We start from the raw sequence: 72,089 nt of genomic DNA on the forward strand, positions 1-72,089 counted from the left end.
TGAAATAACACATATAGACATTTTATTATTATTTTAATTATTATAACGGTGTCTTCATGGTGGAAGAACACATCGTGGGAGACCCTACATTGAGAGATTAACCATTATTCACACAATACCTATCATATTTCTTCTTGAATTCATTAATAGATGAAGCATTCACAACCACCTATGGTAACGCATTCCAAAAGTTCACCACTCTCCAAGCAAAAAATTTAGTCCTAAAGCCGTTGTTAATCTTATACAATCTCCAGGGATAACCCCCCCCATTCTCTCCCTTCCTACTGTACAGAAAAAAAAGTGATGATTATCAACTGTCACTGATAAAACCTTTTTAATAATTTATATGCCTCTATGATATCTCCTCTCTTACATCTATCAGCTAGTTTCTGGAGCCCACAGACCTTCAACTTTTCCTCTTATGAAACATTCCACAGACCTATAAAAATTGTAGCATCTCGCCTCTGGATCTTCATCTTCATCACCAAGAAATACAGGTGATTTGCATTAAGGTTCTGTAATATGCTAAGCACCTGTATTTCTTCTACCTCTAGACTCCCATTAGTCAGTGACATATTTGGCACTGCAGTATTATAACCAAGATGATACACTTTTGCAAAATTACCATGAAGTAACTCATCAATTTGATTTGCTTCTGTTACTTCCTTATCATCAACAATTTTTAAAGTCACCCTTCTATAGTTATTCCTCCTTTTACTTACTACATAGCAAAAGAATTCCTTAGGATTTTTTTTGTATTCATCAGTTAGCTTCCTCTCATAATTAGCTTTGTCATTGCTTACCATACAGGTCACCTTTCTTGCTGGTACCTTTGTACTACTTCTGGTTATGCTGATTATTTTTTACTCGTTATACTTCCTCGAGAATATTTTCTTTATCTGTAACTCCTGCTTAATAATGCTATTTATCCATCTTACTTCTACTTGATTTCTTCTCCTAACTGTGGGAATACAGCCTGATACTGCTTTCCTTAAACACCCTTTGACAATCTCCCGCTCACCATCAACGTCTCTCCCTTTTAATTTTAATGCTATAGAACTGCTGAAACCTGACTTGTCATAATTACCAGCTTTGTGGTTTCACATAAACCTCTTCTTGATTTTAATATTATTATTATGTGACACCTCCATGGAGTCCAAAGACTCATCGAGGGAGAGTGTGCCAACAGGATCGAACGATTGATCCCCTTCCAACTCTTAACAGACTATTCAGCAGATCTTACAATCTCCCAGGTGAAGATCACATGATCGCTTACCCGTGGAGACAGTGTAACTAAATTGGTTATTGATATGTTCTCCGATGCAATGACCAGATCCAACACTCTCCAACCTCTTGTCCCTTCCATTACATGATTGTCTCAGGTAAATAAATTCCGTGTGATGATACAGTATTCCCCCTCTATCCGGGAGTTCACGGTACCATCTAGTTTGCCCAAAATTTTATCCGGGATCCGGAACTGGCATGGGCTGACGAATCAGACTATGGCTAAGTCAATATTCCTGACTGTAATCCGTCTGTGTTCTCGGACCGGTTTGCCTGCTTGCGGGATGAAAAAACACCAGATAAACTGGCGAAAAAACCCTGCTGTCCACGCCCAAGGCCGGCTAACTTGGCTGAGGAAGATCCTTAAGCTCCTCACGTCGTTGACGGGAATCGAACCTAGGACACTCCTTCCCCAGGCATATGGTTGCGAAGCGCAAAGCCACTAGGCTAACTGCGCGGACCTTGTCTCAGGCAGTTATCTATTATGAACTGTATAAATTCCATTTCCTTCCTTCCTTGTGACCATTCATTCTCCCAATTTATGTCTCCATAGTTAAAATCCCCCATAATAATTACTCGACATTCAGTGATCATGCTAATTTACCAATCTACATTATCCCTTATACCCCCCCCCCCTGGATTATACAGCAACCGATGATATATTTCATCCTGTTGATCTCTATATCACACCAAATAGCCTCAAATGAACTGCCCTCTGCATACCTGACATCTTGAGGCACTTCTACTCTTTTTGGTTTCAACGCCGCGTCTATCATTAGTACCCCCCCCCCCCCCATTCTGTCCTGTCTGTAAATACTGTATCCCTATAACTATATCATTCTTAGTTAACCTAGTCTCATTAATTCCTATAATTTTTGGCCAAGTTGTACTAACTAATGCCAAAAAATTTTTTACACACATATATATAATTATTTGGCGCTGTTGCATCGCGATGCTAATGACTATAGACTAAATTTCTTTTTTTAATGTTTGTTCCGGTCTAATTGTAGCATGTTTTTATAATAAATGAGTTAGACTTTAAGGAAGTTTGGTTAATTGAAATATAGATGTACAAGAAAAAATGTTTATCTTTAAGGAACTGCCGAAATTTGATGGACTTATTTATTAGGAAATATTTGCGTTGGGTATGGTTGTATTTATGAAAAACGGCGGGTAATATTCCTCCATGTGATCATTCCAAGGTGCAGTTTTTAATGTTCAAGCTTTATAAGTAAATCATTATGCATAATATTTATTATCACTGTAATGCCTTCTACAGCCTTGTATTTGGATAAATAAGATTTCCAATAATAGACATTTACATCCCTTTTTCTGAAACAAATAGCATGAAAATTAAACCCTGTGACAATTAATTTCTCGTAAATGTCATTGCACAGTGATCTTACCCTAGTAATTGACAGTCTATTTTAGTATTGTAGTTCATTAATAATGATATTCACAGATCTCACACGGATGAAAGATATAGGGATATACAGTAGAAAAAGGATTAAATTGCAAATCAGTCAATTGTTTTTCTTAGCGTTATATGTTTGCTTAGCTACCTTAGATGATAAAATTCAAATATAAACCTGCCAGTTAAGTTATTTCAAGCAACTCAGCCTATTAATTTTCTTAATGTGGAAATATTCCCCAAAAGAGAGGTTGTGTAAATTTAGTGAAACCAATCGAATATTTTTTGATAAGACATCTTATTACACGAAATCACACATTAACTAGCTGTCCATTAGAAACTTAACATTTCAGTTTGTAGTTTAAAATTATCTTTCCTGCAATTGATGGCTTTTATGACTAGCAGTTGCATGTTGTTAGCCTCTCAAATGTGATGAATTGCAAAGATGACTAACAAGTTTGTGGAATGAGCTGAATACTAACTTGTTAATGGTTGTCAGATAGCATGTATTTACTTTATTAAATTTCCTTCAAGATTTTTTTCTTAATCTTTCAGTGGCTACACTAGGCTTGGCAGTGCCCTCATATGTGTTCATATAGTTGTCTCCATTGATTCTGATAAGTTAGCATACTGCTAACTTCAGTATTTTTCAATCAAACTGAACTTATTGGCTTCATAAATTATTATTATTATTATTATTATTTAGGCCTCCAAGGAGTCAAAAGACTCATTGCAGGAGGTCCTTCCTAGGAAACACAAGTCTATCAAGACTCATCCACTCCTTAAACTCATTGACTGTTCTCGCTCTCACCACTCTATCAGGCAATGCATTCCACGGTTCAACCACCCTCCATGCAAAGAAACCACTTCTCACCCTCTTGCTCACAGTTTCCTTTCGTAACTTCCAGGGACCATCCCAGGAAGTTATGAAGTCATCATTCCTTCCCTCTGTTCAACCAAGCGAAAGAACTCCCCAATGTCAACCCTGTAACCACCTCTCAAAGTTTAAAAGTCTCAGTCATATCACCTCTCCTATTTCTATCCACCAAACTCTGCAGTCCACATTCCCTCAGCTGATCCTCATGACTAACATTGTACAGGCCTGAAACTGTCTTTGTTATCTGCCTTTGTACTCTTTCCACAGTTAATTTATCCCTTTCAAATCCTGGGGACCAAATCTGAGAACTATAGTCTACGTGTGGTCTGATCAGGGTCTTATACAACGGAATGATAACTTTTATCTCTGCAGGTCAGCGTCCTTCTCATTATTGCAGTAATCCTCAGTGTTACCTTCACCACCTTTGCAATATGTCCCCTGAATTTCAGGTTTCTATCAATCATCAACCCTAGATCTCTTGTCTCCCTTACTCCCTCCAGTATAGCTCCTCCAATAGAGTATGCAGCATCCCATCGATATGTCCCAAACCTTAAGACCTTACATTTTGCTGCATTAAACTGACACCCCCATTCATTTGCCCATCTGTCTAGCTTATTCAAATCCTCTTGCAGGACCACCACCACATCTGCACTATTACTAATAACCCTTCCCAGCTTCACATCATCTGCAAACAACTGAATATCCCCTTGCAATCCACTGACAATGTCATTGATATAACGGTTAAACAATATAGGTCCCAGTACTGAGCCCTGTGGGACCAAACTTGTAACCCTCTGCCTCCTTGAAACTGTCCCACCATACACAACTCTCTGATACCTATCGGACAGCCAATCCTGAATCCAGTTGACCAACCTGACATCCAAACCCAAGTGCTGCAACTTAAATATCAGCTTATCATGTGGCACTGTAACAAAGGTCGATTGCTGCACCCTTGTAAACTAAAGTTATCTTCTTTATTCGATAAACACCTTTTATTTATTTATATATCATTTAAATATATATATATCTTTATCTCTTATCATATATATATATTTCTTTAACTTAATATTCTTTTTTGTATCTTCTTTCTTATTTTATTTCTACCTTAGGTTATACCCTAGTAGATCATATAATCATTTATATCGTATTTTAGCCAAGGTTTGTAGCCATGGCAAAATCGCTCACTTTTCTTCTCTGAAATCACTACTAATCAATGGGGTTCTGCTATCAGGTCCGAATAGTGTTTTTTAGATCAGTGCATTGCAAAAGATTGAATTGGACAACTATTTTTTTCAACAATAACAACAAGTTTAATTTCTGGTCATATAATTATACATATCACATGAAATCACAAGATTCATTTATGAAAGGTAATTCTTAGTCTTTCTCAATCACTCAACTTGGTTTCTAGTATAATCTTTTGCACTTACTTACTTAGACTTTCAAACAGCATACTTTATATTACAACTATCAGGAGGTTATACACATAACATGAATTCGTTAAGTGTGCTTGACATTCCTAATTTAGTATTTATCAAAATACAACATACATGTATACAGATATATCTCTCAGAATCTCATTCCCTTCAAGTACTTAATCATAATCTAGGCAATAATATTTATACAGTCCACCTCATTGAGTTTCAAACATTCCAATGGTATGATATCAGGAACATACTCTATCATAAAATTAAATCATAAGTACACATATAATCAATCAAAGAAATTTCAATAGCTCAATATTTTCTTCCAGGGAAATGAACTGCGCGCATGTTTCACTCATTAGCGATTACACACTTTTATGAGAAATGTTAACACTAAATACTGTCTCCTTAAACTAGACAATTTAACAGTTCGATAGGGAATTCTTTCTTAAATCACAAACAAATTATGAATAAATAGACTCACATGGGTCTCTTCCTATCTTGCATGTGTCTTCCGTCCTTTTTCTTATTCCGGCACTTGAGGGAGGTTTCTCTCCCTCGTTCCGTATTTTGGAATTCTCCTTGAAGCATTACAGGGCACCGATGAATAGTCGCGACAGCTGGCAGAATATAGGGTAGGCTTTTCCGGCTTCTTGAACTGCCCGGTGAAGGATCTCTGCGTAGGTCAGGTCGTGCGCTTACTCGACTTCAGGATCAATACGGCAAGATTTCTCCTTAACTTATCACCTCCAGATATCTTTGCTGTGACTGAAACGACTATCAGTGGACGAGTCTCTCCGTCTACCCCACCGGAACTTACGGCACCTCGGGTCCTCGATCTCTCGTGGATGGATCACTCAGGATGAAGAAAATGAAGCCCTTCCAATCTCCGAACCAACCCTTTTAAACCATAGAGTCCCTGCACCTTGAATTAAGTTTTTTGGGACCCTTAGCATCCCTGTGTGAGTCTTGTGAGTAGTTTTGAGAACCCTGGATAATGTTTCTCAAATATTCACCGACATTCTTACTTCCTCCCTTTACTGCCTTAATCCTGCCTATGGGCCTTTCCTTTTGATTCGCGTTGCGCCCTTTCAATATTGACCTTGAAGGTCACCTGCAACGGGTATTGCGAACAATTTTCAAAAGACATGCCGAATTTCGAGCGATGCGCTTGGTTTCAATACTTCAACATCCCTTCTTAAACAATGAGTGAGTTAATTCCCTTGGGGCTTATTTTGCTCTTTATACAAATAGGTTTACATAGATGGTTAAAATATACATTTTTTTACAAGGAAATTTGGGTGAATTCCTACTGTAAAAAGTCGATGTTTTTAGATAATTTATTTTGGCAACATCAAATTTTTACAGCACCCTGTCAAATGCCTTCGCTAAATCCAAGAAAATGGCAGTATCAAATATGATCTGTTCTGGAGTTCCATCTGTTGAGATATAGCAAACCTTTTGTACCATGGATGTACTGATATCCCTACACAACTGCTAATATAATTGTTCATTTCAGTAATTTTTTTTCTTTATTTACTATATTTTATCACTATATTGTGAAAATGTGTATCATCAAGGCGGGAAAAGTTAGCTAGTATGTCATTTTCTTTCATAGATGCTTTCATTTTCTTACCAATGTGTGGGCTATTCTGATTCCATAAAATACAGATATTAGAATATAGAAATTCGATAATTACGCCAAGCTTTAAATATTTCAACATGTTTGCTCTAATAAACAAAATCATAGGAAGATTATATAGATGAAAAAATAAAGAAATTTCAGAAAATCTGTGGAACTATTAAAATGACACTGAATAAAAAAAAAAAAGACGAGGAACTCAACTAAAATTTTATAAAGTAATGACCGCTCCCACTCTGTTATATGGTTCAGAAACATGAACGGTTAAAAAGAAAGATGAAAATAAAATACAAGCTGCAGAGAAGATTTTTAAGAACAATTAAAGGATGAACAAAATTGGACCATATATAAGAAATGAAGATATCAGAAAAGAACTAGGTATTTATTATTATTATTACCCAAGACCTCAGGGAGTCAAAGACTCATCTGGGAGGTCCTTTTATCACACACACATCTCATCATACCGTGTCTTAAACACACTTAAACGCCTTGCAGACACTACACTTTTAGGCAAGGCATTCCAATCATTCATGACTCTGCACAAAAAAAAACCTGCCTCTCACTCCCCCTTTATACAGTTTCCAGGGATAACCTCTCGTTCTCCCCTGATCTCTCACTATTCTCTGTAGAACTTCTCCACCATTGATCTTATTACAACCCCTTACCATCTTGTAGGTCTCTATCACATCTCCCCCTCTTCCTCCTGTCCACCAGACTCTGCAAATTACATCTTCTCAATCTTTCCTCATACTCAACATTCCAGAGGTCAGAAACTACCTTAGTCAGTCACCTTTGGACCCTTTCCAACATCTCTTCATCCTTCTGAAAACCCGGTGACCAAATCTGGGCGCAATAGTCCATGTGTGACCTACTCAAAGCCTTATACAATGGAACAAGAATCTCCCTACTTCTACACGTCAGTGTCCTCCGCATCATTCCCAGAAGCCTTTGTGTTGTCTTCACAATTTTGGCGATGTGTCCTCCAAATTTTAGATCCTTATCCACTATCACCCCCAGATCTCTTATTTCCTCTACCTCCAACAATATATTCTCATCAAGCATAAATTCTGCATCCCATCTTTGTTTTCCAAATTTTAAAACCTTACATTTTGCAACATTGAATTCACATCCCCATTTCCGTGCGCAATCACTCAATTTATTCAAGTCTTCTTGCAAGGCCACAACATCTTCATTACTCTATGGTTCATCCCAACTTTGCATCATCTGCAAACAACTGAATATCTCCATCCAAATCTTCGCCAATATCATTAATATACAAGTTAAACAGTAATGGCCCTAAAACAGACTCCTGAGGCACTCCACTAGTGACTTTCCTTTTCCTGGATATCGCACCCCCATACACAACTTGTTGATACCTATCAGATAGCCAGTCTCCAATCCAATCCATTAATCTATTATCCAACCCCATCTGCTGTAGTTTGACTGTCAACTTATCACGAGGTACTCTATCAAAAGCCTTTGCGAAATCCAAGTATATTACTGTGTATCCTTCTCCTCTGTCCAAGGAGGCAGTCACTTTATTGTAATAAGTAAGTTGATTACTAAAATATGACCTCCCTTTAGCAAATCCATGCGGTCCATCAAAGATAATGCCATTGTTGTCAACCCAACTCTGGATCCTAGTTCTCACAAGTTTCTCCAACAACTTAACTACAACACCTGACACACAGATAGGCCTATAGTTTGATGCTTGAATTCGATCACCTCCTTTATGAAGTGGCACAATCTTGACCTCCTTCCACTCCTTAGGAACTTGATCAAGTGCAAGACTCGTATTAAAAAAATATGTCAGGGCAGGTGTCAACTCCCTGGCACATTCCTTCAGAATACGCAGTGATATATTATCAAGTTCCACAGCCTTATTTACATCTAGTTTACTCAACTCCCCCAAACACCTCTGCTCACTTACAGTCAGTCTCTCCTCCCCATCATCAACTGCTCTCGATCTCTCCATGAAGTCACATTCACAAGATTGAAAGATATTTATGAATTGCTCATTAAGTATCTCCACCACACATTCTGCAACAGCTGTCTTTATACCATTTTCTCCAATCAGTGTCATCCTTCCATAATCATTCTTTCTTTTGCTGGCTACATATCGAAAGAACTCCCTAGGATTCTTTTTGGCTTCATTAGCTAACTGCTGTTCATACTTCTCTTTAGCTACTCTCACTAACCAAGTCACCCTCCATGCCTGGTCTTTGTAGACCTCATGAAATTGGTTATTTCCACTTCTCTTATGCTGTCTCCACAATGCCCTTTTTCTCTGTATCGCATGCTTAATCTCTTTATTCATCCATTCTCACACCTACCTTATTTAACCTTCTCACCCTTGGAATACATTTAGACATTGCATCTACTAGATAGTTTTTGAAAATCCCCCAAGCTACATTGATCTCTTTTCCAGCTAACTCCTCATTCCACAAGCTGTCTCCTGAGCTCTTCATAATCACCCCCCCTTGTAGTTCCACATATACCCTTTTCTCACAGGGTTCCTTGCACTGCTGGCAACCACCCAGGTAATCACCTCATGGTCACTCTCACCAATTGGTGGATGATTTGACACTCATTTATAATTACATCCTCTGATGAGATGACCAAATCCAAGACCCTTAATCCTCGTGTGCCCTCTGTTACATACTGCTGAGGTAGTTATCCGTCAAAGAAAAGAAACTAATTTTCTTTACTTCCAGTTGCTATCTCATCATTCCACTCTATATTGCCATAATTAAAATCGCTCATAATGATCACCCTTTTCTTATTTACTTGGCTAATTTGACTATACATTTCACCATCACCACTATCCACATTACCTGGTCTATAACAACATCCCACCAAGTATTTGATTCCATTCACCTCTATCTCACACCATACTGCCTCAGAACCACTGGCACTATTTCCATCTTGCATCTCTACTTTGTATGGACATAACTCTTTCTCTATCATCAATAGCACTCCCCCTCCCTTTTTACCCCTTCTGTCCTCACGAAACACATCATACCCTTCCATCTCTATTCCTTTCAGGATGTCATCCTCTTCCAACCATGTCTCACTTATTCCAACAATCTTTGGGTGAACAGACGCAATTAGTGAACCATTTCATCTGTCTTGTTTCTTATACTTCTAGCATTGGTATACAAACACAACAGCTCATTTCTGGATCTACAGCTAGTTCCACTGATATCACTCACCTGATGTGATCTCTCCATGCTAGACTGGGGCCATTTCCCTTTCTACTTCTTCATTTTAGAACCCTTTTCAATTCCAACTGTTTCCTCTTGATCCCTGGTCATCCCATTCCTTTCCTGCCTACACATGCTCTCGCCTCCACTTGGAGCATCCACCTTTCTCACGCTGTGTACCCCTGTCCACCCTGAGCCCCCCCCCCCCCATTTCCCTGCTCCTCTTGCACACCCATTCTCTCATTTTCTATATTCGTACCACTCACTTCCCCATTCATATCCACTTCTTCAATCTCTCCTGCTCTTCCACATCACTCCCCTCTCGATCTGATTCATTCTCTCTATTCACTTCTGTACCTTCCAGCAGCAGTCTCTCCAAGCGACTCACACCATAACCACTCAAATGCAGTCCATTGATTCCATACAGCTCACTTCATCCCTCAAACTCATTCCACACATTAACAAACTGTACTCCCATCTCCTCACACATTTCAGCCAGCATATCATTCATAATCCTTGCTCTCCACCTCATTTCACCACAGTCATACCTAGGCAACACACTGACTACCCTTCCTGTCACACTATTCTCTTTTATCCTTCCAAGCAGCAATCATAAGCACCACTGTAGTGCAGTTGAAAAAATAATGGGACAGTGCATCCTTTGATATTAGTAGTGCCTGGGAAGTAGTCAAGGAGTATTGGAAAAAGGCAGTATCACACTGTATACCTAGGGTAAGGATGATAAATCAGGTGGAAATTAGATGAATAAGTAGCATCATTAAGCAGGAACTGCAAAAAAAAAAAAAAATGAAGAGGTTGTGGAGGGAAGTTGAAGGTGATCAAGAAATGATAACACATGATAAAGGAAGCAAAATCAGAGTTAAAGAGGAAGTTTATCAAGATGCAAAGAAATCACAGAATTCTTTCCTGACAAGTGAAAGGAAGAATGACCATGGTAGGTTAAATTTGGTGCATGCTGATCGTATGAAGTAACAGAATTAGACAAAATAGTCGAATTATTGAGTGATTGTTAAGGGGCAAATGAACCTATAGGTGGTACATTTTGTGGTGGTGTGGATTTTTTTTTCTATTTTTATCAATTTTATATATTTTTTGTATTTCTAATTAATTTATTTTTACGTACCCCATAAACCCTGCTCTAGAGACCAAATGTGGAACTTTTTCTAGCCACTTCATGCCTCCAATAAGCGGGGTGGTAGTTTCAAACTAGGCAAAGAAATTCATCTCCCACCTAAAGACAATCACAAACATCCAAGGCCAAAGTGGGATTCACACCTGCAGCCTGTTGGTTTGAGAGTAAGCATACCAACCACTCAGCCAACTAAGCTGGCAATAAAATCATGGATTGAGGAGTTGGATGGAAAGAACTATCTTCTATTCAAGAACTCTAGAAGTAATTTAAGAAGCAATGCCAAAATGTATTCCAAGTGTTATAATGTATAAAGCTTGACTTTTTGCAGTCTAAATACACCAATAGTGAGGCAATTCTTCTTGGGGACGTCATTGTCCCCCCCCCCCCCATTCTCCAGTTTCACTGACAAAGCAGGCAGCAGGGTTGCTGAGGTTTACCATCAGCAATGACCTATCTCAGATCATCAATCTTCCTATCAGAATACTTAACAACCTCCCCCCCCCCCTCTGATTTGCCAACACATTTCACTTCTTCCTAACAAGTTCCCCTTCCAAGTATACTGTGGTTGTCAATTCTCCTCTTGGTAACTTCGACCACAACCTCATACAAATCTCTTTTGCACAGAACGACCTTCACCCACCAATTCACAGTCTCGTGTCCTTTGGCACTACAAGGATGTCAAATGGGAAGATCTCTGTGACTTCTATTCCTCCTTCTGATCCAAACACCTGCTCAGACAGAATAACAGAAATCATCCTCACAGGAATGAAGACTTTCGTCCCTCATTCCACTCCAAATTCTCAGCCACCATCCAAGCTTTAGTTCTCAAAAAAAGTGTTTCCATGCTGTAAAAGGGGAAAAAATAAACCTCTGCTTACCACGAATGGCTCAAGACCAAAACTCCAGCTGCTCACTCTGCCTACACTACCACTGCTTCACAATGATTGTAAAAGAATCATTACCAAGTCTCCAAGTTGGACTTTGAAAGGGCCAAATGCTGCAATGATGACCTGATGACCTGAGAAAAGTTCCCTCCACACTATCAAGACTGGCTCTCTTAATGTCACCCATATCTTCCAACACAAAGAAATCCAAAGAATCATCAATAACCTGAACACAAACAAGCCATCTGGTCCTGATGATATTCCACCTATTGTGTTAAAAAATTGTGCACCAGAACCAATGCCTATCCTGTATTGCCTTTTCAATCTATCTTATTCAACTGGCAACTACCCTGCAACATGGAAGCAGGTTCACATCTAACCCATCCTAAAGAAAAGTGATAAAAGTCAACCAATGAATTACCATCCAATTGCGCTCACTTCTTTTCTTTCTAAAATTAAGGAGAAAGTCATCAACAATCAAATCTTGAACCACTTAGAGATTTACCAACTAATCAGTGACCAGCAGTGTGGATTCCACCACTCGTGATCTACAGCTGATCTTTCTTTCACCACCCACCTCTGGACTCAAACCATGGAGAAATTTGGAGAAACACATGTGGTTGCCCTCGACATTTCAAAGGCATTTGATCAGGTTTGGCACAGGGACCTATTTAACAAACTACCATCCTGTAGTCTACCTTCCTCACTCTGCAACTGGATCACCAATTTTCTCACTGTGGCATGGTGGATGGTTTACTCTCCTCAGATTTCCCCACAATGCAGGAGTATCCCGGAGCTCTATTCTTTCACCCACTCTCTTCCTCTTGTATATAAATGACCTGCTCTCTCGGAATTTCAATCCTATCCATAGCTTTCCCGAAGACAGTACACTCCGCTCCTCTTTTTCATTCAACAAACCTTGTAGTGCTCAAGAATTAGAATCCTCAAGATCTGCATGACCAATGAGTGACCTGAACTCAGATCTCCTAGCTATATCCCAGTGGGGAAAGGCCAACCTTATAAACTTCAATGCACCAAAAGTCAGTCCTGTCTCTCCCAAGAAAGAGTTTGCATCCATCCCCCTTACCTTCAGTAATACGGAGATAAACTTAGTGTGCTTTTTTCGCACAAGACACTTCTTTACACCTTCACTGCTGCTAACTTTATACAAAGCCCAAATCTGCCTAGCCATGGAATAATGCTCCAATGTAAAGCACCAAAATCCTCAGTAAGATTGCTCGATTCTATCCAGAAGAGGACAATCTGGCTAATGAATGATCCCTCTCTTACATACCCTCTTTAATCCTTCTTTCACAGATGCTCAGTTTCTGCCTTATGTCTCTTCTACAGATATTTGCATGGATAGTGCTCTGCTGAATTTGTCACTATTATTCCTCTACTTTCCTCCAAATGCATTGAAACAAGAGCCACTACTAACCAACACCCTTTCACAGTCCATCTTGAAACTCACCAAACCAACGCCACTGCCTCCTCCTTCATCCCATGTACCTCTGTCTTTTGGAACAGTCTCCTCCCCAAAGATTACAACTCTTAGCTGTTCTAGCAAAATGTGAACAGATTCCTCTTTTTTTCTATTCCTCTTACCTGCACATGGCACGAATGTGTGATAGGTCTTGTGGCCTTTCGTGTGTGGATGAGATATTTAAAAAAAAATGTAGGTGTGAAATGCATTCCAAGGGTTATGAGGTAGATGTGAAATGGATTAATAAAGAGATTTTAAGCATGCAGTATATGGTGTAAGAAGACATTATGGAGGAGCATAGGATCAATTATATGAGTAGTACAAAGAACAGGAGAGGAAGATGACTTATTTGGCAAGAATTGCAAAAGTGGTATGACAGCACTTAACTAATGATGCAAAAAAAATCTCAGGGAGTTTTTTTGATACATAGCCATTAGAAGAAAGAATGATTATGGAAAGATATTGGTTGCTGAAAATGGTAGAAGAATAACTTCTGCAAAGGATATAGTTCAGATATTAAATAAGCTGTCCTAAAGGGTTTTTTTTTATGTATTACAAGACCTGCGGAGTATCCATAATTAAACATTTATATGTATTGTGTCACAGTAAAAAATATTTATTTTATAAATATTTTGTCTTGCTTATTATAAGAGATCATCAGTGAGAGTGAAGATGAGAGAGAGTGATGATGTCTTATGATATGCAAGACAAAATATTTGTAATATATATATATATATATATATTTATTTATTTATTATTTGGCATACATGTGAATGTTTAATTATTAGTCATAAAGGTATTTTGTCTTCACGAATTGTGAATCATGCAGAGCTTGAGTGAAGTGGGAAGGGAGGATGAGGCGAGACTAATTGTGATTGAGTGGGAGGTATATGGGGAATTGAGTAAACTTGATGTTAATCAAGTTTATTCATTAAGACTGTGCGAGATAATGATGGTGATCAGATGTGTTTTGAGGGAATGTTTCAAGAAGTTGACATCTGCCTTGGTGTACTTGTTTAATATGAGTTTTATATTGGTTTAAGTTCCAAAGGAGTGGAAGGTCGGCAAGATTATTCTGCTTCATAAAGGAGGTGACAAGACTCAAGTGTTGAATTATAGTCAATCTGTGTTTGTCTGGAGTTATGGTTAAAGTTTTGGAAAGGTTAACTTTGACCAAAATCCAGAATTGAGTGAACATCGTTCTCTTCAATGCACTGCATGGGTTTGCTAAAGGAAGGTCATGTTTTAGTAATCTGCTTACTTATTACAGTAAGGTGCTAAGTGCATTGGACAGTGGAGATACATGCACAGTTGTATACTAGATTTTGCAAAGGCCTTTGCAATACACAACTTGCTGATAAACATCAGCAAGTTGTGTATTGGGAAGCAGCATCCCACAGGAAGTCACTAGTGATGTGCCTGAGCATCAGTTTCACAGTTGTTGCTGTTTTAATTCGATTGTTAATGATATTGGAAAGATATCAAATGGGAATGTTGTCAAAGGTTTCACGGTATGATAAGAACACAGATGGTTAAGAAAATAACTATTTATTAACTTAAAGCTAATATTTCGCTGGTATTATATCCAGCATCTTCAGAGCACACAACACAAAGTTTGTTACAAATGTACTTCATTACAAAAGTACACTGATTACAAATGTAATCAGTGTACTTCGTGATATATTATCTGACATTTTGAATCCTCAGCTATGGGATATTTTGGATGGAATCTCCGACTCTACAGCCAATAAAGAATTTGCTAAAGTTAAAAACCGACACCGGAAAAAATTTGAAATCCTCTAGCAATGCAATGTTACACAGCGGCCGCAATTTCATCAAAATGGAGTCGTTGTGAACCTATCATCGACAACCTTATCCAAAGAGGCCACGAGTGCATTAAGTCTTGGACACAGTTTTGCCATTACTCACTTATACTTACTCCAAAAGATGTACCTAAAACCAAAATAATGGCTTCCGTTGAACGCGGGATTTACCACTTGCCTCCAGCCATAGCCAATAATAATTGGTTAGACGTGGCCAGTATCCTTATCCATTCTAAGCCTCCCAAAAACAATATCCCACATAAAGAAATAATAGCTCTAAAAGAACTACGCAATAATAACCACATTATCATCATCATCATCATCATCATCAAATTCCTGCTATGTAACCTCAAGGCGTGTACAGGATATGACAGTACTATATGAAAAAATTACATCATTACTAACTTCCTATCGACAATTTTCCTCCAAATCAGTCTGTTACTTGTCAAGACTCCAACATTATCAGATCTTATATTTCTATCGTCTAAGGCACTGCCAACCTGGCAGAGAACACTTGTTTTGCTAATCTTTCCTCTCCCATTCTATTTAAGTGACCATACCACCTGAGATTAGCTCTGCTAAAGCATTCCTGGATGCTGACAATGTCAAGTTCTTTCCTAATATCCTCATTTTTAATATGATATTGCCATTGATGCCATCTGTTCACGCCTCTAATCTTTCTCAGGACTCTCATATCTGCGGTCTCTAGTCTTTGGTCAAGTGTTTTACTTCTGACCCAGCTCTCAGATCCATAAGTTAAAACTGGTTTGAACACCGTCTTGTATACAGCTAATTTAGTGTTCCGACTAATTTCTCTCTTATTCCATATGAATTTATTCAATTGACTTCCCACCATACCAGATTTGCTGATTCTGTTGTCTATTTCTATATTTAATTTACCATCTTCAGTAAAAATTGTGCCTAAGTAGCTGAAATGTTTTACTTGTTCCACAGGTTCTCCATTCACAACACAGTTGACATTTTCAATGATTCTGCCTATTTTCATTGTCTTTGTCTTTTTATTGCTGACCTTCATACCATATCTATTACAACAGCTATTCAGTTTAGTCAGAGAATCTTGCAGACTTGTAGCGGATTTATTTAGAAGTATAACATCATCCGCATAAAGCAAAGAGCTGACATTAACATCTCCAATTTTGATATCAGGTTTAATACCACTTTCCTTCATAATGTGATCCATATAGATAATGAATAACAGAGGGGATAATGTACATCCTTGTCTCACACCAGATTTAACATTAAACCATCTTCCTGTACTTCCTTCAATTCTAACAGCTGACTTACAACTCAAATAAAGACTAAGTATTGCTTGATATAATGCCCCATTGACACCATATAACTGCAGCATATTGAATAGCTTCTCTCTTGGCACCTTGTCATATGCCTTTTCCAAATCGACAAAACTTAAATATAAATCTTTGTTATATTCCCATGCTTTCTCGACTATTTGTCGTAAAGTGAAGATCTGATCCTGACAGCCTCTATTTGGCCTGAATCCAGCTTGTTCTTCACCAAGCTTTTCTTCCACAATTCTTCTCAACCGTTTCTCAAGTATACTGGCATAGATGTTGCTAGGAACACTCAGTAGGGAAATACCTCTGTAATTCTCACATTCAGTTTTATTTCCCTTTTTATATATGGGTACTATGAGAGCTCTACTCCAATCATCGGGAATTCGTCCCTCTGTACAGGCTTTCTGAACTATGCAGTGCAGCCACTGTAAGACTTTTATACCACCATACTTCAGCATTTCTGGTTGAATATCATCTACTCCTGCTGCCTTTCCACATTTCAAGCCTTTGATGGCTTTTTCTACTTCAAGTATGGATATGTACTCCTGACTGCATGCCTGGTCAGTGTTTTTTATCACTGTGCTGTCATCACTGCTTGTTTCATTTAGCAGTTTTTCAAAGTAATTACTCCATACTTCAAGGATATCTTTTTCTCCTGTTTTCATGTCACCTTTATCATCTCTAACTCCTTTTACAGCACTCTTTCCTCCATTCCTAAGCTTCTTCAACAGCCTCCAGAATATTTTGCCACCTTCTTGATATTTATTTTCTATATTCTTGCCAAAGTCCTCTCATGACTTTTGTTTAGCTAGTTTTACACACTGTTTAGCTTTCTTACATTTGTCTCTGTATTCTGTAAGAGTAAAAGCTGACTTATTTGCCAGGAACTTTTGATATGCTTTCTTCTTTTCCTTCACTGCCTCTTTAACTTCCTGTGTCCACCAGGGAGTTCTGATTTTTTTATCCTTGCACACAACCTCACCACATGCCGCTCTGGCAGAATCAATCAATGTTTTCTTCAGATTTGCCACTAAATCTCCAAGGTTTGATTCCTGTTCTCAAACTCTTTCATTTTCTTTTCAATAATTTTTCTGTATTTTAGTCTACAGTTCACATCTGAGAGCTGCTCAACTTTTATTCGCTTTAAAACTTTCTTACATGTTATTCTTTTCAATATGAAATTCAATTTTATCCTGCTCAAGACTAAATAGTGATCACTTCCAATTTCAAATCCTCTATACACTCTGGTGTCCTGCACCAGGGAGAAAACATCACTATCAACAATAACATAGTCAATGAGACTTTTCTTATTCCTAGCCTCTTCTCTCCATGTGAATTTGTGCACATTTTTATGTTGGAACATGGTGTTAGTAATAACCAGTCCATGTCCTGAGCAGAAATCCAACAGATATTTGCCATTATTATTAGCTTTGCTCTTTTCTCCAAATTTTCCCAAAATATTTTTGTATGTCTCACAATCATTTCCTACTCTGCTATTTAGATCCCCAACAAGGACCAACTTTTCCTTTTTCATTGTGTCAGTTGCTTTTTCTAGAGCATCAAAAAATTCCTCCACTTCTACCTTAGTAGAGCCTTCTGTGGGACCATAGGCACAAATAAGTCTCATTGTCCAGTTCCCCATTCTCATATTTGCCCACATTACTCTACTTGAGACTGACTGCCATTCAAGAAGATTAGCCTCGTATTTTGTGTTCAATACTATGGCTACTCCTTCTTTTCCTTGATTGTCATTGCCTGAATATAACATTTTGTATTTATTGCTTAGAAAGATCTCACCAGTTTTGGTCTTTTTTGTTTCAGTCACCCCAATTATGTCGATCTGGTACTTATCTAATTCCTCAGCTAGCTCCATTTCTTTGCCATTCAGGCTTCTTACGTTGATAGTACCGATCTTTAACTCTGGTGATGTAGAGTTGGGGTTTGTTTTCAGATTTGTTCCAGTAGCTGACTTTTCGCTGTTCGCCCTGGTTCCCTGGCGAAAACAACGGGGGCCTTGTTTAACCGGGCGACACCCCAGCCGGCATGAAATTTTGTCATGTTGTACCATCATTTTTTATTTTGGTTTAACCAATAAGAATACAATTTGGTCGGCTAAATCCCAAATTGCCAGCCCATCCTCGTTCGTTCAGTATCAAAGTAGATACCCAACAGGGTGCACCACGAGAAGGTGTGGATTGGACATTAGGTCAGAAGCCCTGGTCGGTTCTCCGCATTCCTTTAAAGGCTATGTGGAGGTCTCCTCTCAGTTATACAGCTTTGACCCTTAAGCACCCCATAACCACATTACAATAACCAAATCAGACAAAGGAAACTGCACTGTAGTAATGGATACAACAGAATATGAAAGCAAAATGCATGCACTGCTCCAAGACCAGTCTACATATCAAATCATAGATCGAGATCCCACTAACTCACAAAAGAATAAGGTGTGCAAGTTACTGAACAAAATCACTTTCTGGCCTAAAGAAATTGTCAAAAAACTCAAACCCATGCACGTTAAAGCACCCAGAATATATGGTGCTCCTAAAATACACAAACAAGGTACATCTTTGCGTCCCATTGTAGATAGTATAAACAGTCCTACATATAAACTAGCTAAACATTTAGCAAAATTACTAACCATTTACACAAACAATTCTCCCTCTTTTGTTAAAAATTCTACCCACCTAAAAAGTATTTTAGAAAACCACACCTTAAATAGTTCAGACCTAATGGTGAGTTTTGATATCACCTCATTATTCACTAATGTACCACTGATTGAAACACTTGACTTACTAAATTCACAATTTCCCCCAGATATATTTCAGCTATTTAAATTCACAGTACAGGCAGGTTATTTTACATGGAAAGGGAAAATATACAAACAATTAGATGGGGCAGCTATGGGTTCACCCCTTTCTCCCCCCTTAGCCAACTTCTACATCGAACATCTGGAAAAATTAGCTATCAACACAGCCACTCTCAAATCTAGTCTCTGGCTACGCTATGTTGACGATGTGTTTGCTATTTGGCCACATGGCCCAGACACATTGAATACATTTTTAGTGCATCTGAATAGCCAGCACCCTAAAATCCACTTTACAATGGAACTAGAAGCCAATGACTGCCTGCCCTTCTTGGACACACTGATCACACGTCTTCCAGAAGGTTCGTTATCATTTTCGGTTTATAGAAACCCCACATATACAGAGAGATACTTACACGAACAATCACACCATCACCCTTCTCAACAATATGGTATCTTAAAAACACTAACCCATAGAGCTAGAGCAATCTGTTCCAATGAAATTGCTCTCACTGCTGAACTTTCTCACCTACGTCAAACCTTCTTAATCAGTGGTTATGATCCCCACAAAATAGATAACATACTAAATGCTAGCCATAAATCCCCTCTATCTACCACAGAAGACTACAACAAAACCATCACCATCCCATACATTAAAGACACATCTGAAGAGATATCTAGGGTGCTTAACAAACACCAACTACACACAGTATTTAAACCTTATATAAAATTAGCAACTCTCATCCGTTCACCTAAGGACAAATGCACTCCTTTATCACATTCAGGTGTCTATGAAGTGCCCTGTTCTTGCCATCAAGCCTACTACGTACAGACAAGAAGAAATGTGGACATCCGCCCCAGTGAACACAAAAAAATATATCCGACACTTTCGCTATGGTAAGTCGGGTCTGGCAGACCATGCTTTGGATATCCCTGCATACAGGATCAATTGGAAAGAAACAAAAGTAATGCACAGAAGCTTCTACAAGTCAGAGAGGTTGTTCCTGGAATCAACAGAAGCCTTAAAACATACTCCAAACCTTAACAAGTATGGCTGTATAAATCTACCAAAGATTTGGGAGACAGTCATCCTAAGACCAAATTAATATTTTTTAATTTATATTTTTTCAATTTGAATTTTTTTGACTACTATTTCAAAACTTTGATTTTTTTTTTTTGATTTTTTTTTTTTAACCTAGATGGCACCATATTAGGACTTTAGTCTTGTGTTGCACGCTGCAATCACTTATACTAGCCCCCACTGTTACACTGGATTGTGGTTGTCTTCCATTTGTAACAAACTTTGTGTTGTGTGCTCTGAAGATGCTGGATATGATACCAGCGAAATATTAGCTTTAAGTTAATAAATAGTTGTACAGTTGTGTGTAGATGAAGCGAAGTTAGGAAGATGTTGACTTAAGTAGATTGTCTGAATGGGCAAGTTAGTAGTGTTACCAGTTCATTGTTACAAAACATAGGATTTTAAATGGGAAACAGGTGAGATGCATATTTTAAAATCTACATCTCATTTCAGTTTTTACAATTGGGGCAGGTGATGTATGGAAGAATTTTTGGAACAAGTTAGAGGACAGTTCTATCAGTAGTTTTTCATAAAGAAAGGATGATGATTTAAAAGTTATTAGCTGTTGCATTACAAATATAACTGGAATAATAGTTGTGGGCAGAATTAAAGGAACTTTAGAACTTGATAAACAAAGTTTCTCGTATAGAAGGAGAAATGTTTATTAGATATTAAATGCTCCCTTAGAACATATGTAGATGACATGCACTCACAAATTAGCATGATGAGTACATACAGGTCCAGTAATTATTATGGGTGATTTCAACTATGAGGACATAGATTGGGAAGAGGAATGAACGTAGTTTGGAAAGGAAATAGAATTTATACATCTGCTGAGAGATAATGACCTGAGGCAACATTTAATGGAGGTGTAAAATTCGATGCAGCATCATAATTTTTACATTGTTTAATTGCATCGATTTTACAGGAGTCACATCCGAAATTCAAAGAATTGTAAACTTGTATATAAGAGATGTAAACAATAATATTAGCCCGTATAAAATTAGCCCAGAAAAATTTACATGATTCTGTAAATAAAAGATATATGAGTGTGTATTTCAAAAGAGAATCCCTTGGAGATTAGAAGTATGTTAGAATTACTTACATAAGTAATACAAAATGCCCATCTGTATAGACCCAGAGGAATTACACGGGCAGAAATAAAGTAAACAGGTATCTAAAAATAGAAGTTTAGGGGAAATTAATTACCTTGGAGTTCCGAAATATATTTGATGTATCACTTGGTATAGGGTAGAATGGAAACCCATTGTAACAAAAGCAGTCCGACACCGCCATCAAGGTCAATAGCAGAAGGGGGTGGTATACATCAGAAGCTGTTACGCTATGCTGAAAAAGGGATTAAACTACACTTCAGGGAGATAGAAGTCGGAACTTTCTAGAAGGAAAGGAGTTAGCTCGTGATAGGTACGGGGATTTCAGACCTAAATTCAAAGTTTATGCGAAATATTTGGGGTCTAAGAAACTTTGCTCAGGGTCCAGAGAGGCGAAATAAAAAGGTCAGGAATCGACTATCGTGCATCGGGAGACGTGATGCCAGAAGAAGAGAGGGGAGGTCGATCCATGGAATCCCAGGTGAATTTGTGGAGGGGAAACGGAGGCAAAATCTTATAGAGTCTTGTGATCCGGCTCAGGAACCGGATCACAAGGCTTTGACCGTCAGATCATACGTCCTAGTGCCTATAACGCCGAAAGATCGATCTCCAGCCCTGCGAGAAATTCCAGAGGAGAATACGGATTCCATAACGCATCTGAAGCGATAGAGCAAGTCCTAACAATAGAGGGGAACCCAGAATAAGCCCGAAGAGAAGATACAACTAAGTGCAATTGTGCCTATGAAAGAATTAATGTGAGTTGAATTTTTTGTTGAAAAACTTTCTCTTAATTTATGATGTGAAGGGCTGTTTTGGATAGACTGAATTCTTAGACCCGAAGGATGTAATAGATTGAAAACTTATTAGCATGGAGTGAATCTGCCTTTTAGAATAATTTAAAAGATATTATTGAAAGTTTAAGCTTACGTTGTATTGTGTTGAATTGATTTAAAAAGAATTGATAAGAAAATTATAGAATTTAGAATTGTAACGGTGTGAGAAGTTAGTTGCTAAGTGAGTGTTACATTTTTTATTGTGAAAGTTAGAATTGGAGATTTTATTAGTCAAAGCATGATAATTTCTAGATTGTAAATGGGCTGATAGTTATTTGATGATTTACGTCTTTGATGTTTATAACATGCCTAAGAGTTGTCCTATGTGATGTTTTAATTTTGATGCTTAGCTTTGAGAGGAAATGATAATAACATCATTTAAGTGTATACATTGTATTATTGTCTTAGTGTGAATAAATATGTTTGTTTTATTTATAAGAAGTGCTGTCTGATCTTTTTAGCAACTGCACTGCTCCCAAATAAATCCGATCCTGTAAGCGGGAAAGAAATTAAACCTTGGTATGAACTTTATGTTAGGAGTTAGCCAAGATAATTAACTGTATAGAGGTGTTTTACTGGAGATATAATTAATTTCTTATGCCAATTAGAGATTTTTAGTGGCACAGTCTGGAATAATCAAATAAATTTCTAGAAATCTCAAGTATAAGTTTTATATATACTGAAAGTAGAGAAAAGGAATTAAGATTAACTGACTATATAGAAAGGTAATGGATAAGGATAAAGTATAATAAAGCTAACGAATGAAAATATAGAAGACAAGTCTAAAGAAATCGATAGATAAAAGGAAACAGATATTTTACAGAGGAGTATTACAAATTTTACAGAGGAGTAGAAATATTACAAAGGCGCAGTAACAGAAACATTAGTAAATATATAAAAATAAAAGATAGAATCAAAAAATATTACAGAGGGGACTCAAGGTTCAAGTGTGCTCGATCTGATCATTGCATCAGAGAACTCAACATTAATCAAACTAGTTATGCTGCCTCTGGTTGGAGAAAGTGATTCTGTATTCTTGACCCAGGAGATTGCCAAACATGTTGAATATAATATTAAGAAGAGATATATGTGGAATTACAAAGCAGGTGATTATGACAAGCCAAGGAGTCAACTTTCAGCAGAGCCATGGCTTTAAAATTTGGAAGGGAGGAAAGATGGTGGTGGTGCATAAGAGGTTGTTAAGGGATGTTTGAAGAAAGCAGTATCTGAATTATACCTTGAGTCAGAAAGATAAATCAGGTAGAAGTTAGGTGGATGAATAGCTTCATTAAGCAGGAGTTGCATACAAAGAAAAGGTTGTAGAAGGATTATAAAGGAAAAGCATGCCCATGAGCAGTATAAGGAACAGGCAAGAAGATTGACTGATATGGTAAAGAAGGCCAAAGCTGAGAAGACCAAAAGAAATCTTAGAGTTCTTTTGCTATGTAGCAAGCAAATTGCATCCTATTTACATGGAGCAGTCAGCGATAGAATTAGGCTAAACTTGCTGGGTTAATGCAAACTATGATAGATGCATTATGAAAAATTATGGATACAACTACCATGTTAGAGTAAAGCTTTAGTTTAAATAACGGTCAACTTGCATTACTTGATAAAGGCCTAAACTTCGTAGTAGCACCTACAACTGTTAATAAACTGGATGTCATAAAGCACATAGAAAGAGGCATTAAATCTCTTCCAAATAATATAGCTGATAAAATCCGTTTAGAAACCAGCAATGTTTTGAATAAAAAGAAAACCGTATGTAGCAATTTGACAAAAACAGAACTAGCAGCAATCAAGTCATTAAAAACTAATCAAGATATAATTATAACAAAATCGGACAAAGGTAATGTCACGGTCATCCTTGACAGATCAACTTATATTCATCAGATGAATCAACTAGTCACTGATAACAGCACCTATCAGCTTGTGAACTATAATCCGACCAACAGGATAAAGAAAAATCTGTGAAATTACTTAAGTCTGTCACCTCTTGGCCGTCAGACACCTTTAAATAATTAATACCCCATTACGCCCATTCTCCCAGAATATATGGTTTACCCAAGGTACACAAATATAACGTTCTGCTTCGGCCGATGGTTGAGGGAATAGACAGCCCTAGTTATCACCTAGCCATGAAATTAGCATCAACATTCAAGGAGTTGGTAGGTCATTCCCCCTCCTATATAAAGAACACACAACACTTCATAAACAAAATAAAAAACATAACACTCGGCAAAGATGATTTATTAGTCAGTTTTGGTGTTTCTTCACTTTTCACAAATGTCCCATCAATGACACAATTCTTCTTCTACAGAACAAATTTCCACCTGATATTATGGCTCTCTTTGTCCAGTTACTTCGTGTGGAATTTTACCTACAAAAAGAAGGTACATCCATGGCTCACCATTACCCCCCCCCCCCCCCCAATTGCTAATTTTTATATGGAAGCTTTTGAGCAACGTGCTCTTGATTCCTTTACTCTAAAACCTACAGTTTGGCTTAGATATGTTGATGATGTTTTCGTTATCTGGCTACACGGCAGCCAAACGTTAAACACATTCCTTAGCCACCTGAACAAACAACATGAGCGCATACAATTTACTATTGAAATTAAATCAGAACTCGCTCCCGTTCCTGGATATACTAGTCACACATCTTACCTCAGGCAGTCTATCATTCACTGTTAACCATAAGCTTACACACACACATGCTAACTCATATCACCACCCTTTGCAGAAATTTGGAGTCATCAACACCCTCAAAAACAGAGCTATAACAATTTGCTCATGAACAAGCTCTTAAACAAGAATTAAAAATTATTAGCAATACTTTATAAATAACGGATATAGCAAAAATACTATTAATAAAATTCTTCATAAAACTTCATCAAAAAGTAGTATAGATTACTGTAAAACCATAACATTCCCATACATTAAAGGGTCGTCAGAAAAAAATCAATAGACTCCTACATCATTATAATCTTAATGCCACTTTTAAACCACCTTTAAAATGAAAAAACATATTCAAAACCTCTAAGGATCCTCTCTTCCCCCCATTGGCACACACCGGAATTTATTGCACCTATTGCACCTGTAACTTACCTTATACTGGGGAAACTGGACGTACAATCCTTATTCGTAAAAAAGAACACAAACGACACATTAAATAATATAATTTTGGCGAGCAGGCCATCTCAGATCACGCTCTTAACACCCTACATCAAATTGATTGAAAAAGTACTTGTTCTTTGCATCATACAAAAACTTGGTATGAACGGAAATTTAAAGAAGCTGTGAAATTTTGATTAACCACCCTATTCTTAATAATAATGGGTGCTTAAAAATCCCAAGAATTTGGATGGCACATACTCAGCCCACTTAGTTTCTAGCAAACCCTGACTTTAGGACTCTAAGCAGTTTTTCATTTTTTATTGGCCACTATCCATACCAGTTGCAATTTATATGTATACTTATATAAGTAATTTTATTTTCTGTTTATATATTTATCTATTATTTTATGCATAAACATGTTACTCTCCAGCTTAATTATCTTTGTAACCTAATAGATAATAATAATAACAGGACTCCAGCTTTGATGTTATGAGTTTTTTTTTTTTTTTAACACCAGATCTCAGGTAAAGGTAAATAGTTTTAACGGTTGATCAGTAACTTTAGCATGCCATGTAGATTGTAGTGCAGCTTGTTTCTTTGTATATATATACGTATACTCCAGAAGATGACCTTAATGTGAACGTCGAGTGTATATATTTTGTTTTATGTTAAACTAAAGTTTTACTCTAACACAGTAGTTGTATCCATCATTTTTCATAATGTATTCTGATCACCATGTAAGCATGAAAGAAAGATATTAGCACTGAAGACTTTTTTCAGTACATGGCAAGACGGGAGAGAACAAGGAATTGCCAGTAGAAGTTGCTGTACAAGAGTGTGGTTAGTAAGGGTGTTTGGACTAGATTTTTTGCTTGGAAAGTGGAATAGGTTGCCAGGTGGTTGTGGATGCTTCATCAATGAATGAGTTTAAGGAGAAATGCAATAGGTATTGGGTAAATAATGGATGTCCCAAGACAAGTCTTCTGACTCCATAGAGATACATTTATAATAATAATCGTTTTAACTTCTCCACAATTTATTCCTTTGGAACCCAGTAATCCAAGCTTGATATGCAGTCATATCAAGGCCTTGTAAGAGGCAAAATGATTTCCTATTCCTTACATCTTAATGTTCATTTCAACACAATAGAACTTCACATTTTGATCCACCATAATTCCAAGATCACTAGCCTCATCTGTTTCTCCAAGTTTAATTCCACCAATATAATATGTCATTGTATATCTCATCATGCCAAAGTGCACTTTACACATGCTAACATTGAACTTATAGCCATTACCATTTGCTTACACTTCCAGCCTATTCAAGTCATTCTGTAAGTTCTGTATATCTGCAGCATCCCTGATTGCCCTATCTCTCTTTGCATTATCAGCAAACAATTGAACTATCAGATCTAATATCATTAATATATAGATTGAACAACAATGGTTCAGGAACTGATTATTGTAATATACCATTGGTCACCTTAATCTGGCAGATTCATTTTCTTCCCCATGTACCACTTTCTGGTATCTGTCCAGCCATCCACTTATCCAAATCAATAGTTGACATTCCAATTCCATGCTTTCCAGTTTATGCAACAGCCTTTCATGTGGTATTCTACATGCCACATGAAAGGCTGTTAGCAAAGCCCAACAGTAGCACAGTGTATTCCCCTTTATCCAGTCATTCATAACATTATTATAAAATATAAGCAAATTATTCAGCCTCCCTTTAGTATATATCCATGCTGGTCCTTACAACTTATAGCTTGTCTGTCAACCTATTTCTGTATGTGAGTTCTTACCAGCTTCTCTAAAACCTTCATAACCACTCCAGAAATACTGATAAGTCAATAAAAACAATCAGTCTTCGCACCACCCTTATGCAGTGGGATTATCACATTCTTTCCATTCCTATGGGATTTTTCCTAAGCTGAGACTGAAATTATGAAAACATGCCAAGGGCCTAGTCAGTTTGGTTGGCAGTCCTTTTAGTATACCATTATATAGCTCTGATATCATGCCATATGTAGACTACTGTATGATTTAGTCATTTAGCTTTCATTGCATTGAGGAGAATGTGGAAAAGGTCCAAAGAAATATCATCACAGTTGTTGGACTCCAAGTGTCTGCAGATTCTGTAAATCACATTAGCATTTTATGGTATTTTGTATATCACATTATCTCGCATCAGAGACGAAAAGGAGCTATATGAAAGATGTAAGTTAAGATTTTAGCAGATGAAAATATTCATAGAATTTAAGGAGAGGGGTGAGAGGCATAAGAGGCTTTTAGAAATTATGGAAATTATATAAAGAAATGGTGTTAGTCTTAGTGAAGAAAGAGTGAATAAGTTGCCTCATAGGGCAACAAACATTAAAGAACCTGCCTCAGCGAGTCTTGTGATTCTGTCACAAGACTCACTGGGGCAGGTTAGAAAATTATCATCACAGTGGTAATAATAATTTTCTAACCATTTTATTCAAAATGCATGTATTTCACAACAGTGATTTAGAAAAGGAAAGCATGTTGGCACATTTTAATATTTCAAGAAATGTTGTAATAGATATAATACCAGTGAAATATTAGCTTTTAAGTTAATAAATAGTTATTTTCTTATCCATCTGTGTTCATATCATACCGTGAAATCTATTACAACATGTCTGACGAACACATAAGCCTATCCATGCATATTTCAAGAAATGCTAGATGAAAAATTTTGAGAAAAAAATTTGCAATGATTTCGAAAGAAATATTTTAATAAATCAAAAAAATAATCACTTAAAATTGGCATTCAGAATAAAGTTGATATTTTAAATAGTAGGTTTCCAAATATCTAGCAGCTACATATCTGGAAACACACCCCAACTCAACATCACCAGAGTTAAAGATCGGTACTATCAACATAAGAAGCCTGAATGGCAAAGAAATGGAGCTAGCTGAGGAATTAGATAAGTACCAGATCGACATAATAGGGGTGACTGAAACAAAAAAGACAAAAACTGGTGAGATCTTTCTGAGCAATAAATACAAAATGTTATATTCAGGCAATGACAATCAAGGAAAAGAAGGAGTAGCCATAGTATTCAACACAAAATACGAGGCTAATCTTCTTGAATGGCAGTCAGTCTCAAGTAGAGTGATGTGGGCAAATATGAATATGGGGAACTGGACAATGAGACTTATTTGTGCCTATGGTCCCACAGAAGGTTCTACTGTGGAGGAATTTTTTGAGGTATTAGAGAAAGCAACTGACACAATGAAAAAGGAAAAGTTGGTCCTTGTTGGGGATCTAACAGCAGAGTAGGAAATTGATTGTCAGACATACAAAAATATTTTGGTAAAATTTGGAGAAAAGAGCAAAGCTAATAATAATGACAAATACCTGTTGGATTTCTGCTCAGGACATAGACTGGTTATTACTAACACCATGTTCCAACATAAAAATGTGCACAAATTCACATGGAGAGAAGAGGCAAGGAATGAGGAAAGTCTCATTGACTATGTTATTGTAGATAGTGATGTTTTCTCCCTGGTGCAGGACACCAGAGTGTACAGAGGATTTGAAATTGGAAGTGATCACTATTTAGTCTTGAGCAGGATAAAATTGAATTTCATATTGAAAAGAATAACAATTAAGAAAGTTTTAAAGCGAATAAAAGTTGAGCAGCTCTCAGATATGAACTGTAGACTAACATATACAAAGATTATTGATTAAAAAATGAAAGAGTTTGAGAACAGGAACCAAACCTTGGAGATTCAGTGGCAAGCCTTGAAGAAAACCTTGATTGAATCAGCCAGAGAGGCATGTGGTGAGGTTGTCTGCAAGAATAGAAAAATCAGGACTCCGTGCTGGACCCAGGAAGTTAAAGAGGCAGTGAAGGAAAAGAAGAAATCATATCAAAAGTTCCTGGCAAATAAGTCAGCTTTTGCTCTTAGAGAATACAAAGACAAATGCAAGAATGCTAAACACTGTGTAAAACTAGCTAAACAAAAAACATGGGAGGATTTTGGCGAGAACATAGAAAATAAATATCAAGAAGGTGGTAAGATATTCTGGAGGTTGTTGAAGAAGCTTAGAAATGGAGGAAAGAGTGCTGTAAAAGTTGCTGTAAGAAAGCCTAGAGATGATAAAGGTGACATGAAAACAGGAGAAAAAGATACCCTTGAAGTATGGAGTAATTACTTCAAAAAATTGCTAAATGAAACAAGTAGTGATAGCACATTAAAAATCACTCAACAGGCATACAGTCAGGAATATATATATACTTGACGTAGAAAAAGCCATCAAAGGCTTGAAATGTGGAAAGGCAGTAGGAGTAGATGATATTCAACCAAAAATGCTAAGTATGGTGGTATAAAAGTCTTACAGTGGCTGTACTGCTTATTTCAGAAAGCCTGGACAGAGGGACGAATTCCCGATGATTGGAGTAGAACTCTAATAGTACCCATATATAAAAAGGGAAATAAAACTGAATGTGAGAATTACAGATATTTCCCTACTGAGTGTTCCTAGCAAGATCTATGCAAGTATACTTGAGAAACGGTTGAGAAGAATTGTGGAAGAAAAGCTTGGCGAAAAACAAGCTGGATTCAGGCCAAATGGAGGCTGTCAGGATCAGATCTTCACTTTACAACAAATAGTCTAGAAAGCATGGGAATATAAAAAAGATCTGTATTTAAGTTTTGTCGATCTGGAAAAGGCATATGACAAGGTGGCTAGAGAGAAACTATTCAATACGCTACAGTTATATGGTGTCAATGGGGCATTATATCAAGCAATACTTAGTCTGTATTTGAGTTGTAAGTTGGCAGCTAGAATTGAAGGATGTACAGGAAGATGGTTTAATGTTAAATCTGGTGTGAGACAAGGATGTACATTATCCCCTGTGTTATTCATTATCTATATGGATCGCATTATGAAGGAAAGTGGTATTAAACATGATATCAGAATTGGAGATGTTAATGTCAGCTCTTTGCTTTATGTGGACGATGTTATACTTCTGAATAAATCTGCTACAAGTTTGCAAGTTTCCCTGACTAAATTGAATAACTGTTGTAATAGATATGGTATGAAGGTCAGCATTAAAAAGACAAAGACAATGAAAATAGGTAGAATTGTTGAAAATGTCAACTGTTTTGTGAACGGGGAACTTGTGGAACAAGTAAAACATTTCAGCTACTTAGGCAAGATTTTTAGTGAAGATGATAAATTAAATATGGAAATAGACAACAGAATCAACAAAGCTGATATGGTAGGAAGTCAATTGAATAAATTCATATGGAATAAGAGAGAAATTAGTCGGAACACTAAATTAGCTGTATACAAGACAGCGTTCAAACCAGTTAACTTATGGATCTGAGAGCTGGGTCAGAAGTATAACACTTGACCAAAGGCTAGAGACCAGATATGAGAGTCCTGAAGAAGATTAGAGGCGTGAACAGATGGCATCAATCGCAATATCATATTAAAAACGAGGATATTAGAAAAGAACTTGACATTGTCTGCATCCAGGAATGTGTTAGCAGAGCTAATCTCAAGTGGTATGGTCACTTAAATAGAATGGGTGAGGAAAGATTAGCAAAAGACGTGTTCTCTGCCAAGTTGGCAGGAAAACGACCCAGAGGAAGACCAAGATATAGATGAATTGATACGGTAAAATGTGCCTTAGATGATTGAAATATAAGATCTGATAATGTTGGAGTCTTGACAAGTAATAGACTGATTTGGAGGAAAATTGTAGATAGGAAGTTAGTAATTATGTAAATTTTTCATGTAGTACTATCATATCCTGTACACCCCTTGAGGGTACATGTCAGGAATTTAATGATGATGACATATCTGGAATTGGTCCCAGAAGCATGAGCACTGGTTTTCTTTTGGAAATTAAGATGCGTTGACTTTAAATCTAACATTATAAACAAGGTTGCTACAAAAGAGTGCCAGTATTTTAAATGCAAATATTTTTCAAACCAAAGTGTTGGTAGTTAGTAGTCTGGGATGTATATCTATCCATTCTGTTCTAATTATGGCTTCATTTCAAGAAAGGCAGTTTTTTATGGTATATGCAAAATTTAAATCTGATTTGTGTTCAGTAAGAATTTAGGTTAATCAGCCATGCTTACTCCACATGATGATGATGATGATCTCTTTTCTTCTTCTTCCACTACACGTTATTCCTGCTTCCTATGCAGGTCCGCGTGTTACTTAGATGCGACTTCTTGTTAGTACTACTCCCAACCGACCTGTCGCCTGGTCTGCCGCTGGTGGGGGGATATATTTTTGACTGTAGAGGCATATGTTTACGGGGCCGGTTTGCCTGCTTGCGGGATGAAAAACACCAGACAAGCTGGCGGAAAAACCCTACTGACCGTGCCCAAGACCGGCTAACTTGGCTATGCCTGAGGAAGATCCTCAAATTCCTTATGTCTATGACGGGAATCGAACCTGGGACACTCCTTCCCCAGGCATATGATTGCGAAGCGCAAAGCCACTAGGCTAACCGCGCGGACTTACTCCACATGATGATAAATGTATTAAATGGTGATATAATAAGAAAAATTAAATAAATAAAAGAACAGAAAAATGCAACACACGTCTACAGGATACCTGAGAATATTGGATACTTATTTACAGGTTGGGTATTAATGGCTAATGTCATAACCCATAGATAAAAAAAAGATTTTTCTGTATGGGATTTGCATAGCATAAACATGAAATGGATTAACTGTAGGAATTGAAGGAATCAATTAGAGTTGCAATATACTATTACTCTGGAAATGAAGCAATATACTCAGTTTACAGAGTGGAGCAGGTGGGATGTGTGCTAAGCTATTCTTAGTTGACTATGTTCATCTCAAATAATAATAAAAAAAAAAATCTTCATACTGAAAGCCGTTATTGCAGCAAAGAGCAGACCAACTCCATCATAAAAAATTTAATGGAATGAATATAGTACAAAAAAAAAAAAAATTAAACAGCAGGTTTGATTGTTCCAATATTTCATTTCTGTCACAGAGACATCATCAGTTAGTGGAAAAGCTAGACTCTGTGGATGTTGTTGGATAGCCTTAGCTGTTGAGCAGGAGGCCTAAGAATTAAAGTTGCTCAAATCTTGCAAAGTTTAACATAGTAATATTTATTATGATTAGGCCAGTTTATTTGCTGCTGATTCTAAGGAAAATCTTTGATGTTTATCTTTGTTGCAGTGAAACATCTGTGCAGCATATCCAAAGTATGGTCAGTGAGGCCAGACTGATCATAGTGATGGGGACAGATGTATTTCTCGTGTTCTTTTAGAGAAATGTTGGCAGGTCTCCCAGTTTGACCATAATAAGGTAATTTGCAAGAACAAGGAACCTTGTAAATGCCTGGAACAGAGAGGGGAGGGAGGGGGAATTCTTAGGAGAGCAGATAAAGGCAGCTAGTTACAAATGAGTTTGAAAATAGTACAGAGATTATATATATATATATTTTTAGAGTTCTGGTTATTTTTCCTGATCTATCCAAGATATAGGGAATAGTAACAGCATTAGTGTAGTCTATTGAGAGGGATATGAAAAGAAGGGAGGGAAAAACCAGTGTTAATCTTATAGCTAAAAAAAAATACTAAAATTCTATTAGACATACACATCTATTAATTTCATCTTTACACCAGATAGCTTCACAATCATCACATATATTAAATTGTATGAAATTAATATGCATTCAAATCTTTACATTTATGAAAACAAACTTATGTAACTCTGGTGTAGAGTTTCCTTCTCCTTAATGAATCATTCATCTAATCTCTCCTTTACAGGTTGGGCTCAATAACCTGTCATGGTATCCGTATATTGACTTCTTGTTAACTTAATTAAGAATGGTAGGTGAGTGGAATGAAGTGCCTGAGTATGTTGTGAGTACAGAAAGAGAAAAACCACGTTATGGTATTTCATGATTATTACTGCTATTAATTTCATTTATGGGGCATTGTATAAATAATTTTTTATATGATGTCTCAGCATCAGTGCTGATAGCTGTTGATTGCAAAATTCAGATCAGTGGAACAACCATGTGTTACACAAAACTGTCCTAGGAAAACGTAAAATATTCCAGACAGGAGAAATCAAGCTATTTATCATACTACTAGACTAGTACCATTCAGAATGTTATACACCTTACTATATTATTATTATTAGTTTTATCTATCATTATGATTTATCATATATATTTTTCTGTTTTTAGGGATACTGACTGTCATTCATTTTATCCAGTGGAAAAATTAATTACGAGAAAGACTTGCAACATTATGTGAATCAGAGATGGCAGAGTTAGTATGGTGTAGTTCTCGGACTCGTAAAAAACATTCCCACTTAAGTTTAGCCCTTGGACTAATTTTTGGATTTTTATTTGCTTCTCAGCTGCGTTCCTTTACAATTAATCATTACCAGAGATGTCCTTTTCATGTTGATGAAAATCCAATAATTAATGAGCTGCCCATTCAAAAAGATAACAAATCCGATACCACAGACTCCTTTATTGCTAGATCCATGCAAGATGGTAAACAAGCATTAATATTTATTGGTGTTATGACAGCACAAAAATATCTGAATTCTAGAGCCATAGCCATTCACAATACATGGGGTCAAACTGTACCTGGAAATATCATGTTTTTTTCCAGTTCTTCATCTAGAACAGATGCAAATATTCCATTAGTTCCTCTGCCAGGAGTTGTTGATACTTATCCTCCACAAAAGAAATCCTTTCTTATGCTAAAATATATTCATGATAATTTTTTGGACAAGTATGAATGGTTCATGCGTGCAGATGATGATGTATATGTACGTACAGATAAGCTTGAACTTTTTCTTAGATCCATAAATAGCAGTAAACCACAGTTTATTGGCCAGGCAGGAATGGGAAATAAAGAAGAATTTGGACAGCTGAGTTTAGAACCAAATGAAAATTTTTGTATGGGCGGGCCAGGAATGATTATGAGCAGAGATACTCTCCGTTTGCTAGTTCCACACATAAGGTACTGTCTTAAGAATCTCTATTCGACTCATGAAGATGTTGAGGTTGGACGATGTGTGCGTAGATTTGTTGGTATTCCTTGTACTTGGTCTTATGAGGTAAGAAGTTTAAACTGTTAAAAAGTGAAGTATGTTTATATGAATTTTTACATTATTTATACATACTGAATTTACAGAAAAATTGTGCAGAATATTTTACTGTAGATTCAGAATATTTGTAGATGTTCTTTTTCTTTCTCTTTCCTTCATCTGATTAGGTTGATTTCACATATTTTGAAGATGTGAGAGATATGTTGTGAAGATCCCTCTCCATTACAGCAGTGTTTCTCAAACTTCAGATATCCGTGTACCCCTTCTTAAATTTTCATTATTACCAAGTACCCCCTAATTAATTAAAAAATAAATTCATTCATTAATTAATTAAAAATAAATAAATTAAATAATTAAAACATCACTTAATTAAAATTAATAAATTAATTTAAAATATTAATTTAAATATCTATTTTATTTGAATTTATATGTTCATGTAAACAAAAAATATGATTTATTTTTAAATTTTGGTTCTCTAGAGATGTCAGACGATACACACTTATCAATTTCATTTGATCCAGATGCAATATCATTGTTTTCTTGTTGCTTACAGCTACTTGTATTTGCTGTAATTCTCTCTTTTGGGAGTTTTATAAATCCAATCTTTAACCAATGATCCATATGTAAGAATTTGAAAGCTAAAAAAAAATACTGTATTTACTCAAATATAAGTCTAACTTTTTCCCAAAATTAAAGCTAAAAAATTGTGTTGCGAGATATGTGCGGGAATTTTCGGAAACTAAAGTTTTCAGAAAAAAACTGAAAATGGTGCGACTTACCAAGAAGCTCCTACTCGCTATCACTACTTTTGGCATCGAGAACAGTTTCTTTGTGTGCATCGTCAAAGTCATCTACCCAAATAGCGTCATCTTCTTTCCCATTATTTCAAGCAAAAATTACCAGTAATTTACAAGACTTGTGATACGTAGAGCAGCGAAGAACTGCATATGATTGGTGCACTATTAACAAAAGATCACGCAAACCAAAGACAAATTAGCATTTCAACAGTTGAGTTGAAATGCTAATTTGCTTCCCTTCAACCGAATTCCATAATATCTGAAACACATTCACTATATATTTCTTAGTTTTAACACGTTAACGACGGGGGTGGTGTCAAGCAAAACCATATGTTCCACCAGCAACATATGGTTTTGCTTGGTCTATACAGCAGTTTCTGTTGGAGAGGGGATGTGATTCATTAGTTAGTGCCATTTTATCCCGGTTGTCTCTAATTGTACTGTTTGTTGAAAAATATGATGACTCCTTTAATTATGCATAGCCGAAAATTGCCACATACCCACTAACGACCTTTCACATAGCCCCCAGGGGTACGTATACTACACTTTGAGAAACACTGCATTACAGCAATAAGAAGCAACTGTAAAACTGCATCATAGCAGTAAAATGGTTATCAGATAGGGAGTAGGACTGATAGTAATTTTCAAAAGATTCCCGATCAGTTAGCATGAATTTTGCTGTTATCTACTCTTTTAGGACATGTCTGATGGATAAAAAGAGGGGGGGGGCGTGTAAGAAAACTGTTATAATGCTGTAGACTGTTTAGTCTCTATATATACATTTTATTTAAGAGCAGGGGATACTGACAGAAAACGGAATACTTTCTCTAGATGGAAAACTTTCTTTCAATTAATAAATAATTTTTAAAATTGGTTATTTACACCCCCCCCCCCCCCATTTTGAAAAGTTAAGTGATAGGTAAACAACCTGTTTACCTATCATGTAACTTTGAAATCTCTCGCTCTCTTTCCTTTTCTGAATACTACAAAGACTTCACTCACCCAGCTTTAATGTATTAATACAGTGGTCACCAAAGGGGTCGATATAACATTGTTAGGGGTCGATTCGGGGTCGACAGAAAAATATAAGACATCATTGTATGGGTAACATTTAATTCGGTTAACTTGGATTACCTCCATAACAAAAGACACGGAGGTAATGACAACGCAATTAAGAGCGAATCGTGGGATCAGTACCTCCAACCTCCATCTTACAGGTCCTATTCATGGACCTGTAAGATGGAGTAAGGTCATGAAAATAGTTACTGAGGCCAAAATGACGTATATTTACCAATAAACGGACATTGGTGGTTCGTGCCGGCCGGCGCAGTGGGAGCGAGATTGCAACACGTGCATGATTCTTATTTACTGATACTTAGAAGTATTCGATCTCAGTCTCATTTTTGCGCATCGACATACAAGTGAGCGTTAATGTTCTAAAATTCATCAACATACATATTATAATTCAATCGTTATTCATTCACGAACTAAACTTCTCTATGTTGAAGAGTTGAGCAGCGCTGGTAGTAGTACCAGTGATATTAATACCAGTAGTTTATTAATATCACTAGTAATAGTAATATAATAATATATACTATATTATGCATACAATAAACACTGTAACTATAAAATAAACAATCTAAAAACTCACATAAGCGTCTTTTTTGCTTGTCCTATTATAATTATGTAATAGTAAAATAGAGGGGGTCGATAAAAAGTCAAGAAACTCTTCAAGGGGTTGACGGGCAAATAACTTTGGCGACCCCTGCATTAATATTAATTTTTATGTCATCTTACATTGAAAACCTTCACTTAATAATTTTGGGCAGTAGATCATTTTCATCACTTGATGTGAAATTACCATTCTGTTTTTTGGAGACCTGAAGTGATTTGAAAATGAGTTCTGCATTAGATTTCTATAGAAGAGAACCAAATGATCTAACTCTTATTACACCCCTAATATTACTAAATGCACAATATGTTTACAACACTTTCTTGAGTGAGATTTACCTAAATAAAAATAAATAAATAAAAAAAAAATTCTAATCCTGATGATTAAATCTACTTTCCTTTCATAAATGAACATGATAAAATAGTATAAATTTGCAACCTCCTTATAGTTCTTTTAAAATATTTCTCTTATAATATTTAGCATATCCGCTCTCCAGCCAAAAGGCTGTGGGTTCGAATACCACCGTGGGCATGGATGTTTGTGATTGTCCTTGGAAATACTGGTGGTGGTGGTGGGCTGCGGTAGATGGCGTTGGTCTAGTTGCGGTCAGTTGGTGGATTGAGTGGCGGAGACAGAGTTGTAGAGCAGGTGCCCTTCCTCGATGAGTCTTAGGACTCCTTGGAGGTGTCTAATAATAATAATATACAGATTATTTTTATTTGTTTATTCTTAGACTCAACACAATAATATTTACTTTGAAACACTTCACTAAGAAATGCTTTGTAACCACAACGTCTATATTTGTAGAACAAGTGACTAAATGTTGTTTACTTGATGGTTATAATGTCCCCTTACGAAGTATTTTTGTTTTATTATCACAGGACCTCCATTAAGTCTAGGGACATATCGTGTGAAGTCAGTTCTAAGTGTCATAAAGTCTGTCATTGCCATGTCTTAATCATTCGCCATCTGCACGTTAACCACCTTTCCAGGTAATGCATCTCTACTCCCCCACACACACACATATATACACACACACACCTACCATGCAGAATCCACTCCATGTGAGGTACCTGTTCATTGTGGAGGGGATATCCCTATGATGATACATTGGTTTTTATGCTTTTCTTCCCATATTCTTCTCTCTACTTCTGGGTTTTTATTACTATCCTGTCTTCCAAATCACCATCACTGGGATCTAGTGTGCCTTGTCACCATATTTGCTGTGCAGTGCAACCCATGGACATTTGGAAAGGGGGATAGTAATGTCTCACCACTTTGACCTCTGCTTTGACGAGAAAGATAGTCATGGATGGATTAGCCAGAATCATTTGGCTAGTGGGCTTGCCTGCAAGGATCAAGGGTGTTGCAGTGGGTCTCCTTCTCCATGGACTGGAGACAGGGTCTAAGGCTTGCTGTGGCACCCATATAGCATCTGGGATAGTTCTGGCATTCCACTCCTGAGTGCAGTCATTGCTTGGAGAGTGGACATCCATTTGTGGCTGTTTGGTGGGTGGAGAGCTCTAGCACTGAATCCAGCTTCTCCTGAGAATGAACACTTCTTCCTCTTGTTTATCAGGGGACCCTCAACAAGTCACATTCACGTTCAGAAACCATATTATCATCAACAGAGAATGAAAGTAAGAAAAAAAACAATCAGAAGCTGCAACAAATACACCACTTTTCTTAATTTTAATTTTATTTCTTTTATCTTAATTTTACATTCAACAGGGGAAGATTTATTTAGAAAAATGTCACCTTCCTTCATCCAGAACAGTTCGCAAGATCTCAAAAATTTGTAAAGAAATTGCATTCAGGAGATATCCTTATTCAAGCAACTACAGTAGCACAATCAGAAAAGTTACTCCACACAACATCTATCAGGGGAATACCAATTACAATTATCTCCACAAAACTAAACTTTTCTAAAGGCATAATATCCAAGTGTAACCTCCTTGATGTTTCTGATGAATAGATAAGTTCTGAACTTAAGGACCAAGGAGTGACAGCCATAAGTGGAATTCTGATATGTAAGGATGGGGCATCCGGTTCCTACCAGAAACAACATTCTTACGTTCAGCAAACCAACATCTGTCAAAGCAGGATATCAACTGTCCAGTATGGTTCTATATCCCAAACCCCTTACGATGCTTTAAATGTCAGGAATATGGTCATTCTCAAACTGCCTGTCATGGCTCTGCCATCTGTGCCCAATGTGGTAGTAAAAAACAAGTTTGATTTCCTAGCTCTCCAAATGATTATTTTATTTTTGTTAGGTCTCTTAAGTCCTTGTTCCTTATTCTATCTATTCTGGATACTCCAACTCCTCTCCATTGCGCTTTGGCAAATTTGGAGCTTTTTTGTCTTTGTAGTGATTAGTGCCCAAGTCTGGGAACCATAAGTCAAAGTTGGCAGGACAGTCATATCCAGTAATTTTCCTTTTTAGGCATAGGGAGGTCCCCTTTCATCTGATGCTTCATTCTCTAGTAGCTTTTCCAAGCACTCTTGATTCTACACAGGATTTCAAGGTCAAAGCAACATGAGATGGAGATCATTTGTTGTTGTTATTATTATTATTACGTGACACCTCCAGGGAGTCCAAAGACTCATCGAGGGAGGGCACCTACTCTACCTCTCCATCTCCACCACTCAATCCACCAACTACAGCGAACTGCAACTACACCAATGCCATCTACTGCCCATCACCACAACCACTAGCATAAGTATTTTTAGTTCTCTATGTATTCTATTATAGTATTTGCAACATCAGTGGGAGTTTAAGTTCATGGTTTGTTACTATATCTGTATAGTGGTAAACCACCAGAGTATTTTGTTTTCTGTCTTATTTTTATTAAACTTTATGAATTTTTACTAAAATGTATTAGCAGGAATGCTGTTAATGATGCAATTACTAAATGTTTATTTTACTCAAGTTCTTTAAACTAATGCAATTACTATATTTTAAACTTAAAATAATGTAACCTTTTGGGTACTAAATGAGTGATCATTATGACTGGCTTTAATTATCCAAACATTGATTAGGTAGAAGAGAAATCTCATGATAAGAATGAAGAGAAATTTATTGAATTGTTGTGAGACAACTTCCTCAAGTAGCATGTGAAAGAAGGAACTTGAGGTCAAAGAGCATTGGATTTGTTCAGAAAATTTGTCAGAAGGGGTCTCTGTTAAGAATATGACTATTTTACCACCAGTTGGTGACAGTGATCTTGTTGTGCTTTCTTGAGAAGTATCTAATTATATTATATCCCATTAGAATATGTTACATGCTGAATTACAAAGCTGGAAATTATGATCAGCTAAGGAGAATACTATCTTTGGTCCCATAGTATCAGTTACTGAATGGGGGAAAATGTCAACAATGCATGGGAATCTTTGAAAAAGAGTTTAAATGAGGTGTTATCTGAATGTTTCCCTAATGTTTGAAGAATAAATAGTTTGGGAGTGAAATGTATGTGAACCTTATTAAGCAAGAGATCCACAAGAAGAAGATGATGTTGAAAGAATATCGTGAGAATAAGAGTGAGAGGAGTTATGAAATATATAAAGCTCAGGACAGAAAAGTAACGAGTATCATGCAGAAAGCTAAATCGGAGTATGAAAAGAAATTGGTTATTCAAGCTAAAGGCAGTCCAAAAGAATTTTATTGTTATGCCACAGCAAAAAAAAAAATGAATGTGGAAGAATAACTTTAGTGAATGCAGATGGCACTCTAGTGTCAGAAGTTAATGAGATTGTTCGATTAATGAGTGCTCACTTTGCTAAGATATATCAATCAGGTGTATGTAACATGGTGCACAGTGCTACTTCTACATTGGACGAAGAGTTTTAGAGATGCATGAAAATGAGGTTGAAGAGTTGTTGCATAACCGGGATAAGAATTTGTCAATAGGGACAGATGGAATATCACCACGTTTGCTAAAGAAATGTTGAGCAGAACTGGCTAGGCCTTTAACATGGATGCATAACTAGAGTCTCAACTCAGGAATGATACCAAAGGAATGGAAGGAATGTATGATAATTCCATGTACATGGGTGATGCAAAAACTGTTTCTAACTACCGACCTATCAGTATCTCTAGTGTGGTAGTGAAGATTTTAGAGAAGTTGATAAAAACTCACATATAGAAATGGGTAGGCAAACAAGCTATACTCTGCAAGGAGCAGAATGGGTTTACTAAAGGAAGGTCGTGTTTTAGCAAGTTCCTCATTTTATAATAACAATGTTATGGCTGAGTTGGGTAAAGGGAATGGATATGTTACCGCTAAAGCTCGAAAGCTGTTAATGTGCACATTACCTAGCTAATCTGCAGATTAACTGATTTGCTCCGTTAACGTGCGGAATCAAGAGTTTTCCGCATTTTGCCTAGGTAATGTGCACATTAACGGCATCCGTATCGTTAAAGTTCAAAAGTTTGTATCTTTCATTTCCTTTCCCTACTCCTTCCCCCCCTCTCCCTCCACTTTTAGTTTGGTTTCGCCAGTGTCTTGTTATCGAAAGAAGATGTCCCTGCTGTAGAAATATCTTTACGTCAAACAGCAATAAAACAATCCCTGAGTACTGGGCAGGGTTTCAGAAAATGTGACTGTAAATCTAAATGTACCACAAATAGGTGTGCTTGTCGCAAAAACCAATTGCTATGTAATTCTAAGTGTCACCAATCTTAAATTGCACTAATAAGTAAACATAATTTTATCATATGTTTTGCAAATACATTTCCTTAATTGTAATAATATTTTAAATCGTTTGATTCTTTGTATTATATAGTTTTTTAATTGCTGTTGTTCCAGCAAAGATCTTATTTTCACTTTAACGAGTGCCTAGTAGGTAATGTGCAGATTACCTAGGTAATTTGAGAAATGAAACAATTTTCTGCACGTTAACGGATCACCCTAGTTAATCTGCAGAATACCTAGATAATCTGTAGAATAACTAATTTCTGCACTTTAGCGGTAACAAATACACTGTGATAATGTTGGATTTTCTTAAGGCATTTGATAGGATACCACACGAAAGGTTGTTGCATAAACGAGAATATGGGATTGGAATATAAACTCTTGACTTGGATTGGCAGTTTACAGACAGATATCAGAAAGTTGTATACAGTAGGTGTTTATCAGCCAGATTTAAGGTGACCAGTGATGTATCTCAGGGTTCAGTACTTGGGCCATTGTTGTTTTATCTATACATTAATGACATTAGGAAGGAGATATGCAGTTATTTGCTGATGCGATGCAAAGATAGGCAGGGCAATCAGGGATGCTGCTGATATCCAGCACTTACAAAATTATTTGAATAGGCTGGAAATTTGGGTAAACAAAAACGGCAATCTCATCATGCCAAAGTGCATATAAAGTTATGCACTTTGGCATGATGAGATCTCCAGCAACATATTATATTAGTGGGGTTATTCTACAAGAAACTGATGAAGCTAGCAATCTTGGTGTAAAATAATTGCGATGTTGAAAAGAACCTTGACTTGTAAAGATAAGGAAGTCATTTTGCCTGTTTATAAGGCCTTGATAAGACCACACTTGATTATTGTATGCAGATTTTGTCTCCCAGCTTCTAAAGGTATAAAGAAGCTGTGGAAAGGATGCATAGAAGAATTGCAAAAATTATATCCAGATTATGAGGACAGATTGCAAGCATGTAGATTGCAGACTCCAGTTAATAGGAGAAAGAGAAATGATATGAAACTTTTGAACAGATGTTATAGAATATCGTCTGATGAAATTTTTTTCATTATATGGAAGGTTGTAGAGAGAGAACACAGGATTATCCATGGAAGTTAAATTTGTTCGCAGTCAAGAAAGGGGTAAGAGCTAGGTTTTTCTCTTACAGAGCAGTGACTTAGTAGAATGGTTTGCCTTTAGTGGTAGTGAGTGCATCTGGTGTGAATTAATTTAAGGGAGGATATGACAACTGGGTTGGGGGATTTATAGCCTCCCTCGATGAGTTCTTGACTTCCTGAAGGTTTCTGACAATAATAATAATGAAATTTTATATTGTTTAGAATTAGAAATGTATTTCTGATTTAAATATAATATTCCAACTAAAATATTTCATTGGTTGCTTTTTTCTTTTATTTTATTATAGATGCAGAGTATTTTTTATCATAGCTTCTCTGGAGAAGGAATTTTTACTGGTCGATTGAAAATAAAAGAAGTTCATCGTGCTATTACACTTCATCCAATTAAGCATTCATCCTATATGTATAATTTGCATAATTATTTTCAAAGCCTTCAACTTCAGAATCTTAGATACACTGCCCTTCTTTTGTATCGAGATATATCTGAAATGTCTATTATTTTGCAAGACCACATAACTGATAATAATCAGATAGAATATAATGTATCTTTATTGGGAATAAAGCCAAAATTGAGCAGATACTTTCCACAAAACAGTGAAGAAGTTCTTGTGTGGGACTTTTTTGGTAAGAGTATGTACTCAAAAAATTCTTTAAATCCAAAACATCATATAGAATCCTACCAGCAAATTGCCATCAATGATGTTGTCATGGAAGTAATGGAAATGATAAATAAATTTTCAAAACAGAGAGGACGTATTATTGACTTCAAGGATATTTTGTATGGGTATATGCAGATTAATCCATTATTTGGTGTTGATTACATTTTGGATATGTTACTTACATACAAAAAATACAGAGGGAAAAAAATGACGATTCCTGTAAGAAGGCATGCATATCTCCAGCAGATGTTTGCAAAACCAGAAATTAGAGAACTTTATAATGGGTCACTTAAGACTTCCACTAATTTTTCATCTCAGAAGATAAATTTTATACTTCCATTATCTGGCAGAGTTGAAATATTCAAGAGATTCTTGAATAATTTTGAAGAAGTATGTTTGCAAAGCGAAGAAGTAGTGAGCTTAGCTGTAGTTCTTTTCAGTGGTGATTCGGAAGGTGATAGTTCAACGGAGATTAAAATAATGTTTGAAAATCTGAGGAACATTTATCCTGCATATGATCTTAAACTAGTAGAAGCCAGTGGAACATTTTCACGTGCTCTTGCCTTAGAAATTGGATCTAAATTATTTTCACTAGATTCTCTCTTATTTTTCATTGATGTAGACATAGTGTTTGACCGCTCAGTGTTAGATAGGATACGAAGGAATACAATCCAGGGAAATCAGATATACTTTCCCATTGTATTTAGTATATATGATCCTTCTTTTGTTCCTAGAGATCAAACTTTAAATGTGACCATAAATGAAGAAAAAGGTTATTGGCGACAGTTTGGATATGGAATTGTAAGCTTATATCGTGCTGATCTGGAAACAGTGGGTGGATTAGATGTAAGTATACAAGGTTGGGGCAAAGAAGATGTGGATCTGTTCACTAAGGTGGTACATAGTACTTTATCTATTTTCCGTGCATCTGATCCTGGTCTTATTCATATTTTTCACCCAATTCAGTGTAGTCCACAGCTTGAAAATTCTCAGTATGAAATGTGTTGGGGTAGCAAGTTATCAAGCCTTGCTCCTCAGAATAAACTATCGGAAATAATACTGGCAGCACAAAATAAATATTTGAATTTACAAAGATGAAAGTCATAAACAGTTGTTTGTTTTAGTTATGTTAAACCTTTGAATAAGTTTTAACATAACTTTAGTTTGAGTTAAGTGCGTTAATGGATTTGTCCATATGTGTCTTATTTCTACATAGGCCATAAAATTATTGGACATAGTCCTCATGTGTCATTAAACATTTGATTTTTTTACCAGTGACTTGTATAAGAAATAATTCAATGAAGACTCCACCTATAAAACTTATTTGGAGGAGGGGAAAAAAAACTTTGTTTGTTTCAAGATGAAAGTAGTTTCTATATAGCATATTTTCAACATTATGTTCATTGATCAGTCTGCTGAACATTATTTCATGACAAACTTAGCTCTAACTCCAGAAAAACTGAAATGTAATGGGATTTTCTCACTGTAAAAGAGGAAAGTACATCTTTTTATTAGTTATGTGATGACATTAAACAGTACAGAATTTTCTGAAAAGAGATGTATTTTAAACTTATAAAATTCAATATTAAATATCACCAGCTATATAACTTGCTTATGTGATATCTCTAGTTAAAACCAAATTTGTACAAATGAGAGTGAAGAAAATAAATCTCCAAAGGTTCATAAGGTGGAAAAAATTAAAAATGCCTTATATCTAAATCCCATAAGAAACATTTATTTAATTCTGTCTGGATTTTTGCTGCACCATTATTTATTTAATGCATATAATAATGACTATATAAATTAAAGAATTGAAAAATAAGACAATACAGTTATTTTTTATCCTTTTTTTTTTAATAACATTTTCAGTGGACAAAATTACCTACAGGATTCCTTTTCCCTATTTATATGCATGTTTTTCTCCACTTAACTAGACATTTTATTAAAATTAATACTGTCTCAGTTTTGATTTAAATCAAATAACTTTGTATAGAAATCATGCAAAGTAGTAACTTCACTGTGAGAAGATAAAAATAATTGCCAAGTTATATCAGTCTTCTTTAAATCATACCATTTTTAGATGTATTATTGTTACATCTAAAATTTGCTATTATTTATATACCTGTGCTATTATTATAGTAGTCTTGTAGGTAGCACTATTACAGCAGTATTTTTCTACTGGAAACTCTGGGACTTCCTCCAGAGTTCCAGAGTAAACAGCTCATAAAAATCATATTAAGATTGACATGATATGCGTATGTCCAGGGCCAGCAGTAGTGGGCCTGCAATGCAGGCGGGCACCACTACAAGGTGGGCACCGTTTCAAAGTGTTAGTATGAAGTTTCATTCTTTCTTTAAATTTTTGTAAACGAATTAAGTAATAATAATAATTAGGTAAGTCAATATAATTGCTGCAAATTTACATATTCTGTATAAAAATAGATCAATATGTTTTGACCAATTTGCCTGTTTCCAGGATTTTCTCTTGTCACCTCTGTACAAGACCAGCTAACTCACTTTTATTTGAAAAGTCCAGATGAATGTTCTTCATGTCCTAGATGGGATCCATACCCAAATCTTTCCAACAAAGAGCACTGTTGATACTGACTGAGCTACAGAGGCTCTTTACCTTGAATCTCTTTTGACATAAGTCTCCTTAGCACTCTTACCAGTATTGCATCCTCCTCCTCATCCAAAATTTAATGTTTTTTCTTTATTCAAGTGTTTTTACCTCTAAACAGCTGTTCACTCTAATCCTTCCAGTGAATGAATACAGTTGTCACATTTGGGGTAGTGCCCCTAAGAACCCCTTAAAAATACTTGCAGAAGAGAGCAAATCTCTCTCTCTCATACTAATTCTCCCCACTCTCTTTCATACATTCAGTTTCTGCTGCAAAATGCAGCAGAAACTGAATGAATTTCTGTAAATATTTCCATGGACACTGTTCATCAGAATTCACATCAATAATTTCCCCACTCACTCGTAAATCCATTTAAAATGCATGCAGCAGGTATTTATCACCCTTTCGCACTTCAATTCCACTCACAGAACAAATTTTTCTCATCTCTTCATTCATTTCTTCTACTGCTGTCTAATGGAACTTTTTTTTTTTAAATGTATATCCTAAAGAGTATAATCTATATGTCTTCAAATTCAGTGTTAACAAGTTTCTCCTTTCTTCTCACTTTTATGTCCATACACAGCTAATGTACTATAGGTTGAACAATCTCTCTCTCTCTCTCTCTTTTGGATGGGATTACCATAAGAGAAAAGAAACCTTTTGTTTCCCTTTCCAGATACAGTATAACTGTAGTAATAAAAAATTATTGCAATTTAAATAAAAATTCTGGATACTAAACATGTGTGTTGTAGTATAATGTTGCTTAACCTTTTCACCACTGAGGTGGAGTATTTTCAAGCATGCTTTTGCATTAAAAAAAATCACCACCAAACAAGACAAATTTCAATTTCATAGTCATGTGGTAACATCTATTATGAATATAATTCAGTTCACCTCAAGCACTTCTCTGTCTACAACTGCTATCTGAAAAAAATTATTTCTACTATTGTACATAACAGAGTAAATCTCCTGGCTGATCTATCACATGGTCTGTGTCTTCCCAGGAATAATAAAAATATCACATGAAAACTGTATGAAATCATTACAAAAGAGAGACAGGCCAATTGACCAAAAATAATGCCATGCTATGTTATAGAATACAATAAGAATATGGGAGCAGTCACATGATGAGCAGTACTGCTGTATATTTGCACAACCTTGAAATTGTACAGAAAGTTGTTTTTTTTTCATCTCTCCTCCTACATGAATAGTTCTGAATTTTCAGATGCTGTACAAAGTAAAAACAGGAAAAAAAAACATTGCAAAAAAAAATATGTGCAAAGTTTCAGCTGACTCATAAGAGAAATTTTCCCAAACTTCTATACACTGAGAGCAAGGTCTAAAATGGAATGTGGTAACACCTGGTTAGTCACCAGGTGTTACACATTCCAGACTGAATGGAAGACACTTCCAAATTGGTTCTTCCTCTACTAAAAAAAAGAAATTCCTCTAGGTATTGCCATGTTGTGTTGTAAACATTGAGTTGCCCTGTTTACTCATGTTTTGAAAAATATACAGTGGCTAAATTTTGAAATGATGGCAATGATGATGATGCAGAATGTTCAATATAGTATAAAAATACTGAGCAGGATTTTCAATAAAACATAATTGGTGTCATATTTGGTTAACCTTGATTCGAAAACAAATAGCGTAATGCTTTGCATGTTATTTTTTAATTTAAATTATAAAAAGATTTGAAAAGAATTCAGCAAGAAGTATTTGGCTAGCTTCTATTTTCTCAGCATCGAAAATATTAAGTTGTAATATCTCCCTTCTGAGTTTACTGTAGATAGATTTGTTCTCTTCAAGATAATTTAAATCGCAACTTGATGCAGAGTTCTACTTCTATGTAGCATTGCTACTTTCAGTTTAATGATGTTTGGATTCTTCATAAATTCATTTCCTGTTTTTGGGCTTGCATTTCACTCTTCATTTTACTCCATTGATTCAAATGTAGTAAATTACAAATGTAGTAAATTTTGTTTAGCATATTGTTGGCCCTCTGCTACATATGGTCTACATTATTATATGGAGTAGAGACATGGACACTCTCCAATCTGAGTGTGAAAAAACTGGAGGCCTTTGAAATGTGGATGCTGCGAAGAATTATGAGAATATCATGGAAAGACAAAAAGACAAATGAAGAGGTACTAGAGATGGCAGGGGTAAACAGGAGCCTGATGAAAGAAATTAAAAAGAGAAAAGTCAAATATTTTGGACATATTCTGAGACATAACTGCCTACAAAGGACACTTCTCGAGGGAACTGTTGAGGGAAAGAGGAAGACAAAGACTGGAGTGGATGAAAAATATAGAAGACTGAACCTATCTCTCATATGAGGAATGCAGCAGAGAGGCGCAGAATAGGACATGATGGAGACACATGGTAGTCAATCTCCTGGAGGGAGAAGACCCAGGACAGGACAGGCCTTCTGCAAAGTCTGGTATCATGGTGCATCTGTTTTCTTTATCCAATTAGAATGAACGGGAAGTTGGATAGCTGCCGCTCTTGTTTTTACAGGCCTAACAGCAAGTGGAGAATGATGTTTGCCAATTCACTGGAACACTGAAAATGGAAATACCTGTAGAAGAGATTCAGAGCTGAAATATTGCATCTTTGAAATAGAGGTTGAAGTTAGCCTGTGATGGAAGAGTCATCTATGAGCCCAAATTGCTCTCCTCTGGACAGCATCAAAAATTTTTAGGGTTTTAGGTGCACCATCCCAAATGTGTGAACAGTATTCTAAGGATGGGTGGATTTGGGATTTATATAGGATTAGCTGGGTGGGTGTAAAATAACATCTTGAGTGAAAAGAATGTCTAGTGTTTTAGAAGCTGTTGATATAATGTGTCTGTGCCAAGTGGAGTTGGAGGTAATATCAATCCAAGGAGCTATATTTCATTCTGTCTGGTGATGTGTGTATTACTGACAATGAGGGTAGGTCAGCTGAGAACCCTGTTGCAAGGGAAAAGGCAGGACTGCATTTTGATGGCATTGAAGGTGACTAGATGTTCCTTGCCACACCAAGAGATGGTATTGAAATCAGTGTTTAAGCCACTTGTTGCAGATCTTTGATATAAGGGATGTCTGGGAACTACATAGTTCGTCAAAGGAGTAGGATGAATGGAGATTGCTATCATCTAAGCTATGGATAATTCTTTCTTTTAAGGTTACTCGGTAGTCAGCATTCATAGTAAAGAATTAATGGAGAGACAACACGTGTTAGAGCAATTACATTACTTAACATTAAGCAAGTAACAATCAATGTTTCGACCGCTGTATTGAGGTCATTAGGAAAACATGCATACGTTCAAGATACAAGCTACATGACACTGCACTATACAAAAGTAAAACGAATGTAAATGTTTGTTAATCATTTATCCTAGCCTGACCTCTGGTGAGAAAAAAAAAACGGAGCTACATTAAACAATTTCTCAAGTCCTTTCGTATTGAAATTTTCTTGTCTAGGGTTGTTCTGGTTGATGGGTTAAAGATGGATCTTCTTGGAATAATTAATCCATCATTTTTGTTCAGATTTGGATGATGTTTCAGCATTCTCAGGATTCTTTGAATTTTCTTTCAAACCAGGTTTTGGTGCAGTATAGGGACTTAGTACCTTTCCAGTCAATTCTGTGGCATGTTTGGAGTGCATGGTCTGATAGGCCTGTTTTACCATGGTGGAGATAGTTCATTTTTCCTGATTGGGATGGTGAATCCTATTTCCCCTATGTAAGGCAGGTTACAGGTACACTAAATCCTGTAAATCCCTGGATGGGCAAAGTATGGAAGAGGATTTTTGGAGGAGCTAAGTAAATTTCTTAATTTTGTCAGGGGTTTGAAGGTTATATTTAAGAAGTGTTCTATTTTTTCCCAAAATGCCCCTAATGTTTCAGCGTATTTTTTGTAATATTTTTTGCTTTTAATCGCATTTTTATGGAGTATCTTGTGAACTGTTTTTTTATTGTAGTCATTTTTTTTTTTTTACAAATGTTTGGTTAATAATTTCAAATTCTTGGTTCAGAGCTTGTTCATTGGAGCAAATTGTTAGGGCTCTGTGTTTGGGGTGCCGATGACTCCTAGTTTTTGTGTTGGATGGTGGTATGAATTTTTATGTATGTATTGGCCTATATGTGTGGGTTTGCGGTAGACAGTGAAGGAGAGACAGCCTGAGGGAGGGCGTGTGTCTAGAAAAGGAAGTTGTTTTCGATTGGGAATTGGATACATTTCTGTTGTTTGTTCAGGTTGAACAGGGCCGTCGCCAGATTAGATCACGCCCTGAGGCAAACAATTAAATACCATCCTGGATTATAAAACAGAAATAGAAAAGCTCCAATTGCTATTTTGTTTTTATTACAAGAGAAACCTAAATCCAAAACGATTACATAATAATATCAATGAAATGTTTGCTCTAGGGATATCGCACGATAAAACTTTATAAGCCATGTCCGCCTCTATCGATATAGTTGCTAGACCAACCAGTAGCGGCCGGTGAAAATTTTAAGTGGGTTGCTGCATATAAAAAAAAAAAAAACTTTTTTTTCCTAATCAGTAATGAATTTATTAATAAATAAATTTACATATTAAAATTTTTTTTTATTAAAAATATTTGATCCTCACCACGAACAAACACCAATTATAAAAGTTTCGTATCAATAGCAATGACAAGCGCAAACGAATATCGGCTTTAGATCGCAGTGCATTTATTTCGTAATCTAAAGCGTTAATCGAACAATTCCAATTATTAACTATTCAATCAATGTCAAAACATAAGCTGTAACCTTTAACATGTTGTATTGCATTTATATAATGTAAGCATTGTTATTATTTATAAACAAACAAAATTTATTTTTTCATTTTTTCCTTGGGGGTGCTGCAGTGTCGCAGTGCTTATATACGGGTCGCCACTGAGACCAACCAATTTTTCTTTGGTCATTGCTGTTCGCAAATAAATTTTAATCAGTTTAAGCTTGGAAAGACTTCTTTCCGCACTTGCTACGGCAACAGGAATTGTTAGCATAGCGCTGGCGCCTACCGCAATATGACAGAGCGCTCTTATTAAGCCGCGCCGTGAGGCAGGCTGCCTCTGTGCTACACCCTGTCGACTGTACTGCTTAGGAATGTATTTAATGTTTCGCTGCCGTGGGGCCAAATGACGAAAATATCATCAACACATCTAAGCCAGACTTTGGGCTTTAGGCTGGCCGAATCCAGAGCTCGTTCGAGGTCTTGCATGTAAAAGTTAGCTATTGCGGGGGAAAGTGGTGAGCCCTTGACCGTATCTTCTTTTTGTGGTTAAAATTATTTTGCCACACGTACGAAATACCCGGAGCGGAGTACGTGGGCAAAGAGGGCCCTGATATTGGGCTGAAATGTGTTTTATAAGAGAAGAAGAATATTGATCAGGACATTAGTAAAAAGCGCAGTTATGTCAAAGCTGGCTAATAAATCTTAGTCGTTGAGTGTGCTGTTTATAATAGACATAACATCACTGGCCAGAAGGGTGAAGCAAAATGCTTTTTATTCCCCGTTGTCTGATAGGGAGGACGAATTGAAGGAAAGATTTATGAGCTGTAAGCTCGCCCTGGGGCGGGGGGAGGAGATTAATCGTTGTTGCTATTTAGGATGGCTTTTGGCCTCTTGTATTTGAAGAGGTCAGTTTCATCATAGTTTGCTGCCTGTCTAACTAGATCGTTGTGTGTAGAGATCTTTGAGAAGGATTTTTCTACTGTAGTTTGTAGGAAGGAGTAGATGTAAGGGATGTTTGTATCTCTATGCAGTTGGGCGTTTCTCACAAACCACGGTGCATCCATGATCATGCGCAAACACTTATTCTGCAGCCTGAGGATGTTGGTGTTGGATGTGTGGCTCCAGACTGGAGATGCATATGTTATGGGGCGGATCGTCAGCAGGTAGAGGAGTACTTTGATTCTGGTATTTAGCTTGCTTTTTCTATTTATTAGAGGGTAAAGTTGTGCGGTGGTGCTTTCGCGCATAAGGCTTTGATGTGTGGGTTGAACATTAATCTTTTGTCTAGAATTACCCCAAGATACTTTGTTTCTGTTTGATTAGATAAAGGTTCCCCCTAGGGAGTTGCCAATCTTCTGGTGAAAAGTATCACTATACTCTTTTCGGGGTTCACTTGTAATCTCCATTTGGAGAACCATTCTTCTAGTTTTAGTAGGTTTTCTTGCAGTTTTTTAGTAACGAGATGTGGTTGTAGAGATCTGGCCAGTACTGCTGTATCATCTGCATAGAGTGCTAAGATGGGTGACATTGGGTTGTGTGGGATGTCTGCCATATATATCAAGAATAAGATTGGTGCAAGTAGGGAACCTTGGGGAACTCTCACAGAGATCCGTCGCTGACTTGAAACTGTTCCGTTTATTTTGACTTGTATGTGTCTGTTCTGGAGGTAAGATTTAATTAGATGGACGATTCTTGCAGGTATGCCTGCTGAGATTAGTTTGTGTAGTAATCCGAAGTGCCATGTCTTATCAAAAGTTTTTGCTATGTCGAGGAAAACTGCTCCAGTGTGCTTGTGCCAATTATAGCCGGTGGTGATGTACTCAATTATCCTATGAATCTGTTGAGTAGTACTATGATATTGTCGAAAGTCAAATTGTTCCTTTGGAAGGATATTTAAACTCGTTTACTGAGGCTTGGAGAGGATGATTTTTTCAGCAATTTTGCCTAAGTTTGAGATTAGGCTGATTGGTCGATAGCTTTCAGGCAGGTGTGGATCTTTACCTGGTTTATGCACTGGGACCACATCTGCGACTTTCCAATAGCTGGGGAAATAGTTAAATCGGAACATGGCGTTGATTATGGTGGTGAGATGTACGACAGCTCTTTGGGGCAGCAGTTTAATTATTCTATTTGTTATGCCATCTGGGCCAGGAGCTTTTATTCTTTAGCTTCTTTAGAACCATAGATTTCCGCTGGTGAGGTGTTTGCAAGTTTGTTGTTGCAGGTGTCTGAGTTTTAGTGCATGTCTGACATGGAGGTGGATTTTATAGACATGCTTGATGTCCAAGTTGTCTTATGTAGGGCTACAGTGTTTTTCTAGGTTCTTTGCTATCCTTCAGCTTTTTCTGCGTCCGTATGTACTAGGCCCCTGTCTTACTTGAGTGGGAGAAGAGATTTGTTTTTGTTTCTGAGGCTTCTTAATATGTTCCAGATGGAGTGTTCGCCGGGTGATATAGAGGTTAGTTTGGCTTCCCATGTTTTGTTCCTGTGAGCTTTGAGTGCTTCTCTAACTTCATTGTTCAGTTTGTTGAGGATCTTTTTGTCATGAGGTGCAAGAGTGTTGTGGTACCTTTTCCTTGGTTTGTTTTTGTCCCTAATTAAATTCATGATGTCTTCGGATAGTCGGTTTGGCTTAAAAGTGGTTTTGGTAGAGGTGACAACCTTTATGGCTCTGTTGATTTTCTGAGTCAGGCTTTTGACAGCATTTTAAGTTTATTTTATGGATCTGATGTGAGGGACAGGTCCAATGTGTTCCGATAGTACTTCTGGCAGTTTTTTCCATGAGATGGAGGGGGGCGGGAAGCAGCAGTTCTTGCTTTCCCAGCTGGAGCATGATTGGATTGTGATCGGATGTCAGCTCGTTTAAAGAGTCTAGGCTATAGTGTAGCTTAATATTTTGTAGGATAGCAATGTCAAGTATGTCGGCTGTGCCATACGTACTATGATGTGTTGGTTCTGTGGGGCATGCCACCACTGCATAGTTTGAACTGGAGTAGCTGAAGAGGGTGTAGCCGTTTCTGCTGGTGGTTTTGCTGTTCCATGCAGGGTGTTTCGCATTTAGGTCACCGGCAATGATGACTTGCTCTTTATTGCCCAGGACGGCATCAATATCTGAATATAGTAGATTCTTTGATGGAGGGTTGTAAGCTGCATAAACTGTTAGTTTCCCAGCTGAGGTAGTGGGTACTGCTATTCCTGTGAGCTCTAGATTTCTGGTTGAGGGCTGGTTACAGAGTGGTGATCGATGTGGCTTTTTATGAAAATGGAGGTGCTACCTCTGTAGTTTATTCTGTCGTTTCTGTAGAGGAGGTACCCTCTAACTTTGGGGTTGTCTGCTGGTCTTAAGTGGGATTCATTTATTAGGATGATGTCTGGGTTGTATCTCACTGCGAATTCTTGGAGTTCCAGAATTCGCAAATGGACTTAGAAACAAGTTCATTTGCGTTCCACGCGATGATCTGTAGGGAAACTGGGGTGCTTTTGTTTTTATGCATTTATAAGAGCTGCTAGGATGGATTGGGTTTCTTGTAGAAATCATCGTGTTTTATCGACCGCTGGTGGGTTGAGAAGCTGAGGCTACTGTTACTGGTTTTTGTAGATTAGTAGAGGGAGCAGATCGTCTGTTTTTTGGGTGTGGTATACATCCTTTGTAGTTTGCTGGATGCGGGCCCCTGCAGTTTGCACATTTAGCTGGGGTGGAGGTTTGATGCAGGTGTTTGTGGGGTGGCTCTCACCGCGTTTTAAGCACTTGGATTCAGCTTTACATAATCTCTGGGCATGACCATACTTTTAGCACCTGTGGCACTGTCTTGATGAAGTCCTTTTTTAGTGGTTCTGGGCTGATTTTTAGCCTGCAAATTGATGTTAGGTCATATATGTTTTTGTATGCCTGGTGAATCTCTACTAAGACGAGTGGCATCGGACTTTTGTCTGCTCTGGTCATTCTGCTGACCTTGATGGGTGGTAGATCTTGGTAGCAGAGATCAGCAGCTATGTCTACTGTATGTATGTACTCTGATACTCCATGGAGAACCACCTTCAGGCTCCTCTCGGAGTCCAGAGTGAAGGTGTATTGTACACCTTTATTGTCTAGCTCTTTTGTGAGTCTGCAGTAGTCCATTATAGTGGCAGGTTGAATTTTGATGCCATCGTCTAAGTTCTTTGCTGTTGTGTATGCTATCTGTAAATTAGTCATAGTGGCCCTTAGTTCCATCTACTTGTTCTTTTCTCTTAATATAATTGGAGGAAATTTCTCTATAGTGGAGGCAGGGGGGGGGTCAGGGTTTTGTCCGTCTTCCTCCATACCTTCATCTGTGGGTGGTTCTGTCGTCTGCGTTTTGCGTTTTTTCCGCGGGTGGGTCTCTCCTTGTTCCTGGGGTGGAGGGTGGGGATTGGAGACCACCAAATCCAGTTTTTGCTCTGTATTAGCAGTATCTTCGCTTTTCTCATCGTCCCTCGTTGTGGAGTACAGGTTCAAGTAGCCACTTCAAATTTTTTTAGTAATTTTTTGAGTAGGCTTAGCGCCAGTCCTTTGTCTAGTGTTTCTGTCAAGGCGTCGGTGCCTATTTCAGTCATAATTACTTCTAGTAGGTTTTGATGGGGGGGGGGTCAATTACTAAAACTGAAAATTAATAGCGAAACTTTACCTTTCGCTGAACGAATCTCACACCTGGTAAAGTTTTTTTTGAATTCATAAGTTTGCTTTCTGCAATAGCTACTGTTAAAATAATCATGAAAAAATCACTACTCATCACGCCTTCATTCTAAATCGATCATCACTACCGCATTCTATTGATCAACATTCCTGTCCTCACTGTACATTCGAATTCACCGAAATCCTACATCTTGTTTATGAAGGGTTGTGTATTTTTATGTAGGAGGGGAATGACCTACCAACTCCTTGAGTGTGGCTTTTAATTTCTTGGCTAAGTGATAATTAGGGCTGTCGGTTGTAGTGGCGTGTTTGTTTTGTGTATTTTTGGTAGGTCGTAAATTCTGGGAATGCCGCATAATGCGGTATAAGTTTTTGGTTGTTTTCTGTGGCCATATGATCACCGATATGATTAATTCCGTTGTTTCCTTTTTGATGCGGTTTGTAGGGTTGTAATTCACCATTTGGTACATGTTGTGATCGGATACCAATAGGTTCATTTTTAACAGGTATGCTGTCCGATCAAGGATAACGATAGCATTACCTTCATCTGCTTTTGTAATCAAGATGTGTAAGTTAAGTCGTATTTTGTCGGCTAAATTGGAGGAGAGGGATTTTAGGCCTCTTTCAGTGTGATAAATAAAATCTTGTTTGTTAAAAGACCAAGTTAAATGACAAATTAAAAAGTTACCAAATTTGTTAACTAATCCTGATTAACTTTTCAAGTTAGTTAAAAAAAATTAAAAAAAAACGCCACATTAAATATCTCCACTATGGTAAAACAGGCCTATCAGACCAGGCACCCCAAACATGCCACAGAATTCACGGGAAAGGCACAAAGACCTTACACCAAAAACCAGGTTTGAAAGAAAATTCAAAGAAGCTTATGAAATGCTGAAACATCATCCAAATCTGAACAAAAATGATGGATTAATTATTCCAAGAATGTGGATGACCCATCTTCAATCCATATAGTAACCAGAACAACCCCCACATCTCAATACGGATGGACTTAAGAATTTGTTTAATGTAGTACCGTTTTTTTTTTTTTTTTTTTTACTCAGTAGAGGTCAGTCTAGGATAAATGATTAACAAACATTTAGATTCATATAGCTTGTACATATGCATGCTTTCCTGATGATGCCCTCAACACATAGATCGAAACGTCAATTGTTACTTGCTTAATGTTAAGTAACGTAATTATTCTAACACGTATGTTGTGTCTCCATAAATTCTTTACTATAAACTCTGAACTTTAGAGTGAGGTTTATTCAAACATTTTTGTGAAATTTGTGTTTCTCACTCCTTTGAAATTGTTCAGCTATCCCTTTATTTTTTAATAAAGGGATAGGGATTTTAATATATATATATATATATATATATATATATATATATATATATATATATATATATATATATATATATATATATATATATATATATAAATCTTGGTGGCCTCTGTCAGAGTTCTTTCAGTGTATAAAGATATACTTAAAAGTAATTGGAAAATCAGAACAGACCTCTCTTTGACATTGCGGACGTCTTCTAGTTTCTTGGCCCTGCTGGGTATAGTCAGAATCAGTAATTCATAAAATAAACGGGAAATACTAGTTTCGAGTGCCTTTCCCACCATCCTGACATGTTTCTTGACAGATCGCGCTGTCCTAGAAATGCACAGATAAAATTTATTTTCCTAAATTTTGAATACCCCCCCCCCTTTTACCATCAACAGAGACCCATATTACTTTTTGGTATTCATCTCTCAAGTCAGATTGTTTTTAGTCAAACCTTTTCGAGCTAATTAAGGCCTCCCCCCCCACACCCTGTCAAGAAACATGTTCCGGCACTTTTTGGTGCCTCATCTGGAGATGGCTAGGGAGAAGAAACCATGGGTCGTGCACAAAGACCAAATCACTGAACGTTATATTCTATAAATTATTTTCTATAATTGGCAAATAAAGATAAGACAAACATTTACAGATTAATGGAGTGCTGGTGTTCTCCTTCTACTCCCAAAAGTAAAGTCCCAGATCCAACTTTCAATAAAACTTGGATCTGGGAGAATAGCTTCCAATTTTACCAGCGAACTTTACACAATAAATAAAGCACTCGAAGCCTACTTAAAATTATCATCTCAACAATCTGAGGGATTGTTGAGATGATGATAATTTTAAATAGGTTTATATATGATAATATATAAACCTACTATGAAGGCAGTCATGAAACCAGCTATGAAGGCAGTCATGAAACCAGCTATGAAGGCAGTCAAAAATGGCGATACCAAGCTCACACAAGACACCCATAAACTCTTAAATCAACTAAAGTGTTTAGGAAAAAGTTGCATTTTACAATGGATTCCTGCTCATGTAGGCATTGATTATTACAATGAAGCAGCTGATAAATTAGCAAAAGGGGCCAGAGAACTCAACCAAGAAACTCACATGATAACTCTTGCTGATGCTAACGCACTAGCAAAAGCTAAACTAATTCCACTGAAATCAGTGATACAACATCAAATTCCCGAAATCAATGCTGGCAGAAAGACCTCCACCACAATAACAAGAGTACGAACAGGACATTATAGAGGAATGAAGATCAATACAGATGATACGAGAACATATAGAAACTGCAACAACTGCCCCAATACTGAACTGACACCCACTCACATCTTTACTTGTCCAGCAATTACAGCAGACTATATATATATATAATCATTATGTGTTCACGTATAAGAAACATTCATAATATATGAGATATACAATACAAGGCGAGCATACACCATTTACGATATGGAATAATATATGATATCCATATTATATTATAAAACATTTATAGTATGGAATGTATACAGAATAAGACAAATATTCACGATATGGGATGATATACATTTTGTGTACTATTATTTTGCCTCCAAACTGTACTCCATTGTTGCAACCAATGGATCAGAACATGATACAAACCATTAAATTAAAAGATCGTAAAGACCTGCTTTTAAATTTCCCAAAATTATGACGTTACCACATCAATAAAAAATATAAATTTGAAGGATGCAGCATTCTCAGTTGCTGCTGCTCGGGAAGCCTCGAACCTGAAGCAATTCGAGTGTCATGGAAAAAACTGTGACCTTCTAGAATTTACCAAGATATGGTGATTACAAAAGGAGGAAATTTAAAACGTGTATAATTTAGTTTAAAATATAAATCCTGATGTTGATATTTCACAAACAGATATTAAGCAATGGATTACAGGTAGAACCGAAAGTGAATTCGAAATCAAATCAGATGCTGAAATTATAATTATGACACTACAGAATGAATTAGAAGACGATAGTAGTATGGGATGCACTCTGAACCAGATCAAGATAAGGAATCGTGACGTGATTGGTTGTTCATTTGATGGCATCATTGTGTGTGACGTCATGAGTTTGGAATTTCCCTTGAGGTATATTTGCCAATGGCTTCAGTTTTTGTGTTTTGGTTCATGTATGGATTTAGGTGATGGTAGAGATAACGATTTGTGTTGTGATTGGTGGGACACTAGAGACCAGATCAAGATCAAGATAAGAAGGAATCATGTCATGGGTGTGTGTGTGTGTTGGTTAGAGATGTAGATAAGTGACATCATTTGTTGTTGTCAATAAGTGACATAATTTGCTAGTTGTTAATAAGTGAAATTGTTTTGAATGGAAAAGGGAGATATAATAGTGGATAATGATTCGTGTCGTGATTGGTGGGTCACTTTTAACTACATCAAGATAAGATAAGGAATCGTGACGTGAATGTTTGTAATTATCAAATGTAGATAAGTGACGTATTTGTTAGTTGTAAATAAGTGACATAATTGTTAGATGTAAATAAGTGACGTTATTGTTTTGAATGGAAAGGAAGATATATTAGTGGATAAGGAATCGTGTCGTGATTGGTGGGATACTATGAACAAAATAAGGGGTAGGGTGAATGGGGGGAAGCGACGTCAGTGTCTTGGATGTGTATTGTTATTTAGTTGTAGATAAGTAAATGGTTTGCATATGGCATTATGGGTGATGGATAGTGATAAGATAAATTTTGGAATGTTTGGAATATCACTGGGGGCCCCCTTCTGTCAGGGACATCACGTGGTGTGTTGGATTCGCGTAAAGCATTGTGGGTGATATTTAGAGATAAGGAGTCGTCACGTTATGTATTTGGATATTTCTGGGGAACATATATCTCTCTGTGATATCACATGATGTTTTGGTCTGACAATGGAATTGTGGGCGATGTTTTTGAGATAAGATATCTTGGAATTTTCCCAGGGTGACACACATCCATCACTATCGTCAAGTTTTGTGTTTGGTTGTCTATAGATGGGTGTACTAATTTTCCAGTACAGTTTGGGGTATTTCTTTCCTGTTAAAGGGTGGGAATTCTTAGAGTATAGTGATTGCGTCAGTGATTAGGCTTTTCTGAATAATTTAATTATATGCTGGTGTCCCTCAAACACACACACACACACATTAGACATGAAAAGTCACTAATGTATCCATGTTGATACTCTAATATGTACCTATGATTATTCTTATGAAAAAAAAACTATTCAGTATTAGAATTACGCTTACCAAAACATGAGTAGTGATTATTGAAATTACAATTATCAATTGTTATGTTTAAGTTAAAAAAAATTAACTTACATTTCTTTCCAGAATGGGAACATCTTGGTACTATCTAGGTTTTCTGAATATTCCAAGTTGTTGATTTTTAACATATATTCACAGCACAGAACACAAACGCAAGTCTGAAAATGCAGTTGACTTTTTCATTATAGGTTACTGGGGCTAACATATTCACAGCACAAAAACACACAAAACATAGGAGTTGAAAGATATTTCTGTAAATAACCAGAAACGCTGGTTGGCTACTTAATTTAGATTACTATTCGATTGGTTCTCTGTATTAATTCCTTCCCAGAGTTGCTCATGCTATGTTTTCCCAAGCTTGGTGGGAAAGTCTATGTGCCGTTTTGTTTAGGATAAGTGTTATTTCCTGTTTCGAATTTAGAGTGCTGTTAGAGTATGGAATTCTAACAAGTGAAATGATTTTTTTTTTTCAAATTGACTGGTTATTTTCTGTATTTTACTTTTAAAATTCAGTTTAACTACATATTCTAACAGAATAACTGAGCAAAATTAATAAATAAATAAAATGTATGTGAATTTATTTTCCAACACTGTAGATTTCTCATTAAGTCTTATCTTAAAGATATCTCTCTTATCCTTTCGCCAATTTTGTTGTACTTAGGTGAGAACTCGTGTGTTTAGGTTGGAAATCTTTGTTCCCATGGGAAATTATTGCTGTAGTAAATTAATGCTCAGATTTATTTTTTTAAAAACCAATATTGACTATTAATTTTACCTTCGATTCCTTGTGCTCTTAACCTATTTCTGTAACTGAAATTTATTTATTTTTTTCTTTAGCATTAGTAATTTTAAGTAACGAATATGAGACAAACAAGGTTTTCAACTCGCCGTAGCGTTTTCTTTTAAGAAGATGGAAATGCAATTAAAAATTTCTGCACTATCCAGTTTTGAATTTTATTTTTAGTTCTTCATTTGTTGTGAGTTCTATGAGTTCCACTTCTAAATTTGATGATCTTGCTGTGCTTACAGCAATGAGAAAGGATGTAGAACCAAATTTGGTATATTCATGTTTAGAATATCCTTGAATTGCTCATTGAAATCAGCATGGAGAACCTCCAAGTGTTGGCAGTATGTAAGTAAATCTCCCTTTTTTTAAAGAGACACTGCTGATAAATTTTAAAAGTGGCTATATTTCTCTCGGCCCATATTCCGCTTGAACAGAAGAAGTTTCCCTACAAAAGCGGCAAAAACGAACTTTTTTTGTTTTAATTCAATTCAATTCATCACCTTGTAGTTGTAGATTGACTTCATTAAATATTTTATAGAGGTTTGTCAAATAAGCGATGTCATTTTTGGATGTAATAAGGTTGGCCCGCAATCCGTCATCTCTGTTTTCTAGGAACTCTAGTACTGAATCAAACAAATTGTAAAATCGATTCAGACAAATACCTTTTGAAAGCCAGCGAACTTCTGTGTGAAGCAGCAAACGATTGAAATCTTCATCGTTTTCACTACAAAGTTGGCTAAACAATCTGTCACTCAATGAATTGCTTCTAATCTTGTTGACTACTCTAATAACGTAATGGAGCGACGTATGCAGGCGTTCACTTAAATTTTTCGCAACCAAATGTTGACGATGAGAACACAATGTATAGCGAGTACATTTGGTACTGCTTGTTTCAAATGCGCTATGAAACCCTTGTGGCGCCCTATCATTGCTGGAGCACCAGACAATGTATCAGAGCATCAGTAACAGCAGACAAAATATTACGAATAGGAATGTCTTTCTCTTGAAAAAACTTATTCATGGTATTAAACATAGATTCTCCCTTTGTATCTGCTTTCAAGGTTTTAGCAAATAATAATTCTTGACAAACTTTTTCTTCTTTTATGAATCGTACGTATGATAAGATTGAAATCTTCATCGTTTTCACTACAAAGTTAGCTAAACAATCTGTCACTCAATGAATTGCTTCTAATCTTGTTGACTACTCTAATAACGTAATGGAGCGACGTGTGCAGGCGTTCACTTGATAAGAATGAAGATTCATTATTTGGGAGAGTTGATTCATCGAGTTGAATGGAAAATTGGCATGTCTTCAAATAATCGCACAATGATTTTTCAACGTCTTCAGCCATTTCATCGATTCTTCTTTGCACTGAATTATTGCTCAAAGGAATTTTCCTGATGATATCTGACGCTGGCTTATGAAGCACAGTGTTTATTACTTCTTTTACTGCCGGCAAGATTAATTCCTCACCAATTGTGTGTGGTTTACCCGCTTTTGCGATTAATAATGAAATATTATAAAAAGTTTGTAATCCGTCATTATCTTGTTTAGTGGACGACGTAAAAAGTTTTGATATAGTTAGACGTTTAAAATATTTTTCTTCTAGTACTTGAAAATAGGACAAATCTTTATCCTTTTTGTCAGCATGCATTTTAGTCAAATGCTCTTGTAGCCTAGAAGGCTTCATTGCTTCATTTGAAAATACTTTTTGGCAAATCAAGCACATGGGTAATAATTGGTTCGTAGGAGACTGAATAAAACCATATTTCAAATACTTAATACTGTACTGTCGACATTTCTTCTTATATTCAGACATAATGAAGTAATAAAATTTACAAAATAAAAGATTTAATTTACACTTTGTATGACTCCACTTATCTATCACACTTTCGACTGATGATTGGTTGGCAAAGCACACAAAAAATAATGAAACTTATTCCTAAACCACTGGTATTTATAAATTTGAAATCTAGCCCGAATCGACTTGCATGCATTGACTTGTTTGCGATACCATCGTACTCGTGCTTTGAACAAGTCACTGCAAGCACCCATATTCCTGTCAAAACAAGCTGAATTGAGTGAATTACCTACATAATAGTTGACCAACATACTACCAGTCAAGACTCGTCTGCTGCGTGGATAGACTAAAGCCTGTATGGCATGATGAATTTTTACAATAGCAAATAATGAATACATTTTTTAAGTATTTAAAAAATAGAAGTTAAAATATCCTGTATGACACGTTCAATTTTTTTATTTTGCACGCAAGCGCATTCTGTTCGTCAGACCACGACATTGTCCAAATAATTATAAATAATAATTAATAAATAAAATAATTACACAAGATATAAACAACAAACCTACAAAACATAACCACAGAAAACAGTATAATAAGTTTCGAATAATATTTGCTTTGTTTTTCCCTCTAGTTAGAGGGAAAAAAGTTAGCCTAGTTAGTGCTAACTAGGCTAACTAAAATTTCCGATTTTATTTCTTTCTTGTCATTATTATTTTTACTCCTAATATTAAACTATATAAAATTGGATTTATTTTTGTACAAATCAATTAGAAAAGTGGTTTTATATATTTTATATATTTTTTGAAATGAAATATAACGAATATATTTGCTATTGTAAACATAACCTATTATACACACATATATACATGCCCTATTTTCTCATTGACATAGAAAATTCTATTTCTATCTGACATGGTAAATTTTCAAATGATTAAATAATTGAAATAGAAAACTGATAAAAAAAAATTGATCGTGTAAGACGGGCATAAGATGAATTAAAATGCAACATTTAAATTTTAAATGATTATCTAATCGTAAAATCACGAAAATAATTAATTTTTAAATATATATTATTAATTTCTTCTATAAAGGGCCACCGACCCCTAGACCACCTGAACGCCCCCCCCCCAAATGCTTCTGATCCCACTATAGCCCCCTAGAAGGCTTCAGCGCCCACTGGGGGCGGTACCGCCCACTTTGGGAACCTATGATTTAAATGAAGAACGGGTCTGGTTATTAAGTTCGTTAATGTTTTTTGATTTTTCTCTTCCAATGGCGAGTATTTTTTGATATGCGCATGTTGATTCATTTGTTATCTGCATGCTACGATACCTTTTTATTATTTTTTTTTGTCACTTTTCAGGTGAAATATTCTCCACTAAAATTTTGCCTATTAATTTAATACCCATTTCCTTTTGCTTCCAAGAGTTGACACAGTTTCACTGAGTGGATTTAAAAAAAAAAAAAAAAAAAAAAAAAAAGTCTCTGGTTAGTTTGTTTCATGAAATTTCACAAGGAAAAAAAATGTTATGGTATTACTTAAATTTGTATAACACATCAATGACGCCCAATTTGTTCATTTAAATTTACACATTTTATTTGAGTGAAATATTATTTACAAATTGTATTTACTGAATCTAACATACAGAAAATAAATAAATAAAGTGAAAAGTACAATCTTTTTTTTTTTGTTGTTCCTTAATCTTCTTATTGTTAAATTTGCACTGTTGTTCAAAGGTTCTTCCCATGCTTGTGGAATTGCCATCATGTGGTTTTTGACAATGTGACTCTTATCTGAAAGTTAATTTTTATTTGGTGATCTTTGGGAATTTATTACTTTAATAAAATTAAGGGTTGCATATTTATTATCTGAGTATTATTAAAAGCACAGAATCTTTCGTTATGTTTCCAAAAGCATTTAATGAAAGTCTTCAATGCGTATTCTGTGAATAACTTGTGAAAGGAATTTTATAGTAGTAGTAGTATTATGCTTAAACCTAATCTTATCCTTTCATAATTGAAGGATTTAACTTGCTCTGATTCATTGTGATTTAGTATAACCCTTAACTTAGAGTGAATTTTGATCCATTGAGTATTTTAACTTACATAGCTGTAAATGTTTTATGTTTTTCCAATAAACATGTTTTGTACCTTATACCTCAGTTTATGCCTGATTACGAATTCAAACCACCACTCATGAAATAGAACCTTTTTGGCGGGAAGGAATTTAGATATAATTGCTTAAGTGAGGTTCGGTCTACGACTGCTAACTGAATCTGCACAGCGCTAGCGTGAGATAAAATAACTGTGTGTATCTCTTTAGAATTTAGAAATATTTCCCTGAACAAGAGTCTCTTCTGTTATAGGATATTGGCTGGCGCAGCAAAATATAAATTTTGCCAATATCTGAACAGGAGATAGATCTAAATTAATATCTTAAGGGCACGACAGTAGATTAGAAGGAGAGTTATTATAGAGGTAGAATTACGATATAACAATAGACATTACGACATAACAATAGAGCAGCCGGTAGGATTTTGATTGTATAAGGTTTTAAGTAAGCAAAAGGATAGATTCAAGAAACAGTAAATTAATGTATGATAAGATTAAACTGACTATTTAACAAAAGAAATTACTACTTAACAACTGGAAATTAATGACTAATCTTCAAGGAAGACTAATGAAAATATAAAAATGGGGGGGGGGGGGAATTCACACACATTTATTTATTTATTGCTCAGTTATTCTGGTAACAAAAATGTAGTTAACTGATTTTTTTTAAAGTAAAATAGAGAGGGCGGAAAATACGAGTCTTTATAACAAATCTACCAGAATTCCAAAAACAGGAAATCACTTGTAGGCTCAACAGTATGATGTCATTGGGGACGATATCTTGGGAAAAACATAGCATGAGAACTGTGGGAAGGGATTAATGAACAGAACCAAACGGAACAGATGGAAATCTAAACCATGTAGTCAACTATATTTTCTGGTTATTTACAGAAATATTGTGTTTCAACTCATGTGTGAGTGTTTGTGTTGTGCTGTGGATATAAAATTCAACTATTTTGGAATATCTTTTTTAGAATATTCGCATTTAGAAGAGGCCATTCTGGAAAGACTAAGTAATTGAATTGAGTTTTTTGTAAACAATTCGTTCACATACTCGAACCCCGAACTGATAATACCGCGAAAAACATCAAAGGGAGTAGATGAATCATGAAAAAGGTGACCATTTGGATTGTCGTATTATCAAACCCTCAAGTAAGACGAGGAGAATTCCAATTCCCCCCTGTCAGAAAAGTTCACAAGTAGACACAACAATTTGGATAATACGGTCGCTGGCTGATATTACCAATGACAAGACACATTGAGCTACCGTGTAAAAAAAAAAAAAAAACAATATAGATTGACCCACCATGAGTGTAAGAAATAAACCATGTTGAGTTAATGGAAAATTGTTGCCTCTACTGTAAAACTCACGTGAATGCTAAAATTACTAAGTCACCATGGGAACTGAAAGAGGACCGAAAAGGAATACTGGAAATTAATGACTAATCTTCATGAAAGACTAATAAATCTAAAGGATGCTGTCAACTAGATTTCTGGTTATTTACAGAAATATTGTTCTCTCAACTCATGTGTGAGTGTTTGTGTTGTGCTGTGGATATAAAATTCAAACTATTTTGGAATATTTCTTCTGGAATATTCGCATTTAGAAGAGCAATTCTAGAAAGACTGTAAGTAATTTAAATTATCATTAGAATTTCTAGAATACATACAAAAGGTTTTGTAATCCATTTAACTGCCCGTGTGTTTTAATTTATTTTTTAAATGCTGTTTAGTTTTTCTCTTGACTGTAAAGTAAAAAATACCAATAGCCAAACATTTTGTAAAAAAGATAACGCTTATTAGAAAAGTAATGAAGTTTAAGTTCTTAAATGTAGACAAATCAAAATATTCAGATGAGTAATGTATATGAGAAAAAAAAAGTGTGTTTGAGGGACACCAGCATACGATTAAATTATTCAGAAAAGCCTAAACGCTGTCGCCACTAGACTCTACTATACTCTAAGAATTCCTATAGTCTTTTAACAGGAAAGAAATACCCCAAAATGTATTGAAAAATTAGTACAGCCATCTATAGACAACCAAAGACAAAACATGACAATGATGGATGTGTGTGTCACCCTGGGAAAATTCCAAGATATCTTATCTCAAAAACATCGCCCACAATTCCATAGGCAAATCAAAATACCATGTGATATCACAGAGGGACATATGTTCCTCAGAAATATTCAAACACATAACGTCACGATTCCTTATCTCTAAATATCACCCACAATGCCTATTGTGAACCGAACACACAACTGATGTCCCTGACAGAAGGGGGCCCCCAGCGATATTCCAAACATTCCAAAATTTATCTTATCACTATCCATCATCCATAAATCCATATGCAAACCATTTACTTATCTACAACTAAATAACAATACACATCCAAGACACTGACGTTACTTCCCCCCATTCACCCTACCCCTATTTTTCATAGTATCCCACCAATCACGACAGGAATTCTTATCCACTAATATCTTCCTTTTCCATTCAAAACAATAACGTCACTTATTTACAACTAACAAATTACATCACTTATCTACATCTGAAAACAACACACACCCATGACACGATTCCTTATCTTATCTTGATCTTGATCTGGTCAGAAGTGTCCCACCAATCACAACACGAATCGTTATCTCTACCATCACCCATAATTCCATATGCGAACCAAAACACAAGAACTGAAGCCATTGGCAAGTATACCCCCAGGGAAATTCGAAACATTCCAAACTCATGATGTTACACACAATGATATCATCAAATGAACAACCAATCACGTCACGATTCCTTATCTTATGATGATCTTGATCTGGTCAGAAGTGCCTACTATTAAATTGTGAATGAAGATATTTATAATTAATAATACTTCATTCATAATTAACATGACCTACCATATCATAAGTAGGATTTATTTAAATTTATTTTGTTAGTCTCTTGCTTATAAAATGTTATTCATGTAATCCTTTTGAGTTTTGTTAGTAAATTTTATTTATGTTATTTTAAACTATATTATAGATATGAAAAAGCTCTGTATTAAAGTGTCATTTATTTTATTTGCTTTATTCCTTTAATAATATTATAAGAAACTGTAATGTATGCAATTTTAATATATCCAGAAGATTCTTTGTGATATCATTTGATTGGTTGTTGTGAGAAATCATGCAAATTTCTCCTATATACCAAGGGTAAAACAAGTTTGATGTGAGCCTAACCGGTAAGAACGAGTTACTGGCGGGAAAAAGGAAGGAGTGGATACGAAAACGAAAGAGAAAAGAGAATGGAATAGTGGAGTATAGAGAACGGTAGCTGGAGACTGGAGGGGAATTTTGACGTGCCCAAAACGGTATTTAAAGGACAGGGAATCGCTTGGTATTTTAACTTATCTTTTTTTGAGTTGGATTTTTACCAAAACGTCCTAATACCTAACAGTGAAATAGTGCAAGAAATAGGTTTATACATATAAGAAAAACGAAGAAATAAGTAGATAACTTAAACCAAGTGCATAAAGATTATACTCTCCCAAGTCTATAAATCAACTGCAGAACTGGAAGATTCTTTAAGTTTGTGTTACTACATAGTAAAAGTCAGCAAGGACTTAAAAATTGTTGTTCGATCTACTTATGATATGCTGAAGCTATATCTTGATAAGATTATCTTTACTATACTTAGCGAGAAGTAACGAAAATTAATTCCTCCGAAAGTAAGTTGTTCCTAGTTGCAGTATTCAGCGAGTCAAGATTTAATATGTGATATGCTAAGACTTTTCCCTCTTCAAATGATAAATGCTATGTTCTTGAATTAAGTATTCGTTAACTGAACGAGAATACTGTGAAGCCTATTTATTGTAATTTAGGAATCTCGAACTTTCATGGACTAAAATTGATTAACTGAGCCTAGAGTCTAAATGTCTAAATTACAAATGAATGTCTAAATGTTCATGAGTTGTATACTTCTGAATATCTTGAACTGATCTGATATTTAAACATGTTTTGAAATGTAACCTTAATCAGAGTAGAGTCATGATATAAGTTCTTTGTAATAAGAAGGATAAGATCTGTTAAATATAATCTTTAATTATAAAGTTTAGTCTCAGCTGAATAGTATATCAGTGACTTAATGAGAGCTTTATATTCATTCAATCATAATGTCCCTGTTGAAATATTGTGTTATGATGTAATTTATGTGTCACTGCATTAAATAATTTTGTTTGAATTGAATCTTGTATTTGCCTGATTGTTTCATTGCACCGTTCATTAAAATAATTCGAATCTCAGTGGGAACCCTATGTAATAAAAATAAAAACTCAGCCTAAAATCAACTTACGATAACCTAATACAGTTGAAGGTTGATTTATCTAAGTTGCGCTTGCAATTTCTAAATATGGAGTGGCACAGTATAATATAAATTTTCTTCATATTCGATTGATATATCAGCCTACAACCAATAAATACCAACGAGAGAGAGAGAGTTATAGACAATAAGACGTGATTGAGCAGAAAGTACGATCCAACACTACCATACTACTATCGTAACACATTGCATTGACATTGCCCGATATGTCTCACAAAACACATTAAATTGGCATTAGCCGATATATCTGTACTTTAAAATACAAACTTATTTATTACTAACCATTTACAAAAACAAACTTACTTACATTAGAGCCTACCAGTTTCGCCAGCAAACTGGTATATATAACAACCAACTGCATTTTTTAGACATCTTGATAAAGAAACAATCAAATAGTGTCAAATTATCTATTTACAGAAAGCCCACAGATACTGGAAGATATCTACATTATACTTCAAACCATCACAAGACACAGAAACTGAGCATTATCCACATGTTGAAATATAGGGCCAGAAAGTTTATATCAGAAGAGGAGGATACACAGACTGAACTCTCACTAATAGCCAACACATTATCACAAAATGGATATCCTCAAACATCATCAAAAAATATCTATAGGTGACAATCCCAAACAAGAAGAATCATGCTTCCAGCACATTTCTACTGTAGTGATCCCTTTCATCAAGTCAATTTCTTATCAAATAGCCAGAATACCAAGAGCCTACAACATCAGAGTGGTCTTCAAACCAACCACCAGCATCAAATAAGTTTTAAGATCCCCAAAAGATAAGGTGCCTTTCTACAAATATCCAGGAGTATATTACATTCCTTGCTCCTGTGGTCTTGCCTACATCGGACAAACTTCACGGAGTTTAGAAATCAGACAAAGAGAACATGTTGGTGGTGTAAACCACAAGAGACATATCTCTTCTGGCTTAGCACATCATTTCTGTACATCTAACCACACGATAGAGTGGCAAAACAGCTCCATGCCATATCTGGATGACGACTACAAACATCATGTATTCAAGGAAGCCACAATAGTATTAATAACCGATGGAAACCTCAGCAGAAATCTGAGTGTAATCCTAAACAGTTCGTGGAAAAACCTGATTCTCTCTCTCTAAATCAATCTGAACTACAGCTAGCCAGTAATCACATTACACGTTTACAACAAACATGCATACGTGATAATGAATAAGAACAATAAATTCTCTCTGTCACGCGAACGTCTAACCTTAGTTACTAGTTGGTTTACAACGTTTTTTATGTTCCTTTTAATTTGCATTTACTAGTTTTTATGTCTCCGTAAACGCCTTGAAAAAGCCAGAAGTTTGCGGGAGAAACTGGTAAGCTCTATTATAAGTTTGTTTTTGTAATAAATTTTTTAATTATAAAAAGACCAAATACGTAGGCTGTTCAATAAGTAATAAGACTATATTTATACAGAAAACAGATTACCTTTAATCGTCATCATTTACATGGTCTCTTTCGAAGCAACTACTGTGAGACGCGATGCATTTGTCCCAACGTTGCGTCCACTTCTTAAACACATGTGAGAGTTCTTTCAAAACCGCCTCCGCAGCTTTTACACATGCTTTGTTGCTTTCGAAATGGCGGCCTCTTAGTGGTTTCTTGAGATGAGGAAACAGCCAAAAATCCCACGGTGCGAGATCAGGACTGTATGGAGGGTGTGGTAAGATATCTGTGTTGTTCTTCTGCAAAACGTCCACTACACAACCAGCAATATGTGGCCTTGCATTATCGTGGTGCAGTAAGAAGCCATTCTTCAGCGCTGGACGCTTCCTTTTGACGTGCTTGATGATAATCGCTGCTGTGTTGATCACTGTCTCTGTGATGGACGTTGAAGGTCTTCCCTCACGTTCAAGATCTTCCACATTTTGCCTTCCTTCCTTAAAAGTTTTATGCCAGCGAAAAACACTTGCCCTCGACACTGCTTCATCGTGGAAAGCTTCGCGTATCATGTTAAAAGTGTCCGATGCCGATTTTTGCAAACGCACACAAAATTTAATCGCATAACGCTGTTCCAAGGGCGCTTCCATTTCGAAGACTGGTCGCACCTCGTAGGCGCGCCGATGAGCACTTGCGTTTAGTCACGTGACACTCTGGCACATCAGCCCATATACGCCATCTATCAACCGCTTTTGTTAATACATACAGCAACAATTCTTTATTCCACAGAAATTAATATTGTGATGAGTGGTTTCGCGACAGTAAAATTAGTCTTCTTATTGAACAGCCCACGTATGTTTAGTTTAAACAGTTTTATGTCTGTACTTTCATCGACTCGTAAGGAAAAAAAATGTACTCTTTTAAGTGACTGACGACACTTTCTTCGATATTATCTGCCATCTCCATGATTCTACGCTTCACTATGTTATTTGATAGTATCAGCATATTTACTTGGCTCTCCTGTTTTTTATCACATATTCGAAATTCTAACATTTTCATGCCGGAACTATTTATTTCTCGGCAACTGTGTGAGGATAACCAGTTTCAGCAATTAATTTGGTTATTTCATAAGAAGCCATGACAAGGTTTTCAGACTGAGCTCCATGATAAAAAGTTGAAGACAGTCTTCTTGGTAGCTATTAGTTCTCTCTTTCTTTTCATTTATAAAGAAATCTACTGGCTTATTATTGTAGTTCGGATATTTGAATTCCAAATGTTGCCTGAACTTTGAAGGTCTCATGGACTCGTTTGCAAGTGCCTCACAACAAGTAACACATAATGATTTGTCATCAGCACCCCTTGATGAAACCGAATTGTATGTAATCCTAAGAATGCTGTCTGGTCCAATACATCTTTTTCTTTTTTTTGTAAGAGTAGTAGACACATCATGCGGCCGTTTGTTAGTGCTGTTCTCAGAAC

At 36.2% G+C, this 72,089-nt stretch overlaps 1 protein-coding gene across 1 annotated transcript; it reads left to right on the top strand.

The window, feature by feature from the left end:
- Positions 1–2,271: 2,271 nt before the first annotated feature.
- On the top strand, positions 2,272–45,274 carry Chsy (Chondroitin sulfate synthase). Its single transcript, XM_090401478.1, has 3 exons — positions 2,272–2,486; positions 33,672–34,558; positions 43,136–45,274. Exons 2-3 carry the CDS (start codon positions 33,749–33,751, stop codon positions 44,603–44,605), a joined length of 2,280 nt encoding a protein of 759 aa, XP_090257604.1. The 5' UTR covers positions 2,272–2,486; positions 33,672–33,748; the 3' UTR covers positions 44,606–45,274.
- Positions 45,275–72,089: the final 26,815 nt, after the last annotated feature.

This window comes from Typopeltis vanoorti, chromosome 12, assembly GCF_054136105.1.
Source record: "Typopeltis vanoorti isolate ZY-2024b chromosome 12, IOZ_Tvanoo_1.0, whole genome shotgun sequence".
In the NCBI taxonomy this organism is placed as follows: Eukaryota; Metazoa; Arthropoda; class Arachnida; order Uropygi; family Thelyphonidae; genus Typopeltis; species Typopeltis vanoorti.

Excerpts from the sequence above, each read along its gene's own strand:
- Chsy (XM_090401478.1), top strand. The coding sequence starts at position 33,749 with ATGGCAGAGTTAGTATGGTGTAGTTCTCGGACTCGTAAAAAACATTCC. Across the intron at positions 34,559-43,135 it reads CTTGTACTTGGTCTTATGAG|ATGCAGAGTATTTTTTATCA; the intron begins GTAAGAAGTTTA and ends ATTTTATTATAG.